Here is a 67,883-nt window from a genome sequence, read left to right as displayed (position 1 = left end):
ATGCAGTGGACATGTATTCTGCAGGTTATGAAGGAGGCAGCATACATAGGTCCACACTCACTTCTATTACATCTTGCTAGATACCTGCTCTGTAGGAAACTAGAGGAGAGCTGGAGGTCCCTTTGCAAACTGTGAAGACCTATAGTGCATGGGGATGATAAGGAAGAATACACATCTCAGAGTCTTGATGTTTTTTAATAAAAGAGCTTGAGAAATATTGTTTTACTTTCTTTTTTATTATTCATTTTATTGGGGGCTCATACAACTCTTATCGTCACAATCCATACACCCATCCATTGTGTCAAGTACATTTGTACATTTGTTGTCATCATTTCCCCCCTTTTATTTATTATTTATATATATATATATATATATATATATATATATATATATATATATATATATATAAACATTTTATTAGGGGCTCATACAACTCTTATCGCAATCCATACATACATCAATTGTGTAAAGCACATCTGTACATTCATTGTCCTGTTTTACTTCCTTTTTGCTTCTCCACCCACCCACCCCTTTTTACTCACTTGCAGCAAGACTTTTTCATGGAAATTTAATATAAAAACCTTTTCTTCCTTCCTTTGATGTTTTGTGTCTTCATAGAATATTCTTTCATCCATAGCTCTAATCTCAGTGTGTTTCTTTGGTTATTTGTATGATTATGATTCATGTCTGAAAGCAGAGCCCAGGATGCCTTTTGCTCTTCATTCACTGAATCCTCACAGGTTGAGCACGTGGAGTGAGGCACAGAAAGTGCTCAAAGGCTGTGTGTTGTTGAGCACGTGGAGGGAGCCACGGGAAGTGCTCAGTGGCTGCGTGTTGTTTAGCACGTGGAGGGAGTCACGGGAAGTGCTCAGTGGCTATGTGTTGTTGAGCACGTGGAGAGAGTCATGGGAAGTGCTCAATGGCTGTGTGTTGTTGAGCACGTGGAGGGAGCCACAGGAAGTGCTCAGTGGCTGTGTGTTGTTGAGCACGTGGAGGGAGCCACAGGAAGTGCTCAATGGCTGTGTGTTGTTGAGCACTTGGAGGGAGCCACGGGAAGTGCTCAGTGGCTGTGTGTTTTTGAGCACGTGGAGGGAGCCACGGGAAGTGCTCAGTGGCTGTGTGTTGTTGAGCACGTAGAGGGAGCCACAGGAAGTGCTCAATGGCTGTGTGTGTCATGAAGGCATCTTCCCACTCGTTGCCTTTCTCTTGGCGGACAGTTCCAGGACATGCTGGTCGGCTGGTGTTTGGCTTCCTGAATGGCAGAGCCTGTGTGGTGATGCAGGGCAGATTCCACTTGTACGAAGGCTACCCCCTCTGGAAGGTAAGTGGACAGCAGCCTGGAGAGATGGGGAGAAGGGGGAGAAAACAACCCATCACCAGACAGTGTTTTCATAATTCCGATTTCCTGAACTATCTGGGCTGGGAGGGGGTTTAGTCCACTCCTGTCTCTTCTTGGTGAGTGGCGGATAGCTGGTGGCTGCTTTGAGGAGATTTCAAACCCTTGCTGATCACAAGCCCTCTGTCATTACCTCACTGTCTGGCCTAGGTAGGGTTTTAGTCCACTCCTTTCTCTTCCACGATGTGTACCAGGTACCAGGGCCTTCAGAGCGCTCATGGGAATGTTCCATGATCTGTTCATTCCATTTCCCAGGAATTCGTTGAAGCTCCCTCATAGACCTGTGTGTCTGCAGTGGTGAGATTTTGAATCCTTTCTGATCCTGCTTCCCAGGTCACATTCCCAGTGAGGGTTTTCCGGCTTCTGGGTGTGGACACCCTAGTGGTCACCAACGCAGCTGGAGGACTCAACCCCAAGTTTCAAGTTGGTGATATCATGCTGATCCGTGACCATATCAACATGCCTGGTTTCTCTGGCCAGAATCCTCTGATAGGCCCCAATGAGGAGAGGTACATCATTTTGCTTCTGTGTTGATGGCTGTGTGGGGATTAAGGTTTTATTTAGGAGTTCAGAGAGAGCACATTGTGGTCCATTAATCGGAAGTGATCTTCTACTACCTGTGTCTTAGGTTTGGAGTTCGTTTCCCTCCCATGTCTGATGCCTATGACCGGGATCTGAGAAAGATCGCTCACAAAACCTGGAAACAAGTGGGGGACAAGCGAGAACTACAGGAAGGCACCTACGTGATGTTGTCGGGCCCTAACTTTGAGACTGTGGCAGAGTCTCGTCTCCTGCAGAAGCTGGGGGCAGATGCTGTTGGTGAGAAGGGGTCTTGGCTGGTGAAGGAGAGATCTGATAAAAAGGGATTGGAAAGAGTAGGAGATAACCCTTTGTGATAGATAAATGAATGGCACTGGGCCTGAATAGGACTTGGTTTGTTTCTAAGGATTATTCTAACAGATATAATATGACCACCTTCAGTATTATTGGCTTGAAGAGGACATGTATCATTAGAACCAAATGAAATAAACCAAGCCAGTTGTCATGGATTCTGGTTCATGACATCATGTGTTTCAAAGTCGAAGGCTAGTCCATTGGAACTAACATGTCACTCTCTGGCTATAATTTTTTGGAAGTAGATTTCTAACCTTTTCTCTGAATTGCCTTTGTGTGGATTTGAACCAGCAACCTTTCAGTTAGAAAGGAACACTTAACCTTTGTGCCACCCAGGGACACCACATCATTAAAACTGACTTTGAAACTCTCTTAAACAAATTTAGTGGTAGAGGAATCCATTCCTACTATTGATTAAAAATGTATAAGCCCCCCTGATACTCATCTTAATTTAAATATAGATATGGAACAGTAGTTTATCATAATAATTTAACTGACAACTTGCATTTTTGAAGAAATTTTGAAATTCTAAATTCTGAGCTGGGAATGAATGGAAGGTGAAGATAAGGGTGAAGTAAAGAGTCACTTGAGAGGGTGTGGAGAGAAGGGTGAAAAAGAGGAACTGATACCAAGGGTTCGAATAGAAAGAAAATGTTTTGGAAATGTTGATGGCAACATAAGGACAGTGTGCTTAATACAACTGAATGATGGATTGTCATAAGATTTTTTAAAGAAGAGTCATTTGAGGATCCTGACAATTGACTTCCTTCCTTCTTCCCACCAGGCATGAGCACGGTCCCCGAAGTTATAGTAGCACGGCACTGTGGACTTCGAGTCTTTGGCTTCTCCCTCATCACCAACAAGGTGGTCCTGAATTACGAGAGCCTGGAAAAGGCCAATCACGAGGAAGTCCTAGCAGCGGGCGAACAAGCTGCGCAGAAATTGGAACAGTTCGTCTCCCTTCTTATGTCCTGCATCCCTCCCCCTCACAGTGCCAGTTGACCAGCCACTGCCTTATGGAATCCAACTAGCTGCTACCCACTTTGGCCCTCTTGCAGAGAGGAGAGGATCGTTTCCACTTCTCCCACAAGACCCTTCTGGTGCCAGATTCTCTTTAGCTCAGCTGTTTTTCTGAATCCATTTCCATCCCCGATCTTTCCCACACTGGAGTCCACCCCCTAACCCATCTGTGCGTGTGCCAGGGTCTGACGTGGGCCTCTGAACTTGGCACAGTAACTAGCGCTCACTTTTTGGAGTAATGCTCTCACATTCCTAGGGGCTGGGTTCTCTCATCCCCATCACACTGGAGACCTCATACAAACCTCTTATGATTTTTAACATATAGTGTTTTCATAATAAAAGGAAAGGTTATCAGTTCTTCATTTTGTGCAGTGGTCAGGCTGGGAGCATAGGCCAAGACGGGCAGGAAAGACTGCGACCACAAGTACTGTGTGACCAGCTGCTCCTCAGGCTAGTAGCTGAGGCCCTGTCCTGAATAACTGGAGGGTCCCAGGACTGCAGGATCTTGGGTGTTGGCGCTCTCTCACTGGGGACTCCTTGGATTGGTAAGAACATCCATGCAAGGTAGATGGTAGCATGTCCCTAGGGCAATGGAGTAACTGCCCCAAACTCTCTTAGACCGTGCCTAGTGTGTTTCTGCATCTGTTTCTTCTTATGTTTAAGGGTCTCAGACACAAATACAAATGCAAAAATATAAAGCATATTGTGATCAGAACTGTATTAGACTTGAGTCCTGGTTGTACAATGATTAAGCACTTGACTGTAATCAAGAGATCAGCAGTTTGCATCTACCAGCTGCTCTGCAGGTCAAGGTGTGGCAGTATGCTCCCATAAAGTTTACAGCCCGGGAAAACTCCTGGAGCCCTTTGACTACAACCTGTAGGGTTGCTATGTGTGCAATTGACTCCCCAGCAATAGATTGTGGTTTACCACAGGAAACTAATGAATACACTACCGGACCGTTGTCACCTTTGTGCAGATGAACTTTGAAATGGGATGGGTAGAAATCTGATATGAAGGTGGGGGATGGAAAGGCCATGTGATTTTACGTGATTTTTTTCTCTTTTGTGAATAATGATCTCTCTAACTCACTGCCATCGAGTAGATGGTGCCTCATAGTGACCCTATAGGACAGGGTGGAATTGTCCCTTTGGGTTTCCAAGACTGTAAGTCTCTACAGGAGTTAAAAACCCATCCTTCTGCTATGGAAGGGCTGGTGGTTTCCACCTGCTGACCTTGGAGATGGCTGCCCAACTCACACCCACTATGACACCAAGGCTCCTTTAGACACTACATTATGTGGGATTCTCTAGAGAAGCAAAAACTCTGTGTGTGTGTATCAAACAAATTTAGTAGAGCAATTCATTTATAGTATTTATAAGAAATGTGTAGGGCCCCCTGAAGCCCATCTTAATTTAAATATGTATGGAATAACAATAGTTCATCATAATAATTTAATTGATCATTTAGATTTTTTTGGTGTTAATCCTTGTGTTAGTCTGGGTAGACTAGAGAAAAAAATTCATAGACACACTTATGTGTATAAGAAAGAGCTTTATATACAAGAGCAATTAAATATTGAGAAAGCATCCCAATCCAGTCCTGATGAAGTCCATAAGTCTGATATTAGCCCATGTGTCTGATACCATCTATAAATCCCTCTTCAGACTCACATAACGCATGCAATGATACTGAACGCAGGAAGATGACAGGATAGGAGTGGGAAATCTTTTGGATCCAGTGGTGGTGGAAGCATCTTAGCACTGGCAAGGGTCTCCACATGGCTCCTTCAACTTCATGTGTCTCATCTCAAGGAATGTATCGCAGGGAGTGAGCCTGTGTCCCACCTCCAGCAAGCTATTTATCTCCTTAGCACCTCCAAATGAGGTCATCAAGCTGTGACCTGACTGACAGGCTAAACCCCACCCCTTCATTCTTAATAATTTGTTTTTATAATTTGGATTTTTAAAGAGACAGAGATTTTAAATTCTGAGCTGATGTAAATTTATGTCAAGAACATGGCTCATACAGTTGTAGAAGTGGGTAAGACCAGTCTGGTTCAAGTCTGTAGGTCAGATAGTAAGCTAAAGTCTTTTAAACTTATTTTTAAATTTTATTAAATACTTTTATTTGGGGCTTTTACATCTCTTATCACAATTCATAAATTCATCCACTGTGTCAAGCACATTTGCACATAGCTGCCATCATCATTTTCAAAGCATTCTCTTCCCACTTGAGCCCCTGGTATCAGCACCCCATTTCTTCCCCCACCCTCCCCTGTCCACCCTCCCTCAAAAAGTCTTGATAAGTTATAGATTATTATTTTTCATATCTTATATCATCCTCCATTGCCCCTCATCCATTTTTCCATTGTTCTAGGTTGATTCTTGTGATCAATTCCCCTTTTCTCCCACCACTCTTCCCTAATCCTTCTGGTATCTCAACTCTCATTGTTGGTCCTGAGGGGTTTATCTATCCTCAATTCCCTGAGTTGTGGGCTCTTATCTGTAGCAGTGTGCTTGCTCTGGTCTAATCTGATTTGTAAGGTAGAATTGAGGTTATGATAGTGGGGTGAAGGAAACTCCAAATAACTAGAGGAAAGTTGTGTGTTTCATCAGTGCTATACTGCACCCTGACTGGTTCATCTTTTCCCTGTGACCGCTCTGTGAGGGGATATCTACAGATGAGCATTGGGTCTCCACTCCATATCCACCCACCCCCTTTCACATTGAGTATGATTTTGTTCTGGGTCTTAGATGCCTGATACCTGATCCCATCAACACCTCATGATCACACAGATGGGTGTGCTTCCTCCTTGTGGACTTAGTTGCTTCTCAGCTAGATAGCTGCTTGTTTATCTTCAAGCCTTTAATATTCCAGAGCCTATATCTTTTGAAGCCAGGCACTATCAGCTTTCTTCACCACGTTTGCTTCTGCACCCATTTTGTTTTCAGCAATCGTGTCTGGAAGGTGAGCATCACAGAATGCCGATTATTAGCAAAGTGATCTTGTGTTGAGGGGGTACTTGAGTTGAGGCCCAATGTCCATCTGCAACCTTAACACTTAACATATAGAAAGGAGTACATAGTTCTATTCCCCTCTTGTTCTATATAAATATATTTACATATGTACATGCCTGTATTTAGACCTCTATACGTGCCCTTTGCCTACTGCTTCTTTCCTCTTATCCCACCATTATGTTCAGCCTCCATTCGGGTTTAGTAATTCCTCATTGATTAAGCCCCCACTAGGAATCCTACGCCCTTCTCTCCATTGACTTTAGTTCACTTGTTCCCTTGTCCCTGGGTTGGTTCCCCACCGCCTTCCTTTCTCCCACCTTCTCTTCTCCCGTGTTCCCCGAGAACCACTGGTCTTGTTTTTTTCGTATCCGGCTTGTTTATCTGGCCTATCTTATCTAGATAGTCATGCACAGACACCACCACCACAACAAACAACACAAAAACAACAGCAAAAAGAAAGCCACTGACAAAAATGGAAAAGCCTATCAATAGTTCAAGGTCTGTTTGTTGGCCTTTATGAGTGTTTTCCAGTCGAGTCTGATGGGGTGCCACACTGTGCCTCCAAAGTCTATTGTTGGTATTTCCTGGGGATTTCATCACGTTGTTCCCCTTGCTGCTCTGTTGCATGCCCTTAGTCATTTCACCTGAGCGTGATGGAGTCAGATTGTGTACAATTCCCACACTGTATCTCCAGTGCTTTCCCTGCAGCACTATGATTTAGTGAGGGACGTCATGTCTTGTGGTGGGGCCTGCCCTATGGTCCTCTCTGCACTGTCTGCTCTGAGCAAGAATATCGTCCTCAGGGCTTGGTGGGCCAGAATGTTCTCCCCTCCATCTTCATCCCTTTTCGTTTCTCCCATGTGCTCTAATCAGATGTGCCCCACTCCCCAAGCTGTAGCCCAGGGCTGTTCTCTGAAGTGCATTCTTCTGGGGTGTGGGGAGTCCACATAGTTGGGATTGGAGCCGGCTCCACAGACCTCTATAGGGTTCCTTGGTGCATGTTGGTATGTTGTATTCACGTGTTGGCACATTGGGTTGAAGCCTGGTCTCTCCTCCTGTGGAGATATAAACAATACCCTCCCCTTGGGTGGATTAGTGTCCTGCTTGCCCCCACCCCACCCCATGTCTTTTTTTTTTCCTTCTTCCTTTTTCTCTTTCTTTCCCCCTCCTATTTAGTTGGCTGTCATATGTATCCCTGGATTGGGTAGAATTGAGATCATGATAGTGGTGGGGGGAGGAAGCATTTAAGAACTAGAGGAAAGTTATATGTTTCATCGTTGCTACCCTGCACCCTGACTGACTCATCTCCTCCCCACAACTTTTCAGTAAGGGGGTATCTGGACAAGAGTTCCTATCTCACCACAGCCCCTCCAACACTTGTTGCTTTCTGATTTTTTGACTTGGGCTATCTTTGAGGGTGTTAGGTGGTATCTCACAGTTGTTTTAATGTGCATTTCTTGATGGCTAAAGATCAGGAACATTTTCTCATGTGTTTATAGGCCATTTGGATTTCTGCCCCTGTGAAACTTCTGTTTAGATCGTTTCCCACATCCTTAGTGGGCAGTTAGTTTTTTTCTTATTGTAAGCTTGCAAAGTATTGTAGATTTTAGTAGTAAGGCTTTTCTCTGATGTGTCATTGCTAAAGATGTTTTCTCAGCATATAGGCTCACTTATTGTTCTCTTGTTGAATTCTTTCAATGTACACAGAAGTGGGGACAAGGAACATCCTTCTCTGGTCCCCTTTTTCAGTGGAATTGTTTTAATCTTTTATCCATTGATTACCACGTTGGCTGTTAGTTTTTCATATATAGCTTGTATAATATTGAGGAATTTTCCTTCCATTCCTATCTTCTTGAGTCTCTTAAACAGGAATAGGTGTTGGATGTTGTCAAATGTTTTTCCGCATCTATCGATATCAGGTTGTTCTTATAATTTTTCATGTCAGTGTGGTGAATGATACTAATAGTCTTTCATATGTTGAACCATCCCTGCATCCTTGGTATGAATCCCACTTGGTCATGGTGAATCATTATTTTTATATGCTTTTGTATTCTATTGGCCAGTATTTTTTTTTTACATTTTATTAGGGGCTCATACAACTCTTATCACAATCCATACATATACATACATCAATTGTATAAAGCACATCCATACATTCTTTGCCCTAATCATTTTCAAAGCATTTGCTCTCCACTTAAGCCCTTTGCATCAGGTCCTCTTTTTTTTCCCCTCCCTCCCTGGCCAGTATTTTGTTAAGGATTTTTGCATGGATGTTCATTAGGGATATTGGTTTGTAGTTATCATTTCTTGTGGGATCCTTGCCCGCTGTAAGTATCAGAGTTATACTAGCTTCATAGAAAGAGTTTGGGAGTTTTCCATCTTTTTCTATGTTTTGGAAGAGTTTGTGTAAGATTGCTGTCAGTTCTTCCCTGAATGCTTGGTAGAATTCTGTGAAGCCCTCTGGTCCGGGGGATTTTTTTGTGGTAATCCCTTGATAACGTTTTCTATTTCTTCCATTGCTATGGGTCTGTTGAAGTTCTTATGTCCATCTGGGATAGTTTAGGAAGGGATTGTGTTTTCAAGTATTTGTCCATGTCTTCCAAGTTGTTGAATTCGTTAGAGTACAGGCCTTCATAGTACTTTGTAATTGTCTTTTTGATTTCATTAGGGTCTGTTGTAATGTCACCTGTTTCATCCCTCATCCTTGCACTTGACATTTGTTCCTTCCTTTCTTTGGTTAGGTTTGCCTGTGGTCTATCAATTCTGTTAAACCTTTCAAAGAACCAACTTTTAGCTGCATTAATTTTATCCATCGTTTTTGTGTTTTCCCTCTTCTGTATCTCAGCTCTGATTTTTATTATTTATTTCCTTTTGCTATTAGTAGGGTTGTTCTGTTGACTCTGTTCTAATTGGTGTGGAGTTTTATGCCAGCTTATCAACCACAAGTCTCTCTTTTTTTTCATGTGTGCATTTATTTCTATCATCCTTCCTCTGATAAATGCCTTCGCTGTATCCCAAAGGTTTTGGTACATCATATTTTCATTCTCATTGGTTTCTAGAAACTTCCTGATTTCATCTCTGGTCTGGACCAATATCCACTCCTTTTGCAATAGAGGGTTATTTATCCTTCAATTGTTTGCTTCTTGTTTTAGTCATCATCCTTCAGTTGATTTTCCAGCTGTATGGCACAGTAATCAGAGAGAGAGAGGTCTGTATAATTTCTATGTGCTTGAATTTACTCAGGTTCAACTTGTGTCCCAAATGTAGTGTATCTTTGAGTATGTGCCAGTGGGCTTGAAAAAAAATGTGATTTTTTTTTTTGCATTGGCATGGAAAGCTCTGAAAATATCTATCAAGTGTAATCATCCAATTGTTCTGTTTAGATCTGTAGCCTCCTTATTAACTTTCTTTCCCTGTGATCTGTCTTTTCCAGAGAGTGGTGTATTAAAGTCACCTATTATAATTGTTGAACCTGTGATTTCTTTTTCATCTTTTGGAGTGTTTGATTTACAAATTTCGCAGGTGTCTCGTGTATGTATATATTTATTATGCTCATTGATTCTTGGTCTTCTGTTCCCTTCAGCATTATATAGTGCCCTTCCTTATGTTTTGTTATGACCTGTACCTTGAGATCAATTTTGTCAGAGATTAAAATTGCTACCCGATTTTCTTTTGCATTGCCATTTGCTTGGTATATTTTTCTCCAGTCTTTAGTTCTCAGCCTGTTTTTGTCTGCAAGCTTGAGACGTGTCTCCTGTAGACAGCAGATCAATGGGTTATGTTTTCTAAGTCAGTCTGTTAACTTCTGCCTTTTAATGCTTGTATTCAGTCCATTGATACTCAGTGTTGACTCCTTCATTTTGCTTGTTCAGAGGTCCAATTATTGTATTATTGTTCCTCTTCATAGCATCAAACATTGCTCTCAGGTTTTCCTCAGCTTCTTTGATTGTCTTATTTGACTTCTTTTCTCATTTGTTGAAGTCTTACCAGTTATCCTCTAGGTCAGGGGTGTCAAACTGGCAGCCTGCTCTAGGTCACTGGTGCAATTCTCTGTCTCCTCAAGTCTGTTGGTAAAGTCTGTTAATTTGCTACTGGGTTTTGTTACTTCATCCCTTATGTCTTGTAGTTCCCTGTTTCATGGCCTTTATCTCCTCTATGATTTCATCCTTTTCCTGTATTGCTTCTCTCATATCCTGTAGGACTCCAAGCAGCATTCTGAAGATTTCTTTCTGTGGCAGATCAATGTCTCCTTCTATGCATGCTGTTAAGTTCATGACTTCTTTTGGCATTGGCTTCTGTTTCTCCTGCTTTTCCCTTGAGGCTGTTGGCGCTGGTTGCTGTTTACATGTTGTTTTAGAGGGTCCCGGCACCATCTTACAGAGTTGAAGAGCGCTAAGCTCTCTCTTGGGGGACTCGTATGAGTGCACTTGGTGGTGGGGGGGGGGGAGAGGGTTGTCAGGCTACCACCATATAGTTCTGTAGTTTCACTCTTACCCTAGCCAACCAGCATTCCATTATTTGGAATGTGAGTTGTATAGTCCTCTCACTGGATGGTTGGGTGGTTGTGGGCCCACAAGGATGGTGTTTCACTAGCTGATCTCCCAGGAAGCCATAGTGTTGTGTCTCATGGGACTTGGAGTGCCTCGGATGGCATGTGATGTTTTCCTCTGCAACTGGAGTGCTGCAGAGGGCAGGTGGGTGTACCCTCCTTGGTATAGAACATGGTAGGTGGCAGGCGGGATTAGTCGGAAAGATCACTGTGGAGGTTGGGTGATGTGGTAGTTATACAAGTGTCAATTTGAGAGGATTATGAGTGAAGGGGTGGAATCTAGTCTGTCAACTGGATCATAGCCAATGAGGCTTCTTTGTGGGCATGGTCTTCTGATAATTCTTGGAAATCTAGTACTTCCTCCTTAGAGGTGGGAGACTCTCTGCTCACACTCTGGGAGACATAGCCCTGTGTGCAAAGAGCCATGGAGAGTCCCCTGCCAGTGCTTACATGCTTACGCCACTGTAACCAAAGACTTTCTACCCTTGGGCTTGTGATCGTCCTGCATTTGGCTTCATTGCATGTGCTTCATGATTCTGAAGAGGACTTTATAGATTGGTATCAGACATATGGGCTAATATCAGACTTGTGGCATTCTTATACACATGTGTGTCCATGGATTTGTTTCTCTAGTCTACCCAGACTGACACAAGCGGATGTTCACACTGCAGCGGGAACACCACAAAGAGTGGGCAGGAGTTCCCCCAGTCACTTGTCGGGTCTTGTGACGTAGGCGGGAGTTCCCCCAGCCATTTGAAGGTAAGATTCCACTAGCTGCTTGTGGTGTAGTGGAGGGTGGGTGTGATTTCCCCAGATGCATGTAAAGCCAACAAGTATGGGCAGGAACTCCCCCAACTGTGCCATCAGAGTTGCCCCAGGTAGAAGGGAGTGGCCTAGAGGATGGTAGTGGCTTGTGAAAAGAGAGGGAGAAGAGAATAAAAAGAGAGAAAGGAGAAACAAAGACCAGAACAAACATAAAAAACAAACTAACACACTAAAAAAATAGCAAAGCAAAATAAATCAAAAGGAGAAAAAAACAAAAAACAGAATCTACTGAGACTGTGGTGAGAAAGACAGAAGAGATAGAAGAGGAAAAAAGAAGAAAAAGCAAAAGAAAAGAAAAAATAGATAAAGAGATAACTGAGCCCCATGTTGTACTGTGTATAGCACTGCCTCGTGTTGTGTGCAGCACTGCCACAGGGGGCAGACTGGAGCTCTCCTCACTGGGTTGGCAGAGTTGCCCTAGGCAGAGGGGAGGGGGCTGGAATCCAGCAGAGGCATGTGGAAGGAAAGAGAGGGAGAGGAGAGAAACAGAAAAGAAGAAAAAAAGAGAAAGAAGGTGATTAAAGACCACAACTGTGGTCACTAAGAATGACTATGGTGGGAAAGAGAGAAGAAAAAAATAAAGAGTAAAGAGATAGCTGATTACCTGAATGTGGGGCTGGAGGGGTTCTAAGCCTGCCTCAAGGTAGTGGGGTGAGGTGTCCGCTTAGTGTAGGGCCCACAGATGCCGGGTGGAATTACCCTTGTAGGCACCATCACAGTGGAGGCCCATAGTAGTTCCCCCCAGCAGTGTTGAGTGCTGGAGATCATTGGTATAGCTGCCTTGTGTCATATGCAGGACTGCAGTAGGGGTTGGGGTTCCCTCAGACACATGTAGGGCCCCAGGACAGGCAGCGGATCCCCTAGTCACATGAAGAACAAGCAGGACCTCTCCAGCTGTGTGTAAGATCACTGAGGACAGACAGTAGCTCCCCAATGGGCTTGTGAAGTTGCCTGAGCTTGTACCAAAATTCCCCAATAGCTCAGTTTTTTTGTTTTGTATTTTTCCTGTGGCCAACTGAAATTCAATTAAGTTAAATTGGCCCCCTGGCTATGGGCTCTGCCAAGCTTTTTATTTTTAAACAGTTTTATTAGCACTTAATACACAGATCACACAATCCAATAGTTCTATCATATCAAGAAGGGTTGTGCCATCATTACCAGTCAATTTTAGAACACTTAATTTCCCCCCACAGTTAAATCACTTTTAAAATGAGGTGTGTAATCACCATCAGTTCTAGTGCTCCGTTCCCCCGTCCCACATACATTGTTTGCTTCACAGGTCCCCTCACCCTCTCTATCTCTCACCCCCACCCCTACTTCACTTATAAATCCTTGCATTAGTTCTTATCTCTATGCATCTACTCTAAGCTGAAAGCTGTTCCTGACTCCCATAGCTTCTGGAACTGATGAACCAGGAAACAAAAAGATCGGAGACTGGTGGAGGCAGATGTGAATGAATCCAAAGTCAGCAGGCTGATAACACCATACTGTCAGGCAATAGGTGAGCCATTGGCTCAAGTCTAAGGAACTGGATTCACACTAGCAAGAAGGATCCTTCACACAGAGTCAGCTTAAATAGGAATAGGCAACACCTCTGAGGAAACTTGCTTTCAATTGCACCAGGGCTATGGCCTGAACAAATATCTTACATTTCTCTCTATTCCTCTTACAACTGCTTTCTGCCCAGAAGAGGGCCCATCATGGAGCTGCTCATGTTAGGTCACATTATAGAGTAGAGGTCAATTGCTAAACTACTGAGAATTCTGGCCCAGCCAAGTTGACATAATACCTAGCTATCACCGATGCATAATGTGTTTCTTTTGAGTCAAAACACTGCCATTTTGAAAAAGAAAAAGAAAGTTAAAAAAAAAAAAGGAAAGAAACACTGCCATTTGGAAGCATCATACAAGTTGTGATAAACTGAGAAACACGCCTAAGTGACTTGTCAACACAGAGGAGCCGAGTTCATCTGAAAGTAACAGCCGTAGTTGGTCAGCAAATTACAAGAACCTTCTGTCTTCTGACTCAAAATAAGCCTGCATTTGGTCTCTGCCATGTTGACATTTGTTCTAAGGAGAAAACACCCCAAATTAAATACCTGCTGAAAATTTACTTAACTTCTTAGTTTCAGTGTTGTTATCTGTAAAATGTGAATAATGTTAGCACCAGTGGACATCCAAACTGATTAAGGCACTTGTCTGTGACTTAAAAATTAATTGAATTGGGACTTGAGCCCAAGTTACTCATTCTTGTACACAGACTTTGTCCAAGGAAAACAAAAGATCATGTCTTAAGTCACTCTCTACTAAGTTAGAGTCAAAGACGTCCCCAAGGAAAAGTCGAAGATGCCCCAAGGATACAAATGGTGTGGCTTGGTTCACAGGATCTACTAAACCAAACCCCCTGCCCATCCCAAGAAAAACCTAAACAAACAAACAAACTGCCATCAAGTTTATGCCTACGCAGCAACCTTATAGGGCAAGGCAGGACTGCCTCTGAGTTTCTGAGACTGTAATTGTTTATGGGAGTAGAAATCCCTGTCTTTCTTCTGAGAAGCAGATGACGGTTTCAAACTGCTGACCTTGTAGTTAGCAGCCCAACCTGCAATCACTCCAACACCAGGGCTCCTACTCTCTGATTTATTTCAATATTTGCTTCACTGTGGTAGTCTGGAACCCAAACCATCAGGGCATTTGCTAGAAAACAGGCGGAGGAGGGACCAGTTAGTAGGAGTCAAATTAGTACACAAGTCAAGAGGGAAAAGAAAGAAATAAAGAAGAGGCTCAAGATGTTTCCACAGGTTCTTGTCTAAGAAACAGGCCGAACGATAATGCTAACAAGGTATGCTGAGTCAGAGCCATTGATGGTACAAGCCAGGGCAGGCGAGGCTGCTGGAAACATTAGACCGGAAGCCAGGTGACACTGAGGAGGTGTGTGTGTGTGTGTACATATATATACACATATAATAGAGAAAGAGTGCATTCTGAAGGGGAGCAAAAAGGCAAGGTTTTTAAAAAGGACATGGGTACACCCAGAATTAGGTATCGGACACAAAGATCCAAATGGTACCATGTTGAGTACTAGAGATAATAATGTGCATGCCCAGTCCCATCCAATGTCTGAGTTAGCCTTGCAAAGGTGGGAGGGATATCAGAACCCCCGCTCATAAAAGGAGGTTAGGGAAGGGAGGGGGAGTGAATGGAGTTATAAAAAAAACAACAACCCTTTGACTCATTATCTGATTGACCAAAGACAAGCGCTCAGGACTTTTCTACATTCATCAAAATGTAGCCCTTTGAGGCCCACTTGTTTTGTCCCACTTCCTGATTCTCATTCTACTTCCCTCTAGAATTGGGATATGACCCTGAACCTCAGTCTGCTTGAAGTGAGTTTCCTTTCCTATGCTAGGCCTGGCACACAGTAGAATGGCGCGTCAACTGGTGTCCTGATTTAAGCAGATGTCTGCCTCCATCCTCAGGAGAACGACAGAGCTTTCTACGCTCGTCAATAGTTACAGCCCCGGAAACACACAGAGGACGTTCTCCCCTGTCCTATCAGGTAGCTATGAGTCAACTCTGGCAGTCAGTGCATGAGTGACCTCTCTCCTCACCCTAACCTCAATGAAAAAATAATAACAATGAACATCAGACATTTCTTAATTGAATCATATCCATCCACATACCTTTAGGTCGTTGACTATCAGCTCTGCCTGGGAGAGAGCCACATCGCCTGGGCACTGTCATTTGGCATTCTACTACCCCTTAGGATTGTAGAAATAAGCAAAGGTCCAGAGAGTGCACTTTCTGTGAAGTTCGGGGAGAAGTTTTTAGGGTGAGTCAGCTGTCAAGCCAGTGGATTGCTGTGGAAAGGTAAAGAGAATGAGGATGGCCAGAGAAGCCTCGTTTTCACAGGAGGCAGCTCATGCCAGCAACGAAAGGAGTGTGGTTTTAGTGGCGTGGTGCAGAAGCTAAGTTGCAAGTGATTTTGAATGTGTGTTTCTGTGGGTTTTTGTTTGTTTTTTTTGTAGTAGAGAAATTCAGACTAAAGGCATTCATTGTGAAATCTTTATTTAACTCTGTTTTGGGGCACCAATCATAAAAAACAAACAAACAAAAAATGTGTTCATAGATATTCTCCCTAAAAAGATACAGTTCTTCATAGCTTCTCATTTCCACCCAATTCTCTCATTTCTTTTCTCTTCAATCTTTCTTCTCTTATCTCATATATCTCACTCACCCTTCATTTTCAACCATGATCCTAGTCTGTCTTAAATAGAGATATGCATACTTTAAAAAAAAGGGTTGTAAGATAGCAAAAACTAAACAGAAGCCTGTCAAGTTCTTTCAGAGTCAGAATGAAGAAAAGCACAAGTGAATTAACTTTCCTTTCACCATTATAAGATCGTGCCTGAGTGTCTTCCTAAACAGTGGGGATGAAACTTTGTCCTATAAAAATAACCCCCAGAAACATAGGCCTTCCTTGCTCTGAGCAACTCAGGAGTCAGGCTTGGAAATACCACACAGGGAAAATGTAGAGGAGTCAAGTGAGAGCCACTGCTCCGGACAACAGAGGAGGGTAACAGGAGCAGAATCTCTGCAGCGACCGTGGAAGCCAGGACCTCTCTCTCTGGTGCAGCAAAAGACACCTCTTTTCTCCGTCGGGAATGCATTGTTCCTTTTTGAGGCTATTCAGTTCCCTAGCACCTTTCCATACCTGACTCAATCCATACCAAGTCCGGGATGCCTTCCCCAACAGAAGATGTCCTGGGCAGAGTTCAACCCTCTCATTAGACTTTGCGCCAACAAATGGGTGTTTATTTACAAGTCTACCTACTGATCCGAAACTCTCCGATCTTTGTATTGCTTGTACTTCACCAAGTGCCTGGCATAGAGACCGTGAATCGTCCATAGTCGTGTGAGGAGAAAGGAGAAGAGAAAGTGAGAAAGAAAGCCTTTGAATCAACTCTGCACGGCCCAGGAAAGGGAACCGGATTCAAGAAACTCCAGAGAAAAGGGATTAAGTTGGGGGGTGGGGGGGAGTCACAACTTTACAGAGTCAGATTCTCTGCTTCCTACTCCTCTGTCTCCCACCTCTCCCCGAACTTGGAACCTTACACCACAATAGTCTCATTTTCACTGTGGTCCCTCAATTCATCTTAAAGGGGAGCAAAGAGGCCTGACTTCTTCCATGATACCATCCCTTGCCCTAGACCGAGACCTCAAGGTGACCCGAAAAAGAACATTGCCAAGGAGGTTTGGAGAGTGGAGAGTAGAAAGCAGCATGTGCCGGAAGAGGAAAGAGCTGGCCAATGTTTACAGTCCTTCCTCCAAGACTTCTCAGACTCGTTCACCAATAGCCTTTTCACATGGTTCTCCTTGATCCATGGGTCAGAATTATTTTGCTGATTGTTTTCTCATGGCCCTGTGGTTACTGGAGCTTCTCCGTTGTTTGCCAGCCAGATATACTTGCCCCCCGCCCCCCGAGAATTGCCTCAGGGGCCATAGATCTGGGTGCAATTGCTCCCAGGCCCCCCTTTGCCCAGATATTCAACTGCCTCTCATTCCCTGATCCCTTCTCCCAGGGAGTTCTGGAAGCACTCTCTTTGCAGTGGAATTAATACACACACACACACACACAAGCAGTTTGTGAGCTCTAGATTTTCACCCAGTAAGAATAACAGAAAAGTATTATGAATGAAGCCTACTCTCCCTCCCCTCCCCCCACCAGGTTCCTTAGCCCTTCCTGACCGCCCCCTTCACCCAGCAGGTTTGGCTGCTGGGTGAAGGATGGGGCCCACAGTGAGACGTTGTACAGTAGACAGTGTCAGGATGCAGGCAGGCATCTCAGCTCGAGGTCTGGGCAGAGTCCCCAGGCAGAGCCATCGGCCCAGGCCAGGGCAATAGGCATGAATCAGGTGGGAGGGGGCATAAGTACGGTCACTGTAGCCCCCCAGGATGAGTAGCTCCCCCTGCAGGACAGCACCTGCAGCCCCCACGTGGGGGGAGGGCAGAGGTGCAAGGTAAGTCCAGCTATCAGTCCTTGGTTCATAGGCCTCCAAGCTCAGCAAATCCCCAGTCTCACCTAGCCCCCCTGCTACATACAGCCGCCCACCCAGAGCCGCCATGATGTGGCCAGCCCGAGGTACGCCCATAGGGCTCAGAAGTGTCCCTGGAGTCCCGAGTTTGGGGTCATAGTGCATCAAGGAGGCCAGGTATGGGTCCGTTTCATTACAGCCACCGCTCAGGTACAATCGGCCCTCTAAGACAGCAGCGGCATGGGCAAAGCAAGGCTCAGGAAGGGCAGGTGCTGGCCTAAGGGAGAGCGGAGGCAAGATCAGGCAACCCTCCTGTGCAACTCACCTTCCATTCTAAGTCCCCTCTCCCTGCCACCAAGTCACTTCCATCTGAGCATAATAACCACACAGGACAGAGTAGAGCTGCCCCTGTGGGTTTCGGAGACTGTAACTTTCTAGAGTAGAAAGCCTCCTCTTCCTCCCTGGGAGCAGCTGGTGGTTTCAAACTGCTGACCTTGCAGTTAGCAGCCCAAATGGGTAACCCACTACACCACCAGGGCTCCCTAAACCTCCTAGCCTAGCCCTAATATCTCAGGAACAACCCCCACCCCCACCCCACCTCCCTTCCCTGCTTACCTCCAGACATTGAGCTCCGGGTTATAGGTCTCCACAGAGGCCAGAGCCACGCCATTGTCGCGCCCACCTAGAGCATAAAGTTGACCATCCAGGGCCACCAGGGGGAAAAAGCTGCGAGCCTGGCACAGAGGTGCCTTCTCCTCCCAGTCTTCTCGGCTGGGGTCCCATCTGGGCACAGGTGGACGAGAGATGAGAAGAGTGATTCGAGGAGGCTGCGGTGGACTCGAGGCAGCAATGTCTCCCCCTGCCCACCTTGGGGCCTGCCCACGCACCTTCTCGGGAGCCCATACCTGAGAGTGGAAGCCAAGGTGTTGGAGTGGCTGTAGAAGTCCTGTCCTCCACACACATAGAGCTCGCTCCCGGACAGGCTCGCCGCCCCATGGCGGAAGCGCCCGGGGGCAGGAAGGGCGGGCAGCCGCCCCCACTCGACGGTCCGAACCAGTCCCATGCCACAGCGGAAGGCCCGAGCCCACCACACCCCTGCGGATGGCTGTCTGGCGGCCATGTCTGCTCTTAGCCCATCCCCCCCAATCACCACCAGGGCTCGGTCAGGCTCCCTGCGCCTCTCCTGACCCGGCACCTCAGCCTCCACCAGCAGCTGGTGCAGCAGGTCTGGGGGCAGGGCCGGGGGCAGTCCAGCCGCGCGCACCCTCCGCAGCTCTCTGGTGGACATTCGGCCGAAGCGGACGCAGCGCAGCAGGGCCCTGGCCTCGGACTCCTGGGTCTCCGGGTTGGCAGCCAGCCAGCAGCGCGCAGCCGCAAAGGCCTCCAGCTCCTCCTGCACGTGGAGCGCGTCGCTGTCCAGGAGCTCGGCCAGGCCGGCAGCTGGCAGAGAAGGGAACGCGGGGCACAAGGCCACAGCAGGCAGGTGGCTGAGGAGGTAGTGACGAGCTTTGCCCCAGAGCTTCTCCAACCCCGGGGCTTCAGCCAGGGGGAGCAGGGCCAGGCAGCGCGCGGGGCTGAGGCTCCGGGCTAAGGCTTTCTGACACAGAGCCAGGCAGGCAGCGCTCTGGTACTGCAGGGCAGCCTGGGCGGCTCTCAGCAGGCCTGGCCACCTCGCCCGGACGGCCCCCGTGTAGGCAAAGGAGACGAGCAGCTGCAAGTCCGGCGCCGAGACGGTTCGAAGGGACACCTCTGCGCCCTGCGACTCCTTCATCCCGCTCAGGAGCATGGCTCCAAAGAACTCACTGCCACAGGCCAGGGCCGCTCGGTGCACTGCAGGGGCGGGCACAGAGGAAGCAGAGAGACACGCGGGGTCTGGCAAGGCGGTCAGACACCATGCCGACTCCATGTGTGTGTGTGGGGGGGGAGGGAGGGACACCCACCCACCCACCCAGGGCGATAGGCCAAACTGTAGTGTGCATTAGAGGCTAAAAAAGGGCTCTGGACTTTTGGGTCCAGACAAGTAGAAGAGTCATGGTAGATCGAGTTGAGAGGTGCTATAGAAAGCATTTGGTAGAAGAAAACACACAATAAGCTAAAAAGAGCAGTGTATCATTTATGGAAATCTTTCTGTATCATGATTGGAAAAGCTTCTTCTTTTTTTTTACTTGCAAGAGCCACTGCCACCCACCAGCCTGTGGGTGGGAAATTGGTCCTGTTAGGTAGCCAGACAGGGACCGGGGGTGGGGGTGGGAGTTGTTCGTCCCATGCCTGTACAGCCCCCAGAGAGGAGTTTGGCAAGCAGTAGTTACACATGAAGGCTTTAACTGGGCATGCTCCAATTCAAACCCCACCAGGTGGGCTTAATTCAGCCAATGGAGTCAACCAAGACCTTCAGCCACGCCTCCCCAGTCAGAGGTGTGAAAAACCCTGGCCGCAGGAGACCTGGTCTCTTGGAACCCCACTCAGGTGAGTGGCAGGTCAGAGGGGAGTCTCCCCTCTCATTTGATCCTGCTCCTGGGCCCGTTCGGCCTCAGGTCACCACGTGTGGGCGCGCAGTCCCACGAGGTTGCCTGTGTTCAGTGGTGAGTGTGGCGCAGCATAGGCGCAGTTTGGCATGCTTCTCGGGAGACTGTAAAACCTGAAACTTGCCCCACCCTTCATAAAAACTCACTTGGACTACAAATCAGGCTTCAGCGTGATTCTTTCTCATTTGAGGCCTAAAACCAAGGTATTACCCACCGGAGAAACCTAGCAGCACCACAGCCCGGAATGACTAGAGCCCGACCTCAAGGGAGTGGCATCTCTTTGGGCAAGATGCAGCATGCAAGAGTTCCTAGGTATCCCAGCTGTCTTGTGTTGGGCTCCCACTTCGCTATGGTTCATGGATGCCTGAGAAGGGAAATGTGAAAGAAAACTGTTGTGGAATGAATTGTGTGTTCCACTCCCACCCCCACCCCCAAATATGTTGTACATCCTAACCCCTGTGTAGTTAGGAGCCCTAATAGTGCTGTGGGTCGCATGTTGGTCTAACAACCAAAAGGTTGGTGGTTTGAACCCATCTCCTGGAGGAGAGGTGCAGCAGCCTGCCCTGGAAAGACAAGTGCAGCCTTGGGAACTCCACAGAGGAGTTCTAATCTGGCCCAAAGGGGCAGTGTGAGTCAGAATCGTGGTGGCAGTGGGTTTGCCTTTTGCAGACCTTGGATTGTAATCCCATTTGGGAATGGGTTTCTTCGTAATGAGAGTCTCCCTCTGTGTGCGTAGAGGGGCTTAAGTCAATCTCTTGAATTATAAAAGAGCAGATTGAGCAAACAAGCAAGCCGAGGAGCTAGATGCCACGCCACATGGAGGTCACCAAGAAGCAGTGTTGGGTTTCCCAATGAGCAAGGTGAGCACGGGTTTCCTCGTGCTTACTAATCCATAGTGACTAAATTCATGTCTGCACCACATCAAAGATTCTGCTTCTAGGTAGGGCTGATACCTGTATCCCTCCCAATCCCACAGCACCTCTCTTCAGAATCAAAGCTGCTAATCTACCCTGCAAAGGAATCAAGGTGTAAAGAAGAGTCCCTCCCCCCAGACCCCAGAGAGAAAAAAACTCTTTCCTTAGAGCTGGAAGCCTGAATTTGGGCTCTAGTCTCCTGAACGTCTCGAAAAGAAATTTCTGTTTTTTAAAGCCATTCACGTGTGGTATTTCTCTGACAGCAGCACTAGATAACAAAATCATACCTTCCCCCAATGAAAGTACAAAAAAACATACCTTCAACAATCATCTGCTTCAAGTTACTCCTTTTAAGATAAACAAACAAAAAGATAAAGAAAAAAACCCCCAAACTAATCCCATTGCCACTGAGTCTATTTCAACTCATGGCGCTCCTATACAGGGTCTTCAAGGATGGAAGTCTTTACAGATGCACACAGTCTCATCTTTCTCCCTCAGAGCAACTGGTGGGTTAGAACCACCAAATTGGCAGCTAGCTGCCCAACACCTAATCGACAGCAATAGCAGGGCTTCTTTAAGATAAGGAAAGTGATTTGGTTACCATTTCCATGGAGTGGCAGTCTGGGCAGATTATCACCATCCAGTCACTGACACGAGGCTGCCATGAACACGCTGCTGCATCTACACGGCCTTCTTGTCCCTGAAACTGTCCTAGTCACAGGCAAATCACTTACGGCTCCTGGGATCACTCAGCGATGTATGCACAGCAGCACCTATTGAGTCTTCTGGCCAAAATATTTGGCCTAAATCTAATCTAGCCTTTAAATTTAAGTTAGTGTTTATAGGACATTGAGAAGCTGAAAGAACCAGTTAGACAAAATCCTGAGGGAAACTTTTCAAATCTAGAAAATGGACCATTCCATAGGATGCCTAATCTTATTTCTTCAACTAATCTTGTGTCTTTAAGAACTCACCATAGGGAAAAAAGACACACAAAAAAGAACCCACCATAAAGAAGGAACGCAGGACTATACTGGATTATAAGATGCTTCAGAGGGGAGGGAGGGGGAAAAATCAGGACCTGATGCCAAGGGCTTAAGTGGAGAGAAAATGTTGTGAGAATGATGAGGGCAATGAATGTACAAATGTGCGTTACACAATTGACGTCTGTATGGATTGTGATAAGAGTTGCATGAGCCCCTAATAAAATGATTTTTTTTAAAGATGCTTCAGATACACACAACAGTCAGTCCCTGATTGCTGCGGGGTTCTTTTGAAAAGTGGGAAAATATAGGTGGAGACTAGGTAATACTAAGGAGTTATTGTTCATTTGCTATGGTTCTATGAGAAAATGCCCTGTTGATAAGAGCTAAATATCCAAGGACTCATGAGTGAACCATCAGACATCTATTTAAACTAAAAACAAACAAAGCAAAGAGATGAAGTAAACATAATTGAAATGCTAATTGTTAATTGCATGATGGGTGCTTGGGCATTCATAGTCATAGTCACGTTTACTTCATTATGTGTTTAAAACCGCTTCATAACCCGTCGTGAAAAAGGAAACAAACAGAAGAAAGCTGCCAGGAGTCCTCTCAGGTGAGTCACATACAGGGCGAGCTACAAGTCTGATGAAGTCCAGGCTGCTGTGACCCGTGGGGACATGCCAGCCTCTCAAAGGCCAGCAGGTGTGGAGATGACTTTTTATGTGCAGCAGGCACTGGCTGGTTGTTTTCCAAGTAGTAAACATCAGTGATCGATTTCAAACATACATATATTTCTGAGAAAAACCTACATTCCTGCAAGCAGAATAAGCAGCTTCAGCTTCCATACCATCAACCAATCTGGCACTTCAAACACAACTGTGACAGAGTACTCACACCACACCGAAACCTTAGTCAGAATCCCCTGGGGCTTGTTTTTAGTGACAGGTCCCCACCAATACATTGGGACCATTCTTAAGGAAATGAAAGCAGCGACATATGCTTAAATTCCAAATCTATGCTGGCGAGGAATTGATATTGATAGAATTTGGAATTCCAGCTAGTGCTACCAGGAAGAACACTTTCCAGATTATTTTCCTCCCGGGAATTCCAGCTGTCCTTTGAATTCTCTAATGAGTAACAGCTAGGTGACTGCGGACATGTCTTAAAGTCTCGTATCTGGTCCCTAATAAAATGTAAAAGAAGAAAAGAGAAAAAAATGATTAGGGCAAAGACTGTACAGATGTGCTTTATACAATTGATGTATGTATATATATGAACTGTGAAAAGAATTGTATGAGCCCCAATAAATTGTTAAAATAAAAAAAAAAAAGAATAAAAAAAATAAAAAATAAAAAAAAAATCATTTCAAAAAAAAAAAAAGTCTCGTATCTGTACAGTGTCCACAGGCAGCAACTCTGGTGGAAGCAGACTGGCCCAGTGGGTGTGGGCTGGTATCTGGTTCTCAGACCAACCTCTCTGAGTGGAACGGTCCTTACCTGGACCTAGGGATAATGGCACCGATCTCCCCAGCTTTCGGTGAGAATTAGCAGAGGGGGCATGTGGAACATTCCTGGCACCCAGTCCCCCATTAGAAGCAACTGGACTCTTAATAACACTTCGACTATTTGCTACTTAGCTTTCCTGGCATCATGCCTGACAGTGTTAAGATTCTGGCAAAACAATACCAGTACTAGCTCAGTGGCTGCGAGGATCCACGAACCTGCCACGATGTTCAGCACACTGAGGGGAAAGGACACGCTCTGAGCATATCCACTGGGCTTCACTATATTTTCCTGTATCTATTTTCCTGAATAGAGGATGACAAGAAACAAACGCCTTTGGCTCTTTGCTATTTCAGTGAGTCACTCTCTGCTTGTTCCACTGCCATGGATTGTACCCTTAGTCCCAGCCAGCTGGCTGGAAAATCCTTGTTGCTGTGCACTGGAGAAGCCCGAGAGAGACTGGTGGGTCAGCTTAAATCTGTCAGGACAACTAGGAAAACAACTCAACTGCGCATGTCTCACCCTCATTGGGTCAGGACAGGCACCAAAGGCCACCCCAGGGACATTCTGTCTGCAGCAGGTGTCAAACCACGGCCGTGGGGAATCATGCCACCGACAGTTTGCACACCCCACTCTCCAGGGTACAGCACACGCACCTGCAGGCACCTATAAGCCCACAGACCCTCCTCACCCTTCATCAGGCAGCCTCCTGCCTCCAGCTCCAGGTCACACCCGACGCCCTCTCGGTACAGTTGCTCGATGACACGCAAGTTCTCTCGCAGCTCCTCTGCCTGGCTCCGCTTCTGGGCCACAGCCGTCACCCGGGGCGCCCCCAGCGCCTCGGCTGCAGCCAGCACATCCCGCAGCGGGGCCGAACCCAGCACCCCCTCGTAGGCAAAGGTCAGCACTGCTTCCCAGGCCCGGGGGGCCACGTCGAGGCTGAGCTGGGTCTGCGGACTCCCGCCGTGCAGCAACCGGTCTCGGAAGAGGCTGCTGACTGCAGCCAGGATCACCCGGTGCGCTCCATACACTCGCCCGCCGATGGCCACCTCCTCGTCCAGCAGCAGCCCCTGCTCCCGCAGCCGCCGGGCCTCGGCGAAGAACAGGCCTGGGTGCTCCTCGCTGCACAGCTCCTCCGGCGGCGCCGCCAGGTCCCAATCGCCCTCATCCTCTTCCTCCTCTTCCTCCTTCTCCAGGGACCAGGCTGGCGAGGGAAGGGGCCCCGGGGCCAAGGTGGGCTCTCCCAGAGGGAAAGGGTCCTGGTCTGGGGAAGGAGGCAGGGAGGGCTCACTCAGGGCGGACAAAGGGAGGTCAAGGCCGCCCTTCGGGCTGGGACGGGAGGCGCGCCCGGGGTGCGAGGGACAAGCAGCAGTGCCCAGGAGGCTCATGGCCCTGGCTGGCTGGAGTCAGGCAGAGAGATAATCTCAGATCACAGCTGGAAGAGGAGAGGCCACAGGAGTCCTACCCGTCAATCGTCAGGCCCTCCTGCTGTCCCACCCTTCTCCATCCTCCCAAGGCGACACCCCCAGGCGCCAGCAGCTAGGCGACCCCAGCGCAACCAGGGCGCTCAAGTGCAGGGGAGTGTGCAAGCTGCATGTATGAAGTCCACTACCCCGCCGGGCCGGAGCGCTCCAGGGCCCGCGTGGCAGAGGGCATGTGCTGCATATCCCGGTCCAGATCCCCACTGGCTAATTATAGCCCAGGCTGGCCGGCTAGGGCCTTGGGCTCCTGGTGCCTGAACTCTGACACCCAATCCCTGGTCCCGTCCCGGGACGACCCCTCCCCTTCCACCTGTAGGTCACGCCAGGATGCTGAGCTAAGCGGATTCCGAATTCTTGGAGGATGTGGAGATCGGGTGAAAGCTTAGGGATGCTGGCGAAGGGAACCTGGACAGCCAGATGGACGGGCAGGGACACAGAGCGAAAGGAGCGGACGGAGGACGTGCTTTCGGTCCTCCTGGACTTTTCTGCTGACGACAATGCTGGAACCTTGTAGTGAAGGATACAGCTGGGAAGTGTAAACATAGCTAGGCTGCGGCTGGCTCTCTCCACACACACACCCCACCCCCAGCAGAGGAGTTGGGTGGTGGCTAAAAGGCTAACTTAGGGAAGTGAAAGAACTGGAATCTGGCATCCCAAGGAGGCTTCCTCTGGGGGAGATCCCAACCCTGAGCAGTCTGACGGAGCTATCTGGTAAGGCTGTCTGGTGAAGAGTTGCATTACAAACCTTAAAGTCGGCTGTTCAAATCCACCAGGGCCTCCACGGAGAAAAACACTACAATTTGTCCTGTCCCCATGAAAGATTCACAACTTCTGAAATCATAAAGGGTGTTTATGAGTTGGACCAGGGAGGCCTGATGGGATGTGATCCCCATCCCGAATCTGCCAGCAGCTCTGAGGGAGAAAGGCTGGCTTTCTACCCCCGGAAACAGGTATAGTTTAGGAAACCCACCGCGAAGGTACTGAGTTAGCATTGACACCATGGCAGTGACTTTGGATTTTTGGTTTGGATAAAGTCGCTGGGAGGAAGACTGGGCTAGGGCTTTCCACTCCCCTAGTCACAGACATTTCTAAGGGGGCCGTTCTACCTATAGGTACACTGTGAGTTGGCAGCTCGATGACACTCAGTTTTTATTTTCTGATATTAAGGTCACTGTTTTTTTTTCCTTTAAAAAGATTACTAATTGGGAGTTCATACACATATCATTCCAGTTTGATTACATGATGCAGTATTGTACAACTGCTACCACAATCAGTTCCCAAACATTCCTTTACTTCTTGCACTCTTGCACATCATCTTACTGTCTGCCCAAACCCCTGAGTCGTGATGGTTGTAGATGTGTTGGAATAGATTTGGTTGGAGTCTGGGGAGTGTAACCCTCTTGGTAGCCTCCCAGTGGCAGGTGTGTTCAATCTCAGGTGCTAAGAGGTATGGAGTGTTGTATTTGATGGATTAGGGGGCAGCACACATTTCGGCTTTTGAAGGGAAGGAGCTGCACCATCATCTTGGTCAATGACCTTCTGCATTCTGAGATTAGGTCCTCAGCTGAAGCCCCTAGGCAGAGATCCAAGTGTCTACTTAAAAGATTTGAGGAATTAAGTGTTAAAAGATCCAGATGACTACTATCCCCAGAGTATAGAGCTAGCAGACATTGGACTTTGGCTTGGATGCCGTGCCTTGAGGGTGTCCAGTGAATGCTGGACCCTGGCTACCATATACTATTTTAATGGCATCCTTGTGACATGTATTAATCTGGTAGGCCTGGTTCAGCCAGTCAATGAATATTGAAAGTTTTCCCTTACCACCTCATTGTGTACATGGTGTCCAGTTACTTGAGTTTAATCTTACAAGTCAACAGTTCATGTATTGTGCTTCGTAGCTGGCCTGCCTATACTTGTATACTTTGCTTTTCTCAAATGTTTTAAATTCTATACCATTGGCTAAATTAAGGATATTATCAATAAAAAGACCTTATGCCCTAGGGGAAAGATTCATAAAATGACAGTGATGTCTCCCCTAAGGTGAGCCAGACATAAGCCGTAGATGAGTGGATTGTTTTTAAGGTTCACACTTGCAGCTCCAATCTAAGTACAAGCCAGACAATCGCAATGATAGAAGATGAGCTCCTCTGCCTGGTGGGGCTTAAGTCAATCAACACACAAAAGTGAAGAGCAGAGCTGGCTGCTGGATTTGCAAGTTGAAGCTGGAGTACACAAAATACCCAAGTGCTACAAAACCTTTATTGCTGGATTTGCAAATGCTGAGGTTGGCATGCTACTTGATAAATTACTCCAAAGTTCCAAAAGGGGAGAGACTTTTGTACATAGATTGCAATCTTTTGGGTCAGACTTTCTGCACAAGTAGTGTACACACACTTTTCTCAGGGATCACTAACACATCTCTAGTGTCACCCAAACTGCCTGTTGTCAGTCACATCTCTGTATTAGGAGCCTGGGTTACTTTTTTGATGAGCATTACACATTTTTTCCTATAGACGCTCACTATCACTATGCAGGCTTAGTTGTCCCAAACGTCTCCACTCGTCACCAGTCTTGAGGCTCTGCCTAGCTCCACGATAATGCATGGTCCACAGAGACAACCTGCCATCTGGGCCTGCCAACCACCCTTCCTGAGCCTTCGCCAACCATCTGCTGGGGATGTTACTGCCGACAAACCAGCAGCTCCTTGGGTAACAAGGCTGAGAACTGTACCGCGGGGAATGACTTAGAGCTTGTGCCCTGCTTAGAGCAGCCACCACTCATCCGTCAAGTCTGCTGTAGTGCGATGGCTTGTGTGTTGTGAAGCTGGTTAGGCCACGAGTAGTTCATAAAACCTAATGCTAAAGCGGTTTCAGCCGAGCTTCCCGATTCAGACAAGGAAAAGGAAGAGGCAGTCCACTTCTCAAAAATTCACTCTCACTGCCATCTAGTTGATGGCAAATCACAGAGACCCTATAGGATAGGATAGATAACTACCCCTGTGGAAGAAAGCCTCGTCTTTCTCCCAGAGTGGCTGATGGATTCAAAGTGCTAATCTTGTGGCTGGCAGCCTGATATGCAACTACTATGCCACTGAACATTTTACGAATCGCAATGGAACACTGTGAAGTCTAAGGGGCACCCGACCCAAGCCATGGTTATTTCCAATCTCCTCAAATGCATATGAAAGCTCAAGAAATAACACAAAAAAATGGATGTACCTGAGTTACAGTGTTTGCGAATATGATCATGGGAAAAGTACCACAGACTAGAGGACAAATAAATCTAGTACAGCTAAAATGCTTCTCAGAAGCAAGGATGCGGACTTTGTTTACATGCTGCCCGGAGAGGCCGGTCCCTGGAAAAGGACAATATGTGTGGTAGGTGGTCAGCTAAAAAAAGACTGGCAAGGGAGATGGACTGACAATGGTCAAGGCAATGGGCTCAAGGTAACTGTAAGGATGGAGGGACAGAACCAGGCTGTGTTTTGCTGTTGTACACAGGCTCACGAGACAGTTTGAAGGTGTAGACAAACCTCAGAAGGATCCCCTTGATTCGGCATGTCATTTGTAAGCTGACCATAAACCACTTAATAGTCCCATAAGCCTCTGGGCTAGCTTATTTACGAAACTTCCTTGTTCTTCCTAATCTAACCCATCACTAGAACTGAAGTGAGTAAACCTGTAGCCACTGAGTGAACCTTAACTCACAGCAACACTACCCTGGATCAGTCTTTGTATTGACTGCGACTATGTAACATTTCCGCGGCTGTAAATCTCTATGGGCGCATAAGGCCTTATCCTGAGGAGTGGTTGGTAAGTTTGAACTGTCAACCTTGTAGTTTGTAGTCAGCACTACTAGGGCTCCTCCTACACTGGTTAACAATCCTGGCTGAAGGGAGACTTCTGACCCCCTCTCGTCTGTTCTTTCATGTAGGAAATTCCCTAGAAAGTTGTGTGGGCGATAGAGAATTTCTTTGGTATGGTCTCCATCTTCTTCCACTTGGGCATTGCTTTCTTGCCTGGGGCCATTGTAGCTAAAGACCTCAAGACAAGCATGAATGGAGACAGTGTCCGGGTATGGCAAACAAACTCTCTCCCCGTCTCTGCACTCTTCAGTCCCGGCAGGCTTTTGTTCCCAGCACTCTGTGCTAACTCCACTACCTCCAGGGGAACTTCCTTTCATCCTGTGGACCATACTTGCTTAACTGTCCTCTCTGCTACCAGTGGTCAGGTCTTCCTCACTTAGCATTTGTTCAGAATGGCCCTGAGCCCTGGATGCTGCCTTCCCAAGAGACTCAGGCATGGCTGATGAAACAACTAGGAAACCTTCACCAGTCACACCAACAGTAGCTACAAACAGATAACTCCCTCTCCCAGCCCTCCACCATCTGTGGCCATTTCTCCATAGGCCGTGTTCACCCATGACACAGTCCTTTGAGTATTAGAGGACTCCACTGGAAGTACGGGAAGCAGAGCAGTTTTACTCCTGGGTTATAAAGTGGCTTTGGGTTATTCTGAGGGAAGTCCTGGGACCAAGATGTTAGGACAGTGGGTGTGCATGGGTCACTATGAGGCAGATTTGACTTGATGGCACTGGGTATGGTTGGTTTGTTTTAATGCAGCATCAGAGCAGTACCGACTTCCCGTCAGTCTTGTCTCCTGGGCCTTCAAAGCGTCCCTGCATTTAGCTAGGGCTCTGCTCTGACGCATCTTCTTACCCATTCACTCCATCAGCGATAACTTACACAGCGCCACAGCGCCAAGTCCATATTGGTCCTCAACCAACCTACAAAACCCAAAATACTTTATTGCTGAGTCATCTCGGTGTTTGAAGGAAGGGAGAGAAGAGTCTATGATTTCCACGTCCAGGTAACAATCAAGGCCCTTGGGTCCCACAAAGAGAACTATCTATTCTGATCGTTCACGTCAATCTTGTTAGTCCCTCCAGGTCACTTCTACTTCATCCGTCCGATACCTGGGGAAGAACAGGAACACCTGGCTTAGGGCTAGCCATTAGTACCGCCCAACCTTCGCTGCCCTCCTGATCGTGGACCCCTTTCCTGGCCGTCCTTGCGTCTCTCTCATACAATCCTACGGCCCCTCCAAGGGGTCAAGCGTGCACACCTTTGGGTGATCCCAGAATCACTAAGCGGGGTCCTGTGTCCGGCCTGGAACATCTCCCAGCCAGCCTGGGCTATCATGGCTCCATTGTCAATGCAGAATCTGAGAGAGAGAATAAGTGTGTGAAGTTTGGACTCTCAAGCAGAAAAATCACAGTGACAGCGAAGATAAGATGAATTCAAGATCAGGGCCTCACCTCTCATCTGTGGCAAAGAGGCGGGCTCCCCGTTCCTGACACATTGTTTCCATCATCTCCTGAAGCCTTATATTACCTACACCAAGGGGGAGGGGACAGGGTTTGCTTAATTTTATGACATTTTCTCAAGGCTTAGCTATATTATTTCATGCATAATTTACCGAGAAAAACAGAGCAGGGGCTTGTGAGGCTGGGTTGAACAGGTTGAGAAATCAAACTATGGGTTTCAACAAACCCACACAAGATTTAGACTATCAGGAGGGAGATACAGAGTGCTCGAGAATGATGCGGAGACACAGCGTTCAGCAATACGTACACCCCACGCCTCCCACGATGAGGGCCTCTTGGGACCCACAGTGCGCCATGGCTCGCTCTGTGATCTCTACCAGCATTGCAAACACCGTTTCCTGTCAGTGTGAGAGATGATGACAGCTTCAGGGGCACCCTCCCAACTTAGTTCTGCACCCACATAAACACTCTCCGGCCCCAACCTCCGTCACAATTTTTCACTCCCTTACCTGCAGGGAGAAACAGAGGTCCTCAGGAGTACACTCGCCTGTGCCCAGCATGCGCTGGGCTGCCTCCTACAATTAATGGGGGTGGGAAACAGTGCTTAGGCGGGTCCGGCGGAGAAGCAGTCGGCATATTTAGGGGATCACTTTGTTCCACCACGTTTCAGGCGACTAGTACATCATATGCCACACTTGACTTCACTGGCACCTGGTTCTAGAGTGGCAGTATTTATTCAATAATTACTTCTCGAGCCCCGCCCCGACATCCTCCACCCGGCCTCTTACTCCACTTTTACTTCTCTCTAGTCCATGCTTCATCTCTACTGCCTCGAACAGTGTCCGGCACAGAGAAGACGTTCAGTTACGTTATGTGCTAAATGAATTTGAGCACCAGATCTAAGCTCCCACCACACTATGTCCTGAAACTTCAATGGTGAACAAAATACACACATTCCATTGCAGAGGCATGAAGGTGCCCCCTTCCCGCCCTCGTACACTTACCTCAATGAAAGACAGGATCCCTGAGAAGGACACATCCATCCCCTTTACAGTGTACGGCAGCTCCACTAGCTTCTTGCCTCTGCGTGGGAGCGAATGAACAAGACACTAAGGCTATAGTCAGCTAGCTGCTCCCCCTCCAGAGTTCCTGCTGATTCTCACATGTACATTTAGACAAAAGGAAACCCCCAAAGCCCTACCAAGCAGCCTCCCTTCACTTTATCGTGTCCGCTCACCGCTTTGCCATCTGTTCAATGTTGTAGCCTGGACTTGGGTCATTGGAAATCTGACAAAGAGAAAAACAGAAAAGAGACCGAGAGACGATGAGGGCAGAACCCAGGACCATGAAGAAATTTATGTACCCAACCCTCCCTCCATTTCTAGGGCTCCCCAGAAATTCATTCCCATTTTATACTGTCTGCAGTCCCATTGGCTTACCTTTAGTACTCGAGCAAAGCGGTCCAGGCAATTACCCACAGCAATATCGATGGTCTCCCCAAAGATGCGGTAGCGATGTTCTGAGTAGGCGATCACCTAAGGGTGGTGAGGATGTCCATGAAAGCTTAAGTCTGTAAAGAGGAGTATTTGGCTTTGGGAAGAACACAGCGGAGGACCGACAAGGCCACTAACATACCCATGAAGAAACTGTCAATGTGTTCTCCTAAATCCGGGATGGGCAATTTCCCAAAGCTCTAATCTAAGAATTCCCAGAGCAGAGTCTTAATTTACAGAAATATTCTAGGCTGGGGCAGAAGAAAACTGACAATTTATGTATGATTCTCGCTTGGAGACTCATGGCTTTCTCCTGAGCAGCTTCAAAAATGTGCATGTGCTTGGAAGCAAAGAACCAGAGCCCTTCTACATTAGACTAGCAGGATGGAGGCATTTGGAAATAAGGGAAGCAGAGCTAAAGAACCTAAGATCCTGCACTGGGCCCGATTCAACTCAGTACTGACAAATGACTTACCGTATACACTCGTGTATAAGCCGAGCTTTTCAGCACAAACAATGTGCTGAAAAACTGGGGTGTGGCTTATACACAGGTCAGTGGTACTCCAGCTAGGTGTTACACCTCGTTGGGGCCCCCGAGGTAACAGGACGAGTGCCCATTATCTCGCAGGTGATTGTCGTTACTCCGCTGTTCATTCAAAGCCCCGCTGACACTGCAAGGCTTTGAATGTTTGTTTACTCACATCTAACCAATCAGAGCCGTCCTAAAGATCGTGTGCGAAGGATGTGGCATAAATGAATGTCATCTGGTCAAGCCTGACTAACAAAAGGAGGGAATCTCATGAAGCCTGACACGGAGTTAATAGCAAAGTGGGCTCGAGATGCATGGGAAGACGTTCCAGAAGACATGGTGCGATGTGTCTTCCAGAAATGTAGTATTAGTAAAGCTATGGATGGCAGTGAAGACTGCGCTTTGTATGGAAATGACAGCAGTGATGGTGATGACGGCAATCTCAGTGAGGACAGCGTCTATGATGACCTCACACCAGCTGAAGCTCTGCACTGGGATACAGATGATGATGAGGAATCCAGTTTTGAAGGATTTTAACTCTACATTTTAGCTTGGTTGCTGATTGAGCTCAGGGAATAGTACTCTTAAGGTATCATTGTTGATACCTTATTGTTTTTGTTGAACCTATGTTCCACTTATTGCGCTGGTTTACTAATAATGTTAAATGACTTGTCCTTTTATTTATGTTATTTAAAATAAATATTTAAATACATTACCCCACTGATGTGTCAATTTTTAGTAATTTTGTTTTCATTTGTTTTGATTATTGAAACTCACCAATAGCTTCTGCATTTTCCACCCTAGGCTTATACTCGAGTCAATCCAGGTAATAGTTAGATACCTCAGCTTATACTCGGGTCGGCTTATATTAGAGTATCTACGGTAGGTACATTCAAAGCCAGCGGTTTGAAACCATTAGCAACTCCTTGGGAGAAAAACAGGGCTTTCTAGTTCCATACAGAATTATAGTCTTGAAACACATAGGAGCAGTTCTACCTGTCCTATAGGGTCAGCATCAATCAAAGACAGTGGGGTTTGAGATATTTTCAAGTTCCACTTTTTTCACACTCTTAGAATAGCACATTCCATATATTTGCTATCAATAATAAAGGTACAAATCCAGCAGTGCCCTTAGTCTTAAATGCTTAAAAAAAACCCACAAAACCTTCAAAACATAAAAACTCCTTGTGTTATGGTGAAGGCTTCAGTCCTTACCAGGCTTCCATTTTCAACTGGAAATCCTTACACATATAAAAGGCACAGTCAGGGTGCAGTATAGCACCGCTGAAGCATACAGCTTTCCTCTAGATTTTTAATACTTCCTCCCACCCACTATCACAACCCCAATTCTACCTTACAAACCCAGCTAGACCAGAGCATATACATGGGTACTGATAAGAATCCAGACCCGATAAACCCCTCAGGACCAATAATGAGTAGCTATACCAGGAGGATAAGGGTAAGATGGGGGGTAGAAAAGGGAAGCCAATCACAATGATCTACATATAACCCCTTCCTAGGGGGACAGACTACAGAAAAGTGGGCACAGGGAGACATCAGTCGGTGTAGGACATGAAAAAATAATAATTTATAAATTATCAAGGGTTCATGAGGGAGGGAGGGAAGGGAAAAGGGTTAGGAGTTGATACCAAGGGCTCAAGTAGAAAGAAAATGTTTTGAAAATGATGTCAACAAATGTACAAATGTGCTTGACACAATGGATGTACGTATGGATTGTGATAAAATGTTATACGAGCCTCCAATAAAATGATAAAAAAAATAAACAACAAAAATTACCCCATACCGATGCCCACGTCTGCTATGTTACAAATGCTGCTGTGAGCACTTTATTAGAGGTTCAGATGAGCCCAGTATCATCCCTGCAGTTCCCACCACGAATAAAGAACATACAGGTACAGGAAGGGCACTTCAGAAATTAAAAGGGTTACATAATCTGGTGTAAATTTGAGGATTCAGAGCGAAGGGGTGGAGTCTAACCTGTCAATCAGGTCATATCCAATGATGGCTCTGTGTGGGCACACCCTTCTTCTGAGGATTCTGGGAACTCCTGTCTTCCTCCCTGGAGACAGGAGACACACTATCTCTCTCTGCTCACTCCCTTTGAGACATCCCTGAGAAGCCACATGGATCCACCCTGAGGCAGCTAGAACCCTGTACCTGGAGAAGTCACATGGAGACCCCTGCCAGCGCTAAGATGCTTACAACGCCTCTGGATCCACAAGACTTCCCACCCACTGGCCTGTGATCTTCCTGCATTCAGTGTCATTGCATGTGTTTCGTGAGTCTGAAAAGGACTTTCTCTAGTATACCCAAACTAACACAAAGAGTATGGGTGGAATACTATGTATACCTGAGTATTTCCTCCGCTGACATAGAGCACAGTCGGGCTGGTGGCTCCAGTGATGAGGCGGCCCATCTCAATGTGTCCTATACAGTGGTTCACTGCCACCAACGGCTTATTCCAAAGCTGGGCCACAGTACGGGCAACAACAGCCACAGAAGCCAGTGGGGCACCCATGCCAGGACCTAGGGAGTTAGAAATAGGAGTCAGAATCTTACAGAGATAAGGAGGAACAGGGGCGGGGTGTGTGTGAGAGCTTGGGTAGGCTTGGTGGTGGCAGCATAGGTGAGGTACGGGCTATTTGGACCTAGGCAGGCTCCAGGAATAATCTTCCACTGTTGGCCACTGTTCCAGCCATACCTTTGGTGAAGGCAACACAATCAATATCCTGGGAGGTTAATCCAGCCTCTGTTAGTGCCTCTTCCAACAGGTCTAGGATAACCGCTCGGTGGTGCCTGGCAGTATCACCTGGTTGGAATCCTACGAGGGAGAGACATACAGGGTCAGACATCAGAGGTATTTTCCCTGAAGCAGTAGGTTGAAGAAAAAGGAATTTCGGTATTGTAGGAAGTGTCCCTTTCTCATTAAGTATCGTGGCTTCAGGTTTTCAAATATATTCTTTCACAATTAATTTCTAGTCTCTATGTAGGCTATTTGGCAGAAAAATGGGCTGTCTGTTCCTGTACAGGTTACAGTCTCAGAAACTCAAAGAGCCATTCTATCCTGCCCTATCTCAGGTGGCTATGAGTCTGGATCGACTTTGGTTTTGGGTTTATATAAGTTATTAAGGAGGCTACGCGACACAATGGTTAGAGTGCTCAGTAGTTTAATGAATGGTTCGAACTCCACAGCTGCTAATGAAATAAAAAAAATACAGCTGCTCACAGAATAAAAACGTGGTAGTCTACCCCTGTTAGGACTAAATCCAAAACCCACCGCCATTGAGTTGATATTGATAATTGATCCAATAACAAAGCTTTGTATATCTTTTACGAGAGCATCGGCCTGGCACTATTTATCTCGCTTAGTATAAATACATATATGTCCGACCCCACTGCAGACTTAGAACATCTGTTTTGGTATCCGCCAGTCGGCAGTGATTGCTTAGCAAGCAAAAAGAACTCAACAAAGTCGTGCGAATCCTTAAGATTCAGGTCCGAGTGTCTGTGACTTTTCTAGCCACCTGTCTCGTGACCTTAAAACCTGTCAAACACTATCAATAAGCTCGGGTCAAAAACGGTAAGTGGGGAGCATGCATCCCTCTCACCGGTGTTCAGGCAAAGAGAAGGCGGTGAGGCGCGCCGTCAGGTGCACGTCCGTCCCGCGCGTACCTGTGCCGGGAGGCGTTACGTAAGTCCGCCGCGGGTTGGCCAGCACAGTCCCATCCCGCACCACTCCCACGCCGATCTTGTTGGCGCTGCCTTCGAAGCCCAGCACCGCGGGCATGGCCGAGTCTGAAGGAAAACGCCGGCAGGGCTCCGGGAACCTGTGCAAGACCTCACTGGGCGTGTGTTCCACCCGGTTCCGGGGCGAAAAGGAAGAGGTGGAGCCCCGGGCTGCCAGGCAGCAACCCGCCGGGAACAGCCCCCAGAGACGGCCTCTCGGAACGCCCACAGCGCCCCCGCCCTCGGCGTCACGGAGCCCCGGGAAGGCCCCTGCAAGCGTGTCCTCCTAACTGCCAGACACATTGAGCTGGTATATGCCGCTCAAATCCCTATCTGTTCCCTAACATTTCTTTCAGTGATCCAGCCCGTCCTTCTCTACCGATATTCCCCCCTCTGGCCCAGCACTGGGGGCTTCCTTCAGGGTCGCGGAATAAGTCATTCTTCTGGCACGAAGATAGACAGCCCCAAGACGCAGGGCTGGGGCCTTCGGTTCCCTGGAGTAATAAAGCGGAACGCGAAGGCCGGGCTTCCCCGTCACGTGGCAACAGACTGGCCAATCACCCGCATTCTTCGGCCATGTGCCGCTTACCCGGATCACGTGACCACGCCAGGCACCCACGTGGGGCCACAGCGCGCTCCATTCTTTGTGCCTGGGGTAAGGAGGGCCCTGACTGGGACCCGAGCAGGTCAGTTATGAGGGCGCTGGTCGTCTGCCCGTAGAGTGGTTTTTCTGGAGGTGTGGCGGGCCGGGCTGAGCGAGGACCGTTATTAAGGTCTCCGGTTGGCTAGAGGGCCGATTCTGCGAGGAGGGGCCAGCCACCATAAAGCAATTCAGTCCAGTGGGTGTGGGGCTGAGGCTGAAGGGCCTGTGATGTACAGGGGCAGGGAAGAGCTTAGGAGTGAGGCGGTAGAGGCAAGATTTGGTAGGATAACGGGGGAGGGTGTCTCTTCCCCAGCCTCAGCTGCTTTCACGATTTCTTTGTGTCTGTAGGTGGCACAGTAAAAATCTTGCTTCGGTGGGCAACGTGGAACAGGTGCCGAAAGGCATTCGTTGCAGGGATGCCAAAGCGTGGAAAAAAGGAAGCTGTGGTCGAAGACCCGGAGGAACCCAAGACCGGTACGAGTGTAAAATAAGCCCCTCCCTTGGGTGCTGCGGTGGGGGTGCTTCCAATGCGTCCATGTAGGAAGGGGAAGTAAGAACAAGGCTCCCTTTACACTGGTTATGTTAGGAAGTCTCAGTAACTGCAAGTCGTTCGTGGGCAAACGATAACCCCCGGTCAAGGGGGAAGCCCACCAGTATTTATCACAGCATACTGTGTATTATTCGTTTTACAGAGCCAGAGGCCAAGAAGAGTAAGGCGGGAGCAAAGAAAAATGAGAAAGAGGCAGCGGGAGAGGGCCCAGCCCTTTACTCCGACCCTCCGGATCAGAAAACATCTCCCAGTGGCAAATCTGCCACACTTAAGATCTGCTCGTGGAATGTGGATGGTCTTCGAGCCTGGATTAAGAAAAAAGGTTTAGATGTGAGTGGACTTGAAATGGGTCTCCTTGTGGTCCCTAGCCATTACTAGCCTTGCCTATAATTATCATGTGGAACACAGATACAGTAGTTTTACCAAGACTTGCTAGTTGAATTCCTAAAATGGTTATTCCTTCAATCTTACTGCCATTGTCAGGATCTCCATTCTTTAAGCTGTTGCAAAAACTTGTGTTGGACTCTCCGTATTTCTAATAGGTACCCTTTATGCTAATAACTACTGCCTAAAGTTCCCTATCCGATGCATGGAGGGGAAAAAATTCTTTGGTTTACAACCTAAGACCCTTCTCAAGCCCTATTATTTGTTTTGTAATTGGTTAAATACTGTGTTAGACTGCCTACGTACTCACTCACTCACCTGTGAAGCCCTGGTGGTGCTGTGGGTTGTTAGGTAGCTAACAGCAACCTTGGCAGTTCAAAACCCACCAACAACTGAGGGAGAAAAATGAGGCCATCTGTTGTCTTAGAGATTTACAGTCTCGGAGACCCTTCCACGGGTTGCTTTGAGTCAGAATCAATTCGATGGCAATGTTTTTTGTGTGTTGGTTAACTATATAGAGGTTAAATGTCAGAATTGCTAAGACTTTTTCTAATCTTCACCGCCTAGTGGGTGAAGGAAGAAGCTCCAGATATCCTGTGCCTCCAAGAAACCAAGTGTTCAGAGAAAAAACTACCAGCTGAACTGCAAGACCTGCCGGGACTATCTCATCAGTACTGGTCAGCTCCTTCGGACAAAGAAGGGTACAGCGGCGTGGGTCTACTCTCTCGCCAGTGCCCGCTCAAAGTCTCCTACGGCATTGGTGAGACCCTCTGATTCCCACACTTCCTAACTCTTCCAAGCCAATTACTAGAAACCCACTCCTTGCCTACTTCTGATTCCTACCCCTTTCTAGTATTTCTGTATGCCGAGTCTCTGCCATCTTCTCCATAGGCGAAGAGGAGCACGATCAGGAAGGCCGGGTGATCGTAGCGGAATATGACGAGTTTGTGCTGGTAACAGCCTATGTGCCTAATGCAGGCAGGGGTCTGGTGCGACTGGAGTACCGGCAGCGCTGGGATGAAGCCTTCCGCAAATTCCTGAAGGACTTGGCTGCCCGCAAGCCCCTTGTGCTATGTGGGGACCTCAACGTGGCCCACGAAGAGATTGACCTGCGCAACCCAAAAGGCAACAAAAAAAATGCTGGCTTTACGCCACAAGAGCGCCAAGGCTTTGGGGAATTGCTGCAGGCTGTGCCGCTGGCAGACAGCTTCCGCCACCTCTACCCAGATGTGGCCTATGCTTATACTTTTTGGACCTACATGATGAATGCTCGATCCAAGAATGTTGGCTGGCGTCTTGATTATTTTTTGTTGTCTCACTCTCTGTTACCTGCGCTATGTGACAGCAAGATCCGTTCCAAGGCCTTAGGCAGCGATCACTGTCCTATCACCCTACTCCTAGCACTGTGACACCTCCACCAAATCACTTGAGCCTGGAAAAACTTAAGTGTTTCTTCTTTAAGTTTTTCTCTTGAGAAATCTGCACTCTATGTGCCTTTTACAATCTTATGTGAACCCTCCAGACAGGCTCCTAGTGACAGATTTTGGTTTCCCTCGTGGCCTTTTAAGGCTGTGATTCCTATTTTGTGGAGGGTTTGGGTTTTACATTAAACAAAAGTTCGATTTCCTTTGACCTGTCCACCTGAAAATAAAAGCCATAGTTTGAGCCTCGGTGTCTTCTTTTTTTAAGATCTAATCTTTGGTGGGACTACACATTGCCGCCTTCCCTGTCGTTTCATACATACAAGTTAAACAGCAAAGAGTAGAGTCGTTACCTTGTTTATTTACAGGCATAGTTGAATCCCTAACATCCCCCAAGACAGCAACCCTACCCAGCCCAGACAGACACTGCAACTGGGGTAAAAGAGGTTGGAAGGAGGCGTGAGGGAAATACAGGGCTAGGAGAACAGACCCCTACATTAAATAGTTATATACACATCCATCCCTGTGGTTCTGTACAGAGCAGCGGCTGACCCCACCCCCACAGGGCACGGAAAGGGGGAGGAGAGGAGACAGGGTAGTGAGGCCAGAGCCAGCCCCTGGCGAAGTGCAATAGCAGCAGCAAGGTCCTAATGGTGCACGAGAGGGAGGGAGACTCCCAGGGCTACCCCACCCTAACCCTGCCCTGGAATGTACTTGGGACAGGAATGGCTCTCAGGGAGCATATAGGAAGGACAAGGCTAGAACCGTCTTTTTGTGCCCAAGTTCAGGGTAACATTGCGCCTACTTCATCCTTACACACAGCAACCCTTGGAAGAGAGCAGATGGCCATCAGTGGTCTGATCCACCCCTCCAAACCTACGTGAGGGCCTGGTTCCTTCCTACCTCTCCCCAGGGAAAAGGAAGGCAGCTGCTTGGCTTCCCTGATGGAAGCCCAGGGAGCCCTTTATCCTAGCTCCCTTTGTAGTGTCACTGTCCCCACCAGGGAGGGGCCAGGCACAGTCTTGTGTCCAAGATGGGGCTCAGGAGTAGTTCTGGACAGGGTGGCTGACCTTCATACAGGCCCAATAGAGGGCCCGGCCCAAACACAGCACAGCCAACAGGATGACAAATGCCCAGGCTGCATAGATCCCTCCGTACTGCTGTGCGTGCTTCCGAGTGCCAAACTGAAGAATGTACAGAAGGGGAAAAAGAAAGGCGGTTAGTGTTGACCTCCTGGGAGCCCTGGGAATTTAAGAGTCACAGCTGTCTTCATTCCCTATCCACCCTCAGGGGTCTTTCAAAAAATTAATCTGCTGAATCATTCTCCTTCAAACCAAACTCACTGGTCAAGTCGATGGATGACTCACAGCGACCCTATCAGGCAAGATAGAACTGCCCTGTGAGTTTCTGAGACTGCAACTCTTTACGGGAGTAGAGAGCTCCATCTTTCTCCAGTGGAGTGGCTGGTGGTTTCAAACTGCTGACCTTGCAATTAGTAAGGGCTCACTCTTCTTCCCTTAGACAGGAACATACTCATACCATCAGAGGGACAAGTGTCAAGTTTTCCTCATGGTCTCCTAACTAAGGCAGGCTTTATAATAAAACCAAAGGAACCATCAAGCAATGCAGGTGATTCCACCTCACTGTAACCCTAACAGCAAATGTTCCTTTAAGCTACTTCTCCACTTTCCTGTCCTGTAGAGAAAGAACTTTTGTTTTTCACCCTGATAAAAACAAGGAAGACTTAATCAATGACCTTCAATTTTAGCTCATCTATGCCTTAAACAAGGAGCTCTGGTGGCATAGTAGTTATGTGTTAAGCTACCAACTGGAAGGTCAGCAGAATGGAACCACCAGCCAAACCACGAGCAACAACTTGATGGCAGTCAATGCCTTGAAGAAAACACACAAAGTCTGCAGTTTCTCCTTTCTCAAAAACAAAACCATACCCACTGTAGTCGAGTCCCCTATCAACCCCTTCGTGACACTATAAGGCAAAGCAGGACTGCCCCTGTGGGTTTTCAAAGCTTTAACTCTTGACAGGAGCAGATAACTTATCTTTCTCCTGCAGAAGGCTGGTGGGTTTGAATTGCTAACCTCGTGGCTAGCATCCCAGTGTGTAACCACCATGGTTCTTTTAGGGTAGGCAGTCCCCAAATCTCCCAGTCTCTGGAGACAAGGCTGAGGAAAGGGGTTGGAAGGCATCAAGTAAAGGTTACTCACAGCAAGGCCAGTGGCAGTGACAGCCAAGAGCAAGCCAAGCAAGAAGCAGCAGATACATCTCTTTCGGGGGTATCTGCGCCCAATAGATGACCTGCGGGGAGTCAAACAGGAATGCATGCTTGTGATGTTCCTGTAGCTTTTACTCTTAATTAAACATTACAGATTATCAATGATGCCATTCTCTAAGCACTTACACTTTTCTGCAGTGAGGGCAACGTGCCAAAGTTCGGTCTGTGAACTCAGTCCACTATGGAGAGAGTAAAACGAAAAAGCCAGTTAAGGGTAGAAACTGGGCCATTTCCGTGAGCAAAGAACGCTGGGTGGAAGAGGGAGGAAAGCACACCTTTTCAGGTTCCCTATCATTACTCAGACACACAGGGATAACTCAAAAAGCACAGTTACAAAGTCACAGCATACAAGAGTGAAGCTACTGCTTCCCAATATATGCTCCAACTAAGCTTACACACTTCAGAAAGCAGTGTTTCCATCCCCCTAACCCTCCCCCGAAGAATTATGGACCTTTCAATTAGCACCAGTCAGAGGCAGTGTGGACATCCTCAAGTGACTCAAATTGTGCTCCTTTTCATTGTTCTTTGAGTTTGGGGACCGAAAGGCAGTCTGAAGGGGTGAGATGTAGTGCAACAGTGGGATGGAGTAAGGGTTCTCAATAAAATTCTCCTATGATAGCCCTAACTACTCTCGAACGAGCAGGTACCTTGTGATTGAAAAAAAAACTCAGTGCAACTTTCCTAGCCTTTTTCTCACAGATGGTCTTCAATTTCTTATAATTTCCCCCGTTCCCGGAGGGCCATTCAGCTGTGTTCTTAAGCCCCTGTGATCATCCTATAATCTTCAAAAAAGTCTACCGACATTACCCACTGGACGCCCGCCCAACAGTCAGCATAGACTTCTGAGCTGACTGCTCTGCCTTGAGTTTAACTGGCCCCAACAGATCCCCTTGGACCAACTGTTCAGACTGGATCTATTTTGAAGGCGCCCTAACGACACTAAGACAACTGTATCACTGAGAGACCTTATCTGCACCCCTCCACTGCTCAGTGGCGCGTTGAAACACATTTTGTTGGGGGTAAAGCTGCACAACCTGGGATCCTAACAGCAGTGCTTCTGCCTTACCCTGGTCTAATTTTTCCTACCCCCAGGTCCCCGTCCTCACCAGAAAAGTATTCTTGCAATGTCCACAGATAACCCTGACACCTGCAGGTTGTGGCTCTGGACTCAGAGGTCCTGGATGCACTGGCCCCAGGTTGATGATTCTTTTGCTGTGTAGGATAAAAAGATGATAATTAACATATTCTCAAACTAAGGATCCTACAGTGTCCCTCTTTCTCAATACCTGCTCCCGGCCTCTGTGATCAAGTTTCCTGCACTTCTCTCTACATTCAAGGACTCCACCCCTCATCTTCACCACAAAGAATCCTTCAAGAAACATGTTGCTTCAGAAAAAAGTCTCCAATTTTCTTGTCACCTCAGGATGACCCACCTAGTTCCCATGATGCTCCATTCTCTTCAGGGACACCATTCCCTCACAATCGTTATTTATGGAGATGAGCTGGGTGACCATATTTGGCACCAAACCAAAAAGCCAAACTCACTGCCATCGAGTTGATACCAACTCACAGGGACCCTATAGGACAGTGTAGAATTGCCCCTGTGGATTTCCAAGACTGTAGCCCTTGTCGGGAGTAGAGAGCCCTGTCTTTCACCTACACCACCAGGGCTCCTTATATTTAGTGGCACAATAAGTCTTCAACTTTTCCTCCTAAATTAGCACCAGACTCTCACAGCATTATGTTCTGTGTGAACATTCATCCTTCTGTGGCTTTGCAGTCCCCTCCCCCTAAATGCCCCTCCACCAACACCGCTTACCAGTAGGGCCGAGGGCAGGCAATCCTCTGGGAAGTCACTTTGCAGATTAGGAGACAGTTACAGGGGCAGCGGACATACTTTTTCCCTGGGGGTGCATTCTTGATCGGCTATAAAATAATGGGGATGTCAATTGCAATCCTTTGCAATTCCCTCCCACAAACACCCTCTGTGGAGAGCGAAGAAACACACAGTTTTACCAGGAAGAAGTGAAAGAAAAGCAGTATCGTTAGAGCTGTAAATGAGAACTAGGTCTAGTATGCGGGAGAAATGGGAACGTGAGCAATGGTAAACATTAACTTGGATGAGTGGCTTCTGGGGAAATGGGTGTGTGCGATTCTTGAACTGAAACCGGGGTTTCATGAAGAGCACTTGGGGAACGCATAAAAGCTGAAGTTTGGATTCAGTCACAGGATGAGGGAAATGGGCCCCATTGTGAAGGCGGGTGGAACTCACAGTGGCTTCATTGCAGACACCACATTTGACTACATGCTGATGCATCTTTCCCTCCACGTTGATGAGAGACTGGCAAACTCGGCAGGTAATCATGGGGGCACTCCCACTATCCGGGCTGGCCAGTGGTGAGTAAGGGGGTGGGTCGTCCCCAGGCAACACAGCCGGATGGCCCTCCGGGAACGGGGGAAATGCTGGAGAAGCAGATTAAAAAGTAGATTTGGGATCATTTGCAAATACCCTCACTGACACGCTAAGGGGCCAGAGGAATTCCCTCTGGTCCTCAATCTTCCTGCCCAAGCTGGAGCGCTTGTCACGCTCCAGGCTGCCCTCGGCTTCCTGAGAAGCCCCTGCAGTTTCGGGTTTCCAGCTCGCCTCCGTAGCTGCAGAGAGAAGTCCCACCCCATCACAGGTGCAGCAGTCTCCCACCGGACGCCGGGGTCCCGCCTCCGCCCTCGGCCCCGCCCCCTGCCCGCCGATCGGGGAACCCACCCACCCGCGGGAACACCTCGCCCCCGCCCGGGCTTACCCTGGGGCGGGGCATGTTTACCGGCTCCGTACGGTGGTGCGGAGGGGGTCAGGCCTCCCCCGGGCCCAGCCCCGCTCCCGCCAGGCCCCACCAGACCGTTGCCGCCGGCGCCACCGTCGATGGGCTCGGAGAGCAGCGGGGAACGCTCTCCATCTGCCGCCATGGCCGCCACCACCGTCTCCCGCTCCAGCCAGCGATGGAGCCGCTGCCCTCCCCGCAGCCGCCGCCGCCGCCGCTACCGGGTCCCCAGGGCGCCTGCGCGCCCAGCTCGCCCGCAACCAGTGGCCCACCCCGCCCCGTTCTGTCGCGCAGCACGTGATAGGCTGTCCCCGCCCCCCGTTCTAGCATTCGCGGGAGTCAGCCAATCGCAGCGCCCGAGAAGGCAGCTCTTCTTTTCCATTGGGGAGCGACACGCCAACGTCAACGGTCACATGACACGCCGGCTGCCGCTGAGCCTGCAAACACCGCACGTGACGAGAGGTGCTGCGAGCCATTGGCAGCGTGGACCATCGCGCTACCTCCAGACCAGAAGGTGGGGTCAGGCTGCGAGGGCCCGCTCGCCACGGGCTTCAGGAAGCTCTGTGGACTGGGGTACGCGCCCAGGAGTCTGCTCCTTATTGGCCCAAAGGAGCCACTAAGACTCGCTCCCGCCCTTTGCAGTTATGAGTGGCCTGTCATTGGCTCGTGGCTTCCTTCCCTCAGCCTGTGATCCCTGAGGCGCAATGTTATTGGCCGGACTTAGCGCCAGAACTTGGGGGCGTGGCATAACCATCTCCAGGGGCGGGTACTAAATGAGTGCGGAAGCTTTCTCTGCCTGCTGGTGCCTGCTGCCTGCTCTGACTAGTCAGGGGAGCCGCACTAGGCCACAGGTGGCCACTCCACACAGTTATTTATCCACAAATAATTAGCTTTAAAAATCCAGAGTAAAGACATAGCAGGAGAAAGTGAGCTAAAACTTTAAACGTATCACTCGCTTGAGTCTCTCTGAAACAGGGCAGGTTTCAGTAGACATCATATCCCTCCACCAGCACTGCCTCTCCCTCCCCACCATATCCCACGCCGGGTTAATTCGTGAATTATTTTTTAAGAGCCTGCTTCCACCACTAGAAAGGAATCTACCATTTACGCAATTTTGTGACACTCTGTGCTATATGCATGATAAGTGCTTGTTACATGAACCAATCAAGTTCACGGCTGGTTTAATTAGTTACCTTGTTGAACAGATGGGAGAGTCTTTAGGCTAGTGTCCATTTTGCCCTCCATACAGTACTGCTAATAAACCATCTGGTCGATTCTGACCCCAAAGGACAGTCCATTAGGTTTTAATCTGTACCAGAGCAGATGGGGAGATTTTTTTCTGCCACAGAGCAGCTGGTGGGTTTCAGCCACCCATCTATTGGTTGATGCTAAGAACCTGGGAGATCAGGAAAATGGCTCTGAGTTCATGACCTTGGTAAGTATGTGATTGCTACATCTGTTCAGATGTGGGCATAGGGACTCCTTGACTGAGAATACTCTAGAAGATAGCCTTTGCCCAAAACAAAAACAATGAAATAAACACCGCTCTGCTAAGGGCGCCTGCCTTCTGCTTTCCCAGGAACCAAATTAGAACCCTGTGAAAGCTGTGACCTCCAGCCCTTGGGGACAGTGTCTCCTGGCTACTCTCCCAGCAGCCTGGTGGTCTTGATGAGAGCCTGAACTGCAACTGAGTTTACCCCTCGTCATAAGCCAAGTGAAGAAATGGAAGGCTGCAAGGACATGGACCAAAATAAAACTGAGGACCATGACCAGTTTGATTGGATGCCTCTTCAATGAGCTCAACAAGAAAGGGGCCACTAACCAAACTAAACCCATTGCCATGGAGTCGATTCTGACCCACAGTGGCTGTGTAGGGTTTCTGTGTGCATAGACATGGGAGCAGGCAGCCTCATCTTTCTCTTGCAGAGGGCTCATGGGTTTGAACACGGACCCGTGGTTAGCAGTCCAGTGCTTAACACATCCCACCCCAAATATTCAACAGGGAAGAAACTGCTGCTGCCTCGGCACTTGTGACAACTTTGGGGGCCAAGGACTACATTTTAGACACACATTTTCTAGGTCAGCTCCTACCTAAAAGGAAGTGCTTGTCTTCCTATTAGGCCTCCCAAATAAAAGTCCTTTGTAGATATTTTAAGAACTAGGCAGTGTATGCATACAAATGGGAGGGGAGACAGATTGGCCTTTGGTCTTTTTGCTGTTACTTGCACATAAATATTCGATCATTCATTCTGCAGTGGAGTAGTTTTGATTATTTGCCTCCTGGTTATACGTACTACCATTCAGTGATGCCTCCTCAGAGCGACCCTATATGACAGGATAGAACTGCCCCCTGTGGGTTTCTGAGACTAACTCTTATCAGGAGTAGAAAGCCCCATCTTTCTCCTACAGAGTGGCTGATGCTGTTGAATGGCTGACCTTGGGTTTAGCAGCCCAATGGTACCCACTACAACACCAGGGCTCCTTCTTTTATGACTTCTACTACCTTCACCAAAGCTGTATTTAATTTCGTTTTAGTTTGGTAGTATTTGTACTAAGTTGTGGGAGAAATAGATATAGTACTCAGTATCTTATAGAATGACTTCTCTTTTTCTCAGTAATTTGGTCTCGGTGAAATTTTTCTTATAGGTTAAGTACAGGACTCCTAAGGAATGTAGTGGAAATTGCTTAAGGGTAACCAAAAACAAGAACAACAGGAATGTAACTAGCGAAGTACATGCTGACCAACAGGAAGAATGTCTTATGACAGTTATGCGAGGCACTGAAGAAAGGTAGGGTGGAGTAATTTCTGGATATGTCTCTTAAGCCCAAACTTACCTCTACCCCTCCCCCACAAACTCACACTGTTACTGAGTTGACCCTGACACAGTTATCATATATAAGCTTTCTGAGACTGCAAATATTTTTGGGAGCAGACAGCTTTATATTTCTCCTGCATAGCAACTAGTGGGTTTGAACTGCAGTCCTTGTGATTAACAGCTCAATGCCTAACCCACAGCACCACCGGACTCCTTTGGACCTACACGGGTCCGGGAAAATGTTTGGTGGTTAAGAGAAGTATAGTGGCTGTCTAAGTGCTCTCGGATACAGCTGCTTCATAATACATTTCTTTGAGACTCGAGTTCCAAGATTTCCTTTGAAGGATCCATTGTTTATTTTGCAGATGGACTGATTTCCTACTAAGTGGGTCACAAGCAGTAAACAGTCTGATCTAAGACCCAGTGTTAGCCATGCTGTGTGCCCTTATCTGGGACTGCAGCAAGTTTACCTCAAGGCGGGAGCTGCCAGTGCTCAGTGCAGGAGCACTTTGTTAAAACAACTCGGCACTCTGTGATGTTCACCTTCCAGACATGATCGCTGAAGTCAAAATGGTTGCATGAGCAAATGTGGTGAAGAAAGCTAATTATGTCCAGTTATTAAAAGATAAAGCTTTTGGGGTTTAACTGAGGCTTAAAGTTAAACAAGTGGCCATTTAGCAGGGAAGCAATAAAGCCCACGTGGAAGAAGCACACCAACTTGTGTGATCACTAGGTGTGTCACTCTGGGTAGACTAGAGAAACAAGTTCATAGACACTCGTGTATAAGAAAGGGGTTTATATACCAGAACAATTGAATATTGAGAAAACATCCCAGATCAACTCCATAAGTCCAATATTAGCCCATATGTCTTTGATACCAATCTATAAATTCCTCTTCAGACTCATGCAACACATGCAATGATGCAGAATACAGGAAGATCACAGGATAGTGGGTGGAAAGTCTTGTGGATCCAGTGGCAGTAGAAGCATCTCAGTGCTGGCAGGTGTCTCCATGTGACTCCTCCAGTTCAGGGCACTTCCATAACTCCATGTGTCTTGTCATCTGGAATGTCTCCCAGGGAGTGAGCCTGTGTCCTGCCTCCAGCAAACTATTGATCTCCTTAGTGCCTCCAAATGAGGTCATCAAGCTGCGACCTGATTGACAAGCTAAACTCCACCCCTTCACTCTTAATTTTCAAATTGACAACAGATTATGTAACTACCACACGAGGTGTACATGGGAGAAGCTATCAGGCATCAGAATACCCAAAATAAATATATCAATGCAAATGATGGGGGTCATAATGGAGACCCAAAGCCCAGGACATTCCCTCACAGAAGGGTCACAAGGAATGAACAAGACCGCCGGGGTGCAGCATAGCATCGAAGGAGCACACAACATTCTCTACTTCTTTAATGCTTCCTCCCCCCCACTGTCATGACCCCAGTTCTACCTTACAAATCTGGCTAGACCGGAGTATGTACACCAGTACAGATAAGAGCTCTTGATACATGGAATCCAGGACAGATAAACCCCTCAGGAACTGTAATAGGAGTAGTGATACCACGAGGGTAGGGGGAAGATGGGGAGAGAAGGGGGAGAAACGGGGAAATGACTACAATGATCAACATACAACTCCCTTCACCTCCCCAAGGGGCCCAACAACAGTAACATGGGTGAAGGGAGACAGCGGGCAGTGTAAGATATGAAAATAATAATTTATCAAGAGGGTGGAAGGGTGGGGGAGGGAGGGAAAAAAGAGCTGATACCAAGGGCTTAAGTAGAAAGAAAATGTTTTGAAAATGATGATGGCAACATACGTAAAATTTGCTTGATGCAATTGATGTGTGGCTTGTTATAAGAGCTGTAAGTGCCCCAAATAAAATGATTTATTAATTTAAAAAAATAAGATGGGCTCTTGTTGTTAGGTGCCATCAAGTTGGTTAGGACCCATCGCAATCCTCTGTACCACGGGAAGAAATACTGCACGCTCCTGCACCACCCTTACCAATTGTTGCAGCCACTGGTCAGTCCACGTCCTTGATGGGCTTCAGTGAGCTAACTAATTCATAACACGAGTCATTTATCAGGCAACTTTTTTTGCACCAAGCACTGAGTATAAAGAGGACTTCATCTCAAACACTTTGTACTCTACCCCCGTCCCTATGCCTCTGCCTTTTTCAACTGGCTGAGCAGATGATGTGAGTATAAAGCATTAAACCATAAGTCATAAAGCCTGAATAGTCAGTCCTAGTTCAATCTCTTGCTTAGCTTCAGCACTTCTTCCTTAGAGGACCTCAGTTTCCACACTATAAAATATAGTCCTGCGTCCTTGCCCACCTCACAGTGGGTTTTTAAGTTAAATGAATATATGGAAACCCTATTAACTCTGAATGAAAATTAATATGATTGCTTTCTGCATTTCTTTGCCTATTGAAATCCTACCCAAGATAAAGAGAAAATCGAAGTCATTTATGCACAATGCTTTTTTCTTACCTTTAAAAAGTCTTTCAAAAAAAATAAAAAGTCTTTCCTAGCTGCTCTGGCTGGAAGCGGCATCTTTCCTTGAACCTGAATCGTACTGCTTAATCCGTCTGTTGTGAAGTGTGTACTGCATAATGGACTTCTATTAATATGTTGATATAGCAGAGAAGTAGTGTTGCTAGTTTATCAGGGTTTTTTCTTCTTCACTTTATCATTCTTTTTGCTGTCCAGCAAAAAGACTCAGACCCAGCCTTATAAATTGCTGATGGTCTTGTGTCTAACTTGGTTTCAGGGAAGTGTTCTTTCAGGTCATCAGTGGTCATCTGGTCAAATGGAGTGATGTTCCTCATCTCCAGCTGCTTCCTGTACTTCTCAATCTTGGTCTTTGAGATAGACACAATCTTGGCACAAATCTTGACATCATCTTTTTCTTCAGCATCCACCAGGGCAATAAATGTATCCTTTGGCACAGGGATCCTCAGAGCTGCAAACTTTTTCTTGAAGTTGTCCACTAAGCCAGCCTTGGCCACATTGGCCTTGTAGTAAGCTCACTGCATAGCTGGAGGTGCTTCAGGGAATACAGTCCACCTGGAGGTGAGGACTTCATTCCAGGACTTCAGTGAGTTGGCAACAACCTTTGGCTGCAGGGTATGATCTGCCCAAGGCTATTCAGTCTGTGGTCTTTAGGGAGACTTTCCATTCACCCACCTGAAAGACTCACAGCCTATAATGGAAAATTTTTTCAACCGTTTTATTGGCATATGATTCACACATCATACGATTCAGTAGTTCAATCACATCAAGAAGAGTTATACTCTTATCACCACAATTAGTTTTAGAACATTCTTTTTCAATTCACATTCATTATTAGCTCCATTTACCCCCAACCTCCTCTGCCATACCCCCAAGGAACTATTGATCTAGTTACAATCTCTATAGACTTACCAAGTCTGCATTTCAAATACAGAAAAACAAACAAACCTAAAACAATAACAAAGTACAACAGATTATAACTTCAATAAAAAATAAAGCAGAAAATATTAAAAATTAGAACAAATTTAAATGGATCATATGGGAGATGAAATGATAGGGTGCAAGAATTTAACCTGACTGCATCTGCCATAATTATTTCCCACTGCATCCTGCATGCTAGCAAGGCTCGTCACGCGCCTGGCCCATGGTCACAAGGGAAGCATCTGGGGTCAATCCACGTGTATTTCCCCTTCACTTTCTTAAAAACAGAAACAGCCCCCTCTTTTTCAAAAGGGAGAAATGATAAAACATTACATTTGAACCAAACTGTGTCTGCCGTGATTGACTTTATAGAGCTCTGTCTGATAACAGAGCTATCACATCCCTCAACTATGATTAGAGGACCCCTGGAGGCTTAATCCATGTGTGGACCCTGCAAATCACATGGATTGGGGCTCCACTGTCTTCCACAGACTCCTGCAAACCAGGCGTTCACAAGTTAAGCTCTGGAACCATACCTTCCTTGTGTTTGGCCAGGTTTTCTAGAGAAACTAATGCAGGGACACTCTGTATATGCATATGTATATGAAAGAACTGGTAGGTTTCTCAGTTATACCTCTGTCCTTCAGGCAGAAGCCTGGTTTGTGATCCAAGTGGGTTTTATAAAGGATAGAGGACGTTTCCAGTTTTACACAGGCACCCTCAGGCCACTCACACCAACACGTGGAAACCCGAGGCCAGAGAAAGCGGCAGCCCAGAGGAGGAGCAGCTGGAAATGAGGGAGGCAGTCTCAAAGTTTCTGGTTTTCAGGGTCCTCCGCTGGGAGGCATGGTCGATGGTACTGGTTGACCTCATTAGCTGAATTAAGCCTACCTGGCCTTGATTGCTCGATTGGGGCCAACCCAGGTGTACTGGCTTCCTGTCTCAAAGGCCTAAATTCACGCATGCCCTCTAGCCTGTGTAGGCTTCCAGCTTCCTGTAAGGGAGGCTTTGGCATGTAGAGGGACAACCCCTGGTGTCTGCCTCTAGCTCCTTAAGAGAACTTTATATCAAGGAGTAAAATATATCAAGAAAGTATCCCAGACCCGTCCAACTCAAGTCCGTACGTCTGACACTAGTCCATGAGCCCCCTTCAAACTCACGCAGCCACATGCAACGCTGCAGACTGCAGGAAGATTGCAGGCCAGTGGGTACAGGGTCATGTGGCTTCAAGGACGGTGGAAACACGATAGGGCACTGGCAGCTCTCAAGGTCTCAGTGGCAGAGTCCCAGGAAGAAGGAGGAAGACGAAGGGTCAGAGAGAGAGAGGGAAGTTTCCAGTGCACACTCCCTTTACTCCCTGCCCTTAGATGAAGGCCACACCCCCATGGAGGCATCCTTGAGCTGTGACCTGTTTAACAGGTTGGATTCCACCCCTCCACTTCATACATCTTTGAGTTGACAAAATCATTTAACTATCACACTCCTTTTGATTTGGCTTATATGATTTATAATCCTTAGATCACACAGGCTGCTGTACTTCTTACATGTGGACTTTGTTGATGACTCCGATGGCTGCTTGTTTGAAAACTAGCCTTTAAGATCCCCAGACACTGTTCTTTCTGATAGCTGGGTATCAACTAATTCTTTACCACATTTTGCTGTAGCACCCATATCTTCAGTGATCTCTTCAAGCAGGATTGTATCATAAGAACAAATTGTTCTTCGATTTAAGGACAAGCCCCAAATCCATTTATGCATCTATAGTTGATGTATGTCTCTGGTTCACCTTAGAGGCATCATTGTCATTTTATGTTAGAGAACATTGGGGCATCACTATTATCCTATTGGGGCATCACTTCCACGCCATCTAGTCAATGCTGACTCACAGTGACCCTGTGGAGAATTGCCTCTGTAAGTCTCTGAGCCTTCAAATATTCACAGGAATAGAAAACCTCATCCTTCCCCTGCAGAGCTGACTGATGATTTCGAATTACTGACCTTGCAGTTAGTAGCCCAATGCATATATGAGGACTACGCATTGATAGCATCATTAGTTTAGCCAACAGTATAGATCTTAAAACACTGTTGAGAAAAGGAAATTATACACATGTAGGTCAGCTATGAACCTCAATCCATGTATTGACTTGAACTCAAGTGACAGACACTATACAAACAATGGGGGTTGGTGATAGGGCGGATCTCCCAACAATATTCATTCACAACAGCAGAGCCACAAATACAAGATCAATACATGTCATAATGAAGCAAGGAGGGCATTGAAATACTAAGTGTATGGTAGTTCTCGGTCACCGTTCATTGACACCCTCAAGGCAAGAGATTCCAACCAAAGTGCAACATCCACCAGTTCTGTGACCTTGGGTTCACAGTCCTCTGCCTCTCACACTAGGGAGTCTCAGCCTTAAGTCCAATGGCTACAAGTGAGTTTGAGGTAAAGTCCAGTTCACTCAGTGGGGTTTCCACAGCAAGTCCTTCTGGTGTGGCCTATGAAGGTTGTTGTGTGCCTCAAAAGAACAGAGTCTAAGGTCCCAGTAGTCTACAGCACACAGATTGGGTCACCAAGGGCTGCATAGAAACTAGATTAAAAATGTCCAATTAGGAACCTGTTACCAGGCACATTCTTCCCTTGGGGTCCACACAAGTATTGTTAAGCATTTTTCCCCGGTGGGAGATGGTTCCTCTCTGTCTCTTACCAACAGAGATGCAATTGCCTTCTCGGAGACATACATGCCGCCTCGGCCCATCTTGACTTGAATTTCCAGGAAGGTTTCCTTTATCACTCTGGGGTGATGTCTGTTGGATCGGGTGGCCTTAGCACCATTTTGTAAGGCAGCAACTGGATAATCTTCTCTCTCTTCCCACATCTTGAAACACTGCCCCTAGCTGAGGTGAGGGCTCCTCTGCTGAAGTGATTTTTAAGATGTATGTTTAGAGGAGGTGATATGTTTCATGGATGCTTGGCAGACTGTCTACCTCATTGCTTAGGGGACTGGAGTAGGAGCATGCATGCCCTGGGAACAGTGGCCTGCCTTCAGCTAGGTAGGGGATTCATATAGTATTTGTCATTTGGGGATTAACCAACTTTACTCAGCACAATGATTTCCATGCCCCTCCACATCATGAGGTGTTTCAATGTGTTTATAGGGATGCATAGTACTCGATTGTGTCATATGTACTAGGATTTTTTTATCCATTCTTATAGTGATGGGAATTTGAGCTGTTTCTAGCTTCTTGCTGTTGTGAACTGTGTTGCTCTGAACATGGGAAAGCATACATCTGTTTGGGTTCTGCCTCTGATTTCTTTGGGATGTATGCCAAGCAGAGGTATTGGTGGGTTGTATAGTGTTTCCATTCCCAGTTGTTTTAGGTCTTGCCAGATAACTTTCCACAATTGTTATAATATTAATTTTATATTGTTATGGCTCCCTATGCTTGGTAAAATAGAGGTGCATCAAAAAAGAGGAAGGCCCTGCACAAGACACAGTGGCTGCAACAATGAACTCAGACATCAGAACAATTGTGAGTATTGTGCAGGACCAGGCAGTTTTGCTCTGTTGTACAGAGGGTCACTATGAGTCAGAAATGACTTGATGGTATCTAACAAAAGCATGCAATGTTTAACTTTTAACTTCCCTTAGAAAATACCTTCAGGCGTGTCTTTCACTAACAGTAACTTAAATACACACACAACACACACACATACTTTTAATAGTGATTTGCGTGAAGGTTTAAAGAGCACATCAGTTTTCCATTCACCAACTTATACATACTTTGTTTTGTATCATTGATTGCAAATCCCACAATGTAACATCACTTATTCCACTTCCGCCTTGTGTTTCTTTTCCCTTTTCTTCTCTTTTTCTAACCCTTCTGAACTTTTTTTTTAACCTTTCTGAACTTTGTCCCTGGATAAATGCTCCCTTTTGATCTCACGTGTTGATTATTCGAAGGTGCGCTCCCTCTCCATTGTGCTTGTTCCTCTTATAGAACTGTTCATTGTTTGGCTGAAAATTGAGCCATAGAGGTGAGTTCATTTATAGATCTGAAGGTGAAAGGGTCTCACCTGTCTTTATTCTACCAGGAAAAAAAATAATCTTTTTTTATGATTTTGAGTTTTGTTTCTCATTTTTCTCCAACTTTAATCAAGATAGTCTAATGTGGCCCCTTTCAAAACAGTTGGTACACAGTCAGCCAGACATCCTCTCCTCCTGGTCTGCGGTTCATGGAGACTGATGTTCCTGTGTCCCATTCGTCCGTTGGACTGTTGGTTTTCATGCATCTTTGATGATCTTCACTCTCCTTCCCTTTGGACAATAGTCACACCTTAGGCGGCTCTTCAGGATGTCCAGTCACTACTCACCAGAGTAGGGGCAGAACACCGCCTTGGTGGATTATATTGTGCCAATTGACCTTGGTGTCCTTCGCCACCATGATCCTGATTCTCCAAGCCAATTGACTTGTTTCCTGCTGGCGTTTGGTTATTTCTAAGTTTTCATAATTTTCTCTCCTGTATGCTCCACCACATTCACGAATATATTTGCAGCAAATACCCTCTGTCAAAACTACCATCCTCTCCGCCTACCTGTCCATGCATTGCTGTGGCTGTGAGGCGGCCCCAAGTCTTTCCCAATTCATAGTGACCTTACATACAACAGAACGGAGCACCTTGGTCCTGTGTCATCCTCATAATTGTTCTTGTACTTGAGATGGTGTCAATCCATCTTGTCAAAAAGTCTTCCTCTGTTTTTGCAGTTCTGCACTTTACCAGGCCTGATGTCCTACTCTGGGGACCAATCTCTCCTGATAACATGTCCAAAGTACGTGGGACAAAGTCTCGCCATCCTTGCCTCTAAGGAGCATTCTGGTTACAACGCTTCCAAGACAGATTTGTTTGTTCTTTGGCAGCGCATGTCACTGTCAGTATTTGTCAGCACCATCATGCAAATGCATTGATTCTTCTTTGGTTTTCCTTATTCAATGTCCAACTTTCACGTGCACATGAGGCGATTGAAAATACCCTGGCGTGGATCAGGTGCACCTTAGTCCTTGCTTTCCAACACTGGAAAGAGGTCTTGTGCAGCAGATGTTCCCAGTATAAAGCATCGTTTGCTCTCTTGATCGCTGCTCCCATGAGCATTGGTTGTAGATCCAAACATGACAAAATCCTCGACAACTTTCATCTTGTCTCCATTTTCCATAATGTTACCTACTGGTCCAGCTGTGAGCATTTTTGCTTTCTTTGGATTGCGTTGTAATCCCTACTGAAGACACTGAATCCATTCTCTGCAGAGACGCTAAAACCAATGGCGGAAAGTGTAAGAGATGCAAAAAACGTAGAAGAGAGGCACAAGGCAACAACTGAAGTAAAGTTTGCGGCAAATCCAAGTCCAGGAACTCTAGTTTGATAGACATGTGGTCTGAGGAAGCTTGCTGTGCCTCATAGGGCACTCTCTTCTCAGGGCTAATAATGTCAAAGAGAGTGTGGGCCTTTTCCGATTATCCATCATGTTTGTTGCTGGACTTGAGGTTAAACACCAGTGAAGGCTGAGCACCGTCACTCAATTTCCCCTGTGTCAGCACAGTGAAAGCTGGGACTGAAGGAGGCTGCCTTACTTTCCTGAGTCTCAAACGTTTTCCCTCACTGGCAGGGTGCAGTCTCACCACTCTTCAATTGCTCTATTTGTGTGGAGAATATTTGTTGTCCTTCTTGGCTAGGTATCCTCTTCACACAGGCTCTAGCAGGTTTCACTGTATATGACATCTTCTTTGGCTTTGAATTTACTTGCTTTAGATGCAAACCACTAAAATCAGGTGATTCGTCCTAATCTCTTGTATCTATAATCATAGTCTATCTTTTGGGAGGCCTTCACTTTTCATAGTTATAATCATATTCTGCCTTTTGGGAAACTGCATTGGAAACGAGCTATTATAAAAATCCTTCAGCAATCATATTCGTGGATTTTTCCTTTGTTGATTTTGAATTAGGCTGATTTGCCATTGGAGCCCTGGTGGCATAGTAGGCTACGCATTGAACTGCTAAGAGCAAGATCAATGGTTTGAACTCACCCACCGGGTCCAGCTATCTCCTCCTGTGAGGATTCATAGCCTCGGAAACCCTAGGGAGCAGCTCTACTATGTCCTGTAGAGTCATTACAAGTCAAAGTGGACTCAATGGCAGTTGTTTTGGTTGGGTGGCAGTTGTGGGTAAGCCCCTCAATGTAAGAAAAATGAGGCTGACTGCTCCCATAAGATTTATAGCCTCTACAACCCTAACAAGCAGTTCTACTCTGTCCTATAGGGCCCATGGCAATACTTTCTTTCTTTTGGGGGGTGTGGTTGTGGGGGTGAAGGGAGGGTAGCAATGATTTTAAATCATATTTTCAATGGTTCAAAGTTTTATAATCTTACTACTAGGGTGAAACTTTACTTTTAGGTTATCCTGTTGTTGCCTTTGCTAAAATTACTGGGTGAATAACGACAGTATTAAAAATCATGATGACACCAGCCTGTGTGATCACGAGGTGTTGATGGGATCAGGTATCAGGCATCAAGGAACAAAAAATCAAATCATTGTGAATGAGGGGAGTGCAGACTGGGACCCAAGACACATCTATAGGCAACTGGACATCCCCTTACAGAAGAGACACGGGGAGGAGATGAGCCAGTCAGAATGCAGTGTAGCAACGATGAAACATACAACTTTCCTCTAGTTCCTAAATGCTTCTTCTCCCACCCCACTCTCATGATCCCAATTCTACCTTGCAAATCTGGCTAGACCAGAGGATGTACACTGGTACAGATAGGAACTGAAAACACAGGGAATCCAGGACAGATGATACCTTCAGGACCAGTGCTGAGAGTTGCAATACCAGGAGGGTGAAGGGAGGGTGGGGTGGAAAAGGGGGAGCTGATTACAAGGATCTACATATAACCTCCTCCTTAGGGAGAAAAGTGGGTTAAGGGAGACGCCAGACAGTGTGAGATATGACAAAATAATGATAAATTATCAAGCGTTCATGAGGGAGGAGGGAGCAGGGAGTAAGAAGAAAAATGAGCTGATACCAAGGTCTCAAGCAGAAAGCAAATGTTTTGAGGATGATGGTGACAACATATGTACGAATGTGCTTGACACAATGTATATATATATAGACTGTGATAAGAGTTGTACGATTCCCCTATAAAATTACTTGTAAAAAACCACGATGAAAGTCAATAATAATAATGTTTGACATTGGCTTAATTCCTTACATAAATGGTGCCACTGCCCTGCTCCAGCTTCCTCTGTCTTCACTCTCGTATTTCTAGAACTATAGTAGTTCTGGTTCACTGTTAGTGAGATACACACACACTCGAGTTTTATTTACTTATGACAACTTCATAATCTAGAGACCCAAACGTACAGCAAAGGACTTTAATAATTTTCATACACTTTGAACAGCCAATGGCAAAGGTATACTTACACCTGGGGCTAGCCGCATGGGGAGAGTTTGAGCCAGATAGAAACCCTGCAGCCTGGATAGAAGTGTCCTGCAGATTCTATCTTTGCACAACAGGGGGCAGAGAGGGCTCTAGGCGAGCAGGGTCTGGTCCAGGAAGGCTTGTGGCGGCCTCTGGCCAAGCCCTGGCTCCTGGGCCTGGACCAGGCGGCTGTGCAAGGCGGAGAGACAATAAATATTTGTTAAGTGGAGGAGAAATATAGAGTTGGACAACAGCGATTTGGATCGGTGTGGAAACAGCACTCTTTCGATGATAGTTCGAGAGAGTGGGGGCAGCGGAGTCTCTAGGGCGGTGGGGAGCCTGACACCTTCAGAGGAGGGGACACCCGAGTGGTTGAGCAGGAGGGGGTGACACCAAGCAATGTGTGTCACTAGGGCTGGTGTCACCCATTTCCCGGTGTACTGACGGTTCGGCCACCCGCAGCCCCCCAGGCCTATCTTCTGCCTGCTGGACGCGGGCAGGCTTTTCGCGACAGTTGCCTTAGAAGGCCACTCGGCCTCGGCTAATCGGAGAAAAGAGGAGGTGCCTGGACCCGAGGGCCGCGGGGCTGGGGGCGGGGCCTGGGCCAGCAGCCGCCGGCGCGCTGGGGGCGGGGCGGGAGGTGGACTGGGGGAGGGCGCCGTGCCGGACGCTCCGCCCACAAGGAAGGGTTAGCGGTCAACTGGGATGAAGGCCAGGGGCGGGGTAAATCCCGCGTTAACGCCCGGTTTGACACCGACCCTAAAGACGTCCACGAGTGGAGGGGAGGGAGATTTCCATTCCCTAAGCTTTGACCGCGGCTTTATGATTTGACTTGAAGTGAAGCTCGTAAAAACGGGGAGAGAAAATAGCTGAAATCTTACATAGATAACAATTGAGTACAAGGAAGAAGAAAATGTTCTAGAATTGATTGTGGTGACGATTGTACACACAACTCTTCTTGCTTGAATTATCGAAATGTATGACATGTGGATGAAGTGCCAAGTGTTAAAAAATAGCTGAATCCTTACAAAGATGGTATATTGCGTGGTTCTGTTACAGATATATTTACCTTTCTAGGAATCCGTTTCTAGTTAAACGGGTTATTTAATCCAACATTGCATAAATTATGGGATTACTCTCCCCTCTCTATTCTTCCTAGGAGCCCGCATGGCATAGTGGGCTAAGCATTGAACTGCTACCCAGAAGGTCAGCGGTTTGAACACTCTAGAAGCCCCCAGAGGCGTTTTCTACCCTGTCATATCGGCTGGATTCTTGCCCCTAAACGGGTTCTTCTTCCCACGCAGGCTTCCAGATTACGAGGTACGACTACTCTCTCAAACCGTGTCACCTTCGGGTCAGCACGGTGGCCAGGGTGGACCCTGCTTTTCCTGCCCAGGAAGCGCCTCAGTTACAGGAGCACAACCTTTCGTGCTAACGTGTGCCATGTACGGTTTGGCATTTCCTTTTAGAATTTCTCAGGGCTTGTACACAAGCCGTGAAGAAGTTGCACCTAGAGGATTCGGGACTTTGGTCCCGGCTTTTCCAGTCCACTGCACACGCAGAGCTCCTTTCTGAAAACCTCAACACGCCCGCCCCGCCCCCTCAGGAATAGGGGCGGTGCTACAAGGATGGATGCCCCTAGGGCTGAAGGGTGGTCCAGGACCGGGAGGAAGAGGGACCTGGGCGAGGTTTGCAGCCCAGCCACAGGTGATTGAATCAGGGTGAGTCACCAAGGAGACAGGCCCAGCCCGCGAGCTCAGCGGCCATTGGCTGGGGACTCCGGGAGGGACTGGAGATAAAAGCCAAGCGCTCAGGGCACTGAGTGTGCCTGCCAGAGCTCAGCGCTCGCATGTCAATCCAGCGCAGCGGATCCGAGCGGAGACACGCGGACTCATCCCGAGGGCATCGCCGGGACCATGGAGAGCCAGTGAGTTGGGAAACAGGTCTGTGGGGCCTCTGAGGCCCCTGGGGAGGGGAAATGGCTGCCAGGGAGCGAGTGCCTGGGAGATGCAGAGAGGCCTGGCTTGGAGCCCGGTGTCAGGAACAAGGCGACCAAGCGGTGTGGCAGCTGGCGCGTGGCGCTAGGGCGCGCACAGAACCTAGCAGGGGAGGCGCCACCAGCACAGGAAGAAGACAAGTTCGTGCGGTGGAGTGTACGCGTAAAAGCAGCCGGCGCACGAGGCTGGATGCCGGGAGCGGTGTCGGGACTGACCCGCCGGCCCCCCACTCCACAGACCGGGAAAAGACCTGCAGATGCAAAAGCAGATTATATTCTGGGTCTAGGCAAAAAAGCACGATGTGCTTTTGATGCTCCCATCAGGAGTTTCTCCTTTACAAAAGAGATCGGCCGGGTCCATGCCCATTCTCACTAAAACGAAATCCACTGCCATCGAGTTGATGGCGACTCATAATGACCCAAGAGGACGGGGGTAGAACTGTCCGTGTGGGTTTCCTAGACTTTAACTCCCTTCTCCAAGTAGGAAACCCCATCAATGGGATTGGGGGATGGAGTCTCCAAGGGAGGGGTGGATGGGTGGGGGAGGTAGCGTTCCCTAAGGAGAGAAGAAAATTCTAGCCAATTGAATTGAGCTACAGAGCCCGCCCATTCCCCTTCCCCCACATCTTAGAAACCCTTCCCTTTGCTTTGTGTTGCATTTCCCTGACCAAGTTTCCAGCACTAGAGCTCTCAGCGACTTTTAGATGCTCAGGAATCCCAGGGTGCCCTGAGGGGCTGATAGCCCTGGTGAAAATCCTCTGAGGGCTTTGTTTGGTTCCATTTCCAGGCAGGCAACAGCTAGGCACTTCTTTGATTTTCTCTTCACTTGCTGGGGGTGCTTCTGCATGAGAGGGTCCCCTGATGGTCCTTTCCTTATGCTTCCTTGCTTCTTTGTCAGGTGACTCCAGCTCTGTTGCCCTGCTCTCTGCCTATTTACCTAGCCGCTTCTCTGCAGATAGACTGATGTACAGTAGCATCATAGATGGTTTCCCTGGCTCTGCTTTTGAAAAAATAATTCCTCTGAAGACTTGGTTAGCTGTGTTCAGCCTGGTCACATCACAGTTCCGTCTTCTTTTGTAACATTCTTGCATGGGTGGGAATTTGGAAGTGAGAGTGAAGTTCTGGGTTCTGCCTGTGTACAGTTTCTGGATCAGTGTAAGTCCTTGGGTCTTCCTGTCTTCTGATGTCCCTGTGGGGTAAAGACTCTTGGCAAAGAGAGTGGGGGTGGGCAGGCAAAGGTGAAGAGAGGCAGGGAAGAAATCACAGGTGAGGTAAAAGTTGTAAAAAAAGATTTTCAAGGATTGTGTGTGTCAGCGCCATTTTTTGTTGGAATTGATTAGTCTATTTCATTAGTAAGTCATTTTTAAGCTGACACTCTTAAGGTACATGAGGCTGATTATATCTCTTTGATTTATAGCAGCCAAGGATTCATGAAGGAGGAGTGGTTAAGGCCTCGGTAAATGGTACGGTCAGAAGTTCAAATCCACCAGCTGTTCCACAAGAAAAAGAAGTGGAAGTCTGTCTGCCTCTGTAATGACATAGTCTTGGGAAACCTTATGAGGCATGGGAATCCCAGACATGCGGATGCAGGAAAACGAGGGATGACATAGACTTCCACTAGTACCTCTTAGTAATTGGCTGAGGGGAGACTTGGAGGGTGAGGCAATTGGCCTTCCCTCTGTGGTCGTTAGTTCGCCTTATTTACCCCTTGAGTGGGGGATGAAGGGGTACTAAGGAGATTAGCTTGGATTTGTTCCTGCTCTAAGGTAGATCTGCATCCCACTGCGGATGCTTGCCTTTCTCATCAGGCCCAGCCCCTTCACCCTACTTGCTTTCTTTTTCACTATATTTCAACTGTTGATCTCGCTTTTCCTTCTTAGCTTGTTCTTCTCATAAGTTAGATATTAAACTCACCAAGGTGGCTCTGGAATGGAGCTTGTAATAGTTACATCATCTGTTGTCAATTTGAGACTCTTAAGAGTGAAGGGGAGGAGTTTAGCTTGTCAATCAGGTCGCAGCTTGATGACCTCATTTGGAGGCACGAAAGAGATAAATAGCTTGCTGGAGGCAGGACACACACTTATTCCATGCGAGACATTATTGTTGACGAACCACATGGATCTATTCTATGGGGATGGCAGCCGGAGCCTTGGAGCTGGAGGAACCACTTGTAGACCCACACCAGCGCTGAGATGCTCTGCCGCCACTGGATCCACAAGACTTTCCACCCACTGGCCTCTGATCTTCCTGCATTTAGCATTATTGCATAGCTGTGTGAGTCTGAAAAGGAACTAACAGACTGATACTGGACCTATGGGCTAATATTGGACTTATGGACTTGATCTGGACTAGGCTAAGATGTTTTCTTAATGTGCCCTTTACATAAAACTCTTTCCTGTACACTTATAAGCATCTATAAATTTCTCTAGTCTACCCAGACTAACACAGAGCTGGGTTTATTTACATCAGACTTCAGTCTGATTCCCAGAGGGGTGGGTAGTTGGGTGAATGCAGCCAGGCCTCTGGTGAGGGAGAGGAGCATCCTCTCTGGGCCAGGTCTTTGGATAACTCCTCTGTCCCCTGCTGCCTCAGTATGCCTGCCATCTTCTCTGCAGTGACGGTGATACCCTAGGAATGGAAGTGGAACTCACCTTGGTTTCTCCTTTTTCCTAGATTCACATATGACGATTACCAGAAGACAGCTGAATGGCTTCTGTCCCACACCAAGCACCGACCTCAAGTGGCAGTGATCTGTGGTTCTGGGCTAGGAGGTCTGGCTGAGAAAGTAACTCAGGCCCAGGTCTTTGACTACAGCGAGATTCCCAACTTCCCCCGAAGTACAGGTACTGGCAGTGGGGACGGGAGGATGGGATTGGGGGATATTGATGGGATTCTGTGCAATCCGCGGAGTGGAGGCCATTGTTTCTAAGCCTGCACCTCTGATGTATCTGGCTATACTCTTTAGCATTTAACCAAAGCAGATGTTAGAGAGGGGAAAAGTCTACCGTGAGCCAGAATGACTTTAGAAGGAAATTATCCTAGCAGAGATTCCATAATAGGCTGGCATACTTATGTCAATTGAACTACTACATGATGATATTTTTCCCATGCTATCAGGACACAGTCAGGCCACCCATGTTTGATGTCTTTCCATCATTCTCCATGCCCCAAGGTGTAGCTTGCCGTACAAGTACCCAGCAACAAATAAACACACAGATTGCTATGTTCTTGCACACACATACACAGAGAACACACAAGACCTCATTCAGACTGGGCCATTGGGAGCGGTAAGGGGTAGGTTACTCCCTATACAAATTCAAACTCTGCTAGGAAGATATCTCTAACATGGCATTTGAGAATAGCATTCTGTCAGGATTCTGGTGCCACCCGGAAAACTCGGAAGCTGAGACTTTGAAAAGGGTTTGGCAAAGGACGAGGGTAGGTAATTTGGTTCGGTTATGAACTTCTCTGTTAACTAACTGCTTCTGGTTTATACCCATATGTTAAAATCTCTCGTTTTTACCTTCCTTCCTCTTTCCTGCAGAGTTAAGGCTTTTAGGAAATATTGTTCAAAGCTTTGGGAGGAAGTGCTGAGCAGGGAGGCCGCAATGGGGCCTGGAGAATGAATTTTTGAACAGAGAGAGGGGTGGGGCCTGTATTCCTCTGGGAGAGGTAATAGTGGCCTTTGCCACTCCCACCCCCAGTGAGGCGCATCCTGCACTAAGTGATAAGTAGATTAGGGTTGTTTTTTTTCACCCTTAATCTGTCCATTTAAAAATTCTACTTGGGGCTTCCTGTGTCTGTCACCTAGACGCTATTAAGGTCTATAGTTTCTATGTATGCTTCCTCATTCTCCTCCCCCCACCCCTAGCAGCATGATTTTCACATTCTTTTGTAATTTCTATCAAACGCTTTTTCTTCCTTCTTTTCGTGCCCCTGTCTTCCCATAGCTCTAGCATCAAATTATATTTTATAGTTATATAGTATTATACGGTTTTTTATAAGATTGAGGATCATGATTATCTCCCCTATCAGACCTCAACTTCCTGAAAGCAGAGCCCAGGATGCTTTTGTTTGCTCTAATCTCAGAGTGTGTTTCGATGGTCATTTGAGTGATTATGATTCATGTCTCAGGCACAGCCCAGGATGCCTTTTGCTGGGGTTCACTCACTGTATTCTCAGTTTGTGCATGTTGAGTGAGCCACGGTAAGTGCTCAATGGCTGCGTGTTGTTGAGCACATGGAGGGAGCCACAGGAAGTACTCAGTGGCTGTGTGTGTCATGAAGGCATCTTCCCACTCGTTGCCTTTCTCTTGGCGGACAGTTCCAGGACATGCTGGTCGGCTGGTGTTTGGCTTCCTGAATGGCAGAGCCTGTGTGGTGATGCAGGGCAGATTCCACTTGTACGAAGGCTACCCCCTCTGGAAGGTAAGTGGACAGCAGCCTGGAGAGATGGGGAGAAGGGGGAGAAAACAACCCATCACCAGGCAGTGTTTCCATAATTCCGATTTCCTGAGCTAGCTGGGCTGGGAGGGGGTTAGTCCACTCCTGTCTCTTCTTGGTGAGTGGCGGATAGCTGGTGGCTGCATTGAGGAGATTTCAAACCCTTGCTGATCACAAGCCCTCTGTCATTACCTCACTGTCTGGCCTAGGTAGGGTTTTAGTCCACTCCTTTTTCTTCCATGATGTGTACCAGGTACCAGGGCCTTCAGAGAGCTCATGGGAATGTTCCATGATCTGTTCATTCCATTTCCCAGGAATTCGTTGAAGCTCCCTCATAGACCTGTGTGTCTGCAGTGGTGAGATTTTGAATCCTTTCTGATCCTGCTTCCCAGGTCACATTCCCAGTGAGGGTTTTCCGGCTTCTGGGTGTGGACACCCTAGTGGTCACCAACGCAGCTGGAGGACTCAACCCCAAGTTTCAAGTTGGTGATATCATGCTGATCCGTGACCATATCAACATGCCTGGTTTCTCTGGCCAGAATCCTCTGATAGGCCCCAATGAGGAGAGGTACATCATTTTGCTTCTGTGTTGATGGCTGTGTGGGGATTAGGTTTTATTTAAGAGTTCCGAGAGAGCACATTGTGGTCCATTAATCGGAAGTGATCTTCTACTACCTGTGTCTTAGGTTTGGAGTTCGTTTCCCTCCCATGTCTGATGCCTATGACCGGGATCTGAGAAAGATCGCTCACAAAACCTGGAAACAAGTGGGGGACAAGCAAGAACTACAGGAAGGCACCTACGTGATGTTGGCGGGCCCTAACTTTGAGACTGTGGCAGAGTCTCGTCTCCTGCAGAAGCTGGGGGCAGATGCTGTTGGTGAGAAGGGGTCTTGGCTGGAGGCGTGGCCAGGGAGGGATCTGGTCTAAAAGGATTTGGAGGGGTAGGAAAAACAAGTGAAAATCTGATTTAAGGGTGATTGAATCACTTGATTTCTCTTCTCGGAAGATATTAAAGTAGTGAACACCCAACACCAACTACACATAACGCCTCTGAGACAAAGGAAACAGTGCTAATGGGTCTAAATATAACCCATTGTTTATTTCTAAGGCTTATTCTAGAAAATATCACCACATGGCCATCTTCAGTACCACTGATTTGAAGAGGGCATTGAATCATTAGAACCAAATGAAACAACCCAAACCAGTTGTCATGGATTCTTTGTTGTTGTCATTTCATGTGTGCGTCCTGGAATCTGACTCATGAAAACGTCATTGGTAGTTCCCTGGACACGTGGCTCTTAGGCTACAGTGTTCTGGAAGTAGATCTCCAGCCCTCTGAAGTGCCGCTGAGTGGTTTTGAACCACCATCTTTTCAGCTGAAAATAATCATTTTACTGTTTGTGCCCCCACGGGACTGTCTGTATCATTACCACTGACTTGGAAATTATCTAAAACAAACGAAGTAGACTATTATTGCCATCACAGTATTTACAGGAAATGTGTAAGGCCCTCTCCTCTGAAGCTCTCCCTTAATTAAAATCGATATAGAACAACAATTTAACGGACAACTTGCATTTTGGAGGAGACTTGGTGATTGTAAACTTGGAGGTGGGAATGAATGGAAGTTGAGGGTCAACGGTGAAGAGTCAGTTGAGGATCCTGACAATTGGCTTCCTTCCTTCTTCCCACCAGGCATGAGCACGGTCCCCGAAGTTATAGTAGCACGGCACTGTGGACTTCGAGTCTTTGGCTTCTCCCTCATCACCAACAAGGTGGTCCTGAATTACGAGAGCCTGGAAAAGGCCAATCACGAGGAAGTCCTAGCAGCGGGCAAACAAGCTGCGCAGAAATTGGAACAGTTCGTCTCCCTTCTTATGTCCTGCATCCCTCCCCCTCACAGTGCCAGTTGACCAGCCACTGCCTTATGGAATCCAACTAGCTGCTACCCACTTTGGCCCTCTTGCGGGGTCACCTTCCTTGTCCTTAAGGTCATCGCAGAGAGGAGAGGATCGTTTCCACTTCTCCCACAAGACCCTTCTGGTGCCAGATTCTCTTTAGCTCAGCTGTTTTTCTGAATCCATTTCCATCCCCGATCTTTCCCACACTGGAGTCCACCCCCTAACCCATCTGTGCGTGTGCCCAGGGTCTGACGTGGGCCTTTGAACTTGGCACAGTAACTAGCGCTCACTTTTTGGAGTAATGCTCTCACATTCCTAGGGGCTGGGTTCTGTCATCCCCAAAACACTGGAGACCACACAAGAACCAGCCCAGTACCTCTTATGACTTTTAACATTGTGCTTGAATAATAAAAAGAAGGAAAAATAAATAAAAGGAAAGGTGTATCAGTTCTTCATTTTGTGCAGTGGTCAGGCTGGGAGCATAGGCCAAGACGGGCAGGAAAGACTGCGACCACAAGTACTGTGTGACCAGCTGCTCCTCAGGCTAGTAGCTGAGGCCCTGTCTTGAATAACTGGAGGGTCCCAGACTGCAGGATCTTGGACATTGGCGCTCTCTCACCGGGGTCTCCCTGGATTGATAAGAACATCCATGCAAGGTAGAGCGTGGCATATCCCTGGTGCCAACGGAGTAACTGCGCTGACCTCTCCTAGACCTGGCCTGTATGTATGTGATTCTTCACCCGGATGCCTTTTTATGTTTAATGGCCTTATGAAGGAGCCAGACACATATACAACCACAAAAATAGAAAGCATATTGTGCTAAGAACTATGTTGGACTTGAGTCCTGGTGGCACATGGGCTAAGTAGCTTGATGTTGGTTACCCAAAAGGTCAGCAGTTTGAACCTACCCGCTGTTCCACAGGAAAACAGTATGTCTGTTTGTCCCATAAAGATTCCGACCTTGGAAAACTGTTGGAGCCGTTGTGCTTCTTCCTATAGGGTTGCTATGCATTGGTGTGGCCTCGATGCGCACAGATTGTGGTTTTCTATATTCGACTCACCATCACGTCTCTCAGTCTATTGAGCTGTGGTGGCTTGTATGTTGCTGCGATGTTGAAAGCTATGTCACGAGCATTTAAAATACCAGCAGGGTCACCCAAAGTTAATGTGTTTCAGAACAGCTTCCAGACTCAGAACAAACGGAGGAAGGAGCCACTGGAAATCTGGCTAGCGTGGAAACATTGTCAGGGACTGACATCCTAGTGAAACAGGAACAACTGGGAGGATGGTGCAGGGTCTTGCTTGTCTTGTGGTACAGAGGGTCCATGTGAGTCGGAGCCGATTTGATAGCACCCAACAACATTTTAGACTTATGGATAAACTATGACACCATAGCCAGTGTCATGGAGGTAACTTTGAACTGGAAAGAGTGGATACCTGATGTGAAGGTGGGGACTAGAAAGCCCTAACA

At 47.3% G+C, this 67,883-nt stretch overlaps 6 protein-coding genes across 9 annotated transcripts; 3 read left to right on the top strand and 3 right to left on the bottom strand.

Moving 5' to 3' along the window:
* Positions 1–1,195: 1,195 nt before the first annotated feature.
* LOC142425695 (purine nucleoside phosphorylase-like) lies at positions 1,196–3,482 on the top strand. Its single transcript, XM_075531017.1, has 4 exons — positions 1,196–1,321; positions 1,730–1,905; positions 2,025–2,215; positions 3,075–3,482. Exons 1-4 carry the CDS (start codon positions 1,277–1,279, stop codon positions 3,290–3,292), a joined length of 630 nt encoding a protein of 209 aa, XP_075387132.1. The 5' UTR covers positions 1,196–1,276; the 3' UTR covers positions 3,293–3,482.
* A 12,285-nt stretch (positions 3,483–15,767) lies between these two features.
* KLHL33 (kelch like family member 33) lies at positions 15,768–26,755 on the bottom strand. The gene is made up of 4 exons (XM_075530692.1): positions 24,357–26,755; positions 18,644–19,568; positions 18,354–18,521; positions 15,768–18,015 (listed from the first exon to the last, which is right to left on the bottom strand). Exons 1-4 carry the CDS (start codon positions 25,051–25,053, stop codon positions 17,460–17,462), a joined length of 2,346 nt encoding a protein of 781 aa, XP_075386807.1. The 5' UTR covers positions 25,054–26,755; the 3' UTR covers positions 15,768–17,459.
* A 694-nt stretch (positions 26,756–27,449) lies between these two features.
* On the bottom strand, positions 27,450–36,436 carry OSGEP (O-sialoglycoprotein endopeptidase). The gene is made up of 11 exons (XM_075530691.1): positions 36,187–36,436; positions 35,216–35,335; positions 34,865–35,040; positions 31,911–32,006; positions 31,709–31,758; positions 31,476–31,554; positions 30,981–31,046; positions 30,779–30,869; positions 30,463–30,538; positions 30,270–30,368; positions 27,450–30,120 (listed from the first exon to the last, which is right to left on the bottom strand). Exons 1-11 carry the CDS (start codon positions 36,299–36,301, stop codon positions 30,081–30,083), a joined length of 1,008 nt encoding a protein of 335 aa, XP_075386806.1. The 5' UTR covers positions 36,302–36,436; the 3' UTR covers positions 27,450–30,080.
* A 383-nt stretch (positions 36,437–36,819) lies between these two features.
* On the top strand, positions 36,820–39,482 carry APEX1 (apurinic/apyrimidinic endodeoxyribonuclease 1). 2 transcript variants are annotated; one of them, XM_075530801.1, is made up of 5 exons: positions 36,820–36,895; positions 37,232–37,357; positions 37,576–37,763; positions 38,385–38,577; positions 38,709–39,482. In XM_075530801.1, exons 2-5 carry the CDS (start codon positions 37,300–37,302, stop codon positions 39,224–39,226), a joined length of 957 nt encoding a protein of 318 aa, XP_075386916.1. In that variant the 5' UTR covers positions 36,820–36,895; positions 37,232–37,299; the 3' UTR covers positions 39,227–39,482. The 2 variants fall into 2 exon arrangements, with proteins under 2 accessions (XP_075386916.1, XP_075386917.1); XM_075530802.1 differs by having other exon boundaries at positions 36,831–36,926.
* Positions 39,483–39,568: 86 nt separating this feature from the next.
* On the bottom strand, positions 39,569–44,589 carry PIP4P1 (phosphatidylinositol-4,5-bisphosphate 4-phosphatase 1). 2 transcript variants are annotated; one of them, XM_075530804.1, is made up of 7 exons: positions 44,349–44,589; positions 43,802–43,992; positions 43,349–43,455; positions 42,636–42,741; positions 41,656–41,708; positions 41,462–41,552; positions 39,569–40,422 (listed from the first exon to the last, which is right to left on the bottom strand). In XM_075530804.1, the coding sequence occupies exons 1-7, from the start codon at positions 44,488–44,490 to the stop codon at positions 40,279–40,281; spliced, it is 834 nt and encodes a 277-aa protein (XP_075386919.1). In that variant the 5' UTR covers positions 44,491–44,589; the 3' UTR covers positions 39,569–40,278. The 2 variants fall into 2 exon arrangements, with proteins under 2 accessions (XP_075386919.1, XP_075386918.1); XM_075530803.1 differs by having other exon boundaries at positions 44,328–44,588.
* Positions 44,590–59,691: 15,102 nt separating this feature from the next.
* PNP (purine nucleoside phosphorylase) lies at positions 59,692–66,858 on the top strand. 2 transcript variants are annotated; one of them, XM_075531433.1, is made up of 6 exons: positions 59,692–60,003; positions 62,746–62,915; positions 64,396–64,499; positions 64,907–65,082; positions 65,201–65,391; positions 66,207–66,858. In XM_075531433.1, exons 1-6 carry the CDS (start codon positions 59,993–59,995, stop codon positions 66,422–66,424), a joined length of 870 nt encoding a protein of 289 aa, XP_075387548.1. In that variant the 5' UTR covers positions 59,692–59,992; the 3' UTR covers positions 66,425–66,858. The 2 variants fall into 2 exon arrangements, with proteins under 2 accessions (XP_075387548.1, XP_075387547.1); XM_075531432.1 differs by having other exon boundaries at positions 59,694–59,797.
* Positions 66,859–67,883: the final 1,025 nt, after the last annotated feature.

The sequence above is a fragment of the Tenrec ecaudatus genome, chromosome 14 (assembly GCF_050624435.1).
Source record: "Tenrec ecaudatus isolate mTenEca1 chromosome 14, mTenEca1.hap1, whole genome shotgun sequence".
NCBI lineage: Eukaryota > Metazoa > Chordata > Mammalia > Afrosoricida > Tenrecidae > Tenrec > Tenrec ecaudatus.
This window is presented reverse-complemented; position numbering and strand designations above follow the sequence as displayed.

What these genes read in the sequence shown, in the direction of transcription:
- LOC142425695 (XM_075531017.1), top strand. Translation starts at nt 1,277, where the DNA reads ATGCAGGGCAGATTCCACTTGTACGAAGGCTACCCCCTCTGGAAG. An exon ending in AAGGCTACCCCCTCTGGAAG is followed by an intron (nt 1,322 to 1,729) that starts GTAAGTGGACAG and finishes CCTGCTTCCCAG; the next exon opens with GTCACATTCCCAGTGAGGGT. An exon ending in GCTGGGGGCAGATGCTGTTG is followed by an intron (nt 2,216 to 3,074) that starts GTGAGAAGGGGT and finishes TCTTCCCACCAG; the next exon opens with GCATGAGCACGGTCCCCGAA.
- KLHL33 (XM_075530692.1), bottom strand. Translation starts at nt 25,053, where the DNA reads ATGAGCCTCCTGGGCACTGCTGCTTGTCCCTCGCACCCCGGGCGCGCC. An exon ending in AGGAGGCTGCCTGATGAAGG is followed by an intron (nt 19,569 to 24,356) that starts GTGAGGAGGGTC and finishes CCGCCCCTGCAG; the next exon opens with TGCACCGAGCGGCCCTGGCC. An exon ending in ACCTTGGCTTCCACTCTCAG is followed by an intron (nt 18,522 to 18,643) that starts GTATGGGCTCCC and finishes ACCTGTGCCCAG; the next exon opens with ATGGGACCCCAGCCGAGAAG.
- OSGEP (XM_075530691.1), bottom strand. Translation starts at nt 36,301, where the DNA reads ATGCCCGCGGTGCTGGGCTTCGAAGGCAGCGCCAACAAGATCGGCGTG. An exon ending in TTGTGTTGCCTTCACCAAAG is followed by an intron (nt 35,041 to 35,215) that starts GTATGGCTGGAA and finishes CTAACTCCCTAG; the next exon opens with GTCCTGGCATGGGTGCCCCA. An exon ending in ATTGAACAGATGGCAAAGCG is followed by an intron (nt 31,555 to 31,708) that starts GTGAGCGGACAC and finishes GCTCCCACGCAG; the next exon opens with AGGCAAGAAGCTAGTGGAGC.
- APEX1 (XM_075530801.1), top strand. Translation starts at nt 37,300, where the DNA reads ATGCCAAAGCGTGGAAAAAAGGAAGCTGTGGTCGAAGACCCGGAGGAA. An exon ending in CCCGGAGGAACCCAAGACCG is followed by an intron (nt 37,358 to 37,575) that starts GTACGAGTGTAA and finishes TTCGTTTTACAG; the next exon opens with AGCCAGAGGCCAAGAAGAGT. An exon ending in TTAAGAAAAAAGGTTTAGAT is followed by an intron (nt 37,764 to 38,384) that starts GTGAGTGGACTT and finishes TTCACCGCCTAG; the next exon opens with TGGGTGAAGGAAGAAGCTCC.
- PIP4P1 (XM_075530803.1), bottom strand. Translation starts at nt 44,490, where the DNA reads ATGGCGGCAGATGGAGAGCGTTCCCCGCTGCTCTCCGAGCCCATCGAC. An exon ending in GTGTCTGCAATGAAGCCACT is followed by an intron (nt 43,456 to 43,801) that starts GTGAGTTCCACC and finishes ATTATTTTATAG; the next exon opens with CCGATCAAGAATGCACCCCC. An exon ending in ATTGCAAGAATACTTTTCTG is followed by an intron (nt 41,709 to 42,635) that starts GTGAGGACGGGG and finishes CTCTCTCCATAG; the next exon opens with TGGACTGAGTTCACAGACCG.
- PNP (XM_075531432.1), top strand. Translation starts at nt 59,709, where the DNA reads ATGCCCCTAGGGCTGAAGGGTGGTCCAGGACCGGGAGGAAGAGGGACC. An exon ending in CAACTTCCCCCGAAGTACAG is followed by an intron (nt 62,916 to 64,395) that starts GTACTGGCAGTG and finishes CTTGGCGGACAG; the next exon opens with TTCCAGGACATGCTGGTCGG. An exon ending in GCTGGGGGCAGATGCTGTTG is followed by an intron (nt 65,392 to 66,206) that starts GTGAGAAGGGGT and finishes TCTTCCCACCAG; the next exon opens with GCATGAGCACGGTCCCCGAA.